This window comes from Salmo salar, chromosome 16 (genome assembly GCF_965601325.2).
Source record: "Salmo salar chromosome 16, fSalSal1, whole genome shotgun sequence".
Taxonomy (NCBI): domain Eukaryota; kingdom Metazoa; phylum Chordata; class Actinopteri; order Salmoniformes; family Salmonidae; genus Salmo; species Salmo salar.
The window spans coordinates 72,700,185-72,772,273 of NC_138306.1; the positions used below are offsets into that span (position 1 = coordinate 72,700,185).

Here is a 72,089-nt window from a genome sequence, read left to right on the forward strand (position 1 = left end):
ATTCTCATTTAATAGACCAATAAGAAAGAGTTTCTAACCTCTGCCAATAACAGCTCATTTTCCATTTTCCCCTCCCCTCTCAGACCACTCCCAGACAGTCCAAGCTAAATTCTTGCTTGAGAAATTGCCCTTTGCTAAGAAGCTATTTTTGTTTCTTTTCGACCATTTTAATTGAAAACAATCAGAGTTAAGGTACTTAATTGTTACCCAGAAATGATTTGATAATGTGATAAAAACAGCTGCATTGGACCTTTCAGTGCGTATTCCTGATGTGTTTCAGAGTCAAGCTCCTTGGTCAGGAGAGCTTCGTCAGACTCTGTGAGCACAGGGTAGTACTATAGATCTGCCCTACCCAGAACTGATCTTGTTCAGCAGAGCCCAAAGCCCAAAAGCCCTGGCTCAGAGCAGGCTGTGAGAACAAAATACCACTGATCTCTCCTCCCTGCTTCAGTCGGTCTGCACACAGCCAGGCCAGCACACATCACCAAGTCATTACAAAACCAAACGAGGGAAAGTATGAGAAAAAAAACATTCCATTTAGATGCAAATGCTTCTCATTTCCTCTCCACACTCTGACAATGTATCTCTGTGACTCTTCTGGAGAGCGAAGGAGAAGCGAGGATTAAACTGGTGATAGATGAGTAGTGACAGATGGGCCCGCAGCTAGTTTTCAGGGGATGAGGTCGCGTGCGTCGCCGCTGCACACATTCATTTACCCACAAGGCTGCGTGGTGCCCCACTGAGAGCCTGACAGCAAGCCAATTACTATGGGCACCATGACAACAACCAGCCAGCCCCAAAATAACCCAAAAAGCTGACATTTGGCTCATATAGCAGGATCAAACTGTTAATGGGCGATGACAGAGCAGAATGTTTAAAATTGGGGTTTGACAGTTAATAGGTCATAACAACACACTGTGGTACTTGTGGTTAGTCTGGCTGCACTGTATTCATTTATAAAGCAGTGGAACTCTAGTCTAGACAATTATACACATTGACAGCTCCTCATTGAGCCTTCACAGAAGAGGCAACAAGTAATGGTCATTTCACTTTCTATGCCTGGGTGACAGTCAATACAAGTGATTTCTTAGTACCAATGGCACTCAATGTGTTACCTATAACCACCACAGGACCACAGACATGTTTAGGATATAGTTGTATGGACCCAAAAAATATCCTTTCAAAGGAATGCTTGAAAAAGTATTTCTTAGAGCCAGTTAACAAATGTTCATACAAATGTTTATTTTACACAAATGCCTGTTGTATAGTGAAATTGACACATTGGTTACAATGCGACGTCAGGTCAATAACAAGCAGAGTTCTACAGTATGGGTGCAACCTGGCTAACCTTTAGCCTGGTCGCAGATCAGTTCTGGCAGTAACAGCACAAACAGATCTGTGACTAGGTCAGCAAACCATGACAGAGGTCAATACGTAGGTTAGCATTTATTGGGATGACTCATGTACTGGAGGCAGCTCTACAGAGTGGTCACGACCTGGCACAGCCACAAAGTCATGATCGTAACCACACCGCTAACACTAACCTTAAATTAAGAACAAAAAGCACATTTTTGTTTTCACTAATTTTTGCCATACAATTTTGACTTTTCCGCACTAGCGGTTCTTGGGAGGGGGGGCAGTGCCCCTGTGAGAACAATTTTGGACCCCTTTGTGGCCCCCCTAAATGTGGAGTTTGAAATAATTTTTACATAACAAATTTTTGCTATCGTTCTTTTTTTACATCCGTTATTAGACAGTGGCAACGATGATGATTATGAACATGCTCTTTTGCCTGCTAATGCCTGCAATGCAGTGAAGAAAACGATATGACAACAATAACGTCTAATGTAACTGGCCCCTCTAACAGTACAACTGGCCCCAGCTTGGCCCCCCCAGTTGAAATGGTCTAGAACCGCCACTGCTTTTCCGCTGGCACATCTAGCGGAAATCACGCAGTTCTGCCTCCAGGGCAAGACTAATCCCAAAAAACGTCACCCTGCAGTCAATACATTTTACAGGGAAGGCTGAGCATGTGATAAGGGAATGGCATATGCACACGCTTAGCTACATAAATACATACAGTGTAAAGACAAGAGGCACAGTCACAGGAGTTGGGGTTCATACAAAGTCCATCAATTATGGGTACAAAAGACTCCGTGCTATAAGTATAAAAATATGTTTGTTTCATGACGAGAAAACAAAGAGAGTTGCATTTCCAAGTGGCTTTTATGAGCCACATGCTAATCGTTAAAAATGGTTTGTGTATAACCAGACACAGCATCATGCGTTTGTTTGTGAATGTGTGAAAATGTGTCAGCACCCATCAACAGTAACCCCTTACCAGACCAAAGTCTGACGCCTGAAGGGTTTGTCTGCCAGGGGGCGCTGACGGACAGTTTGGTTTTTTATGAATGACATGCAGAGCTGTAATACCGAGGAGGACCTCTACAAGCCAGAAGTCCATTCTACATGGGGATTTATGAGATCTTACAGGATCCTGATCACTTCTGAAACAACTCATCCTGGATGGATCTCAATCTGCCACCCACATTCACTAGGGGAGAATATAGGATTCTGATGTCATGAGGGATTTTTATTTACATTTACATTTAAGTCATTTAGCAGACGCTCTTATCCAGAGCGACTTACAAAATGGTGCATTCACCTTATGATATCCAGTGGAACAACCACTTTACAATAGTGCATCTAAATCTTTTAAGGGGGGGGGGGGGGTTAGAAGGATTACTTTATCCTATCCTAGGTATTCCTTAAAGAGGTGGGGTTTCAGGTGTCTCCGGAAGGTGGTGATTGACTCCGCTGTCCTGGCGTCGTGAGGGAGCTTGTTCCACCATTGGGGTGCCAGAGCAGCGAACAGTTTTGACTGGGCTGAGCGGGAACTGTGCTTCCTCAGAGGTAGGGGGGCCAGCAGGCCAGTGGTGGATGAACGCAGTGCCCTTGTTTGGGTGTAGGGCCTGATCAGAGCCTGAAGGTATGGAGGTGCCGTTCCCTTCACAGCTCCGTAGGCAATCACCATGGTCTTGTAGCGGATGCGGGCTTCAACTGGAAGCCAGTGGAGAGAGCGGAGGAGCGGGGTGACGTGAGAGAACTTGGGAAGGTTGAACACCAGACGGGCTGCGGCGTTCTGGATGAGTTGTAGGGGTTTAATGGCACAGGCAGGGAGCCCAGCCAACAGCGAGTTGCAGTAATCCAGACGGGAGATGACAAGTGCCTGGATTAGGACCTGCGCCGCTTCCTGTGTGAGGCAGGGTCGTACTCTGCGAATGTTGTAGAGCATGAACCTACAGGATCGGGTCACCGCCTTGATGTTAGTGGAGAACGACAGGGTGTTGTCCAGGATCACACCAAGGTTCTTAGCACTCTGGGAGGAGGACACAAGGGAGTTGTCAACCGTGATGGCGAGATCATGGAACGGGCAGTCCTTCCCCGGGAGGAAGAGCAGCTCCGTCTTGCCGAGGTTCAGCTTGAGCTTTATGTTCATCCTTTTTTAATAAGGAACAGATTCACGTGATATCTCGCCTGATGACATTGCAGTAGAAGACTAACCAGACAGGTGAGTTACAAGGGAGGCTCCTCTTCACCATCTCATACCGTACTCACCATCTCAAGAGGCGATTAGCTTAATTAACCTCTTAGACCTTAAATGGTAATAGCTGCAGAATAGAGTCCTGCGTACCGTGTACAAGGTACACAGGCAGATTGAGGCTGTGGTCCAAGTCAGTGTCATACGTTAGTTGTATCTGTGCATCTTCTCTCCTGGAGTGCTCTATCATTGAAAGTAAGTGTGATAGAAGTGAAAGCCTGAACCCTGAGAAGAGATATATGCGGGGCATGAATGTGTTGCTTTATAAAAAGTTAACTGTTAAGTTTCAGCAAATACAAGGTCCTTAATGGACTCATTATCAACATTTGACTAAGCTGGGAAGTGTGGACATCCCATTTCAAATTGAAAAGTGGAACGAGACAGCAGCACATCTCCAAAATCCATTACAGAAGCTGTAAATATTGAGTTCCATCAGCAATCATGAGCCTATGGGATTCCTAATATGGGCGACTTTGGGTTTTAAACATTTGAAGAGCTCTGCTTTACAAACCAGCCGTGAGTGTATATTGGTATCTGTTAATTTGGGATATGGATGGACCATTCTGAGCCCCCATGTTGACAGCAGTACTTATAACAGAACATAGTCCTGTATAGTACAGAATAACCTTCTGTGACAGAGAGAGCTGGCTTGTGGACGAGATGTACAACATGCTGTTGTATTGCAACATTGCACCTGGGAAAGTGCTGCTGTACGCATAAGCCGTACTACAGTACACACTTTGAGGCCTAAAAATATATTTTTTTAACAGATCCCTTGGAGATTTAAGGCCTTCAGCCTTGGGGTTTAATGGTATAAATTGGCATTGAATATCTATTTAACAATCACATATAAGAGCTAAAACAAGGGTTTTGTTTAAAATCAGAATAACAACGAATGCTACTGATACTCATGTCTTACTCACTACATACACAGATCGGGATATAAGGAAATGGGAGGGAGATTGACTCAGTACGCATAGACTTAAACACCATTATATCACAATGTGTTTATACATAAACAATATACAGAAGTAGAGAACATGTGCATGTAACGCAAAAAAAAAGTTAATTAAGTAGCTATAGTTTCAGAACAGCAGACAGGCCTGAGACGGTTTGTGTTAAAAGTTACATTTTGTCCAGAAGTTAAATAGTGGCAGTTCACCATCTGTAGTGGTTTAGCTGAGAAGGGATGAAGGAATGTCCATGGCAACAGTAGTGTCATTTGACTCCTCGGTGAGATGTCCCAAAAAAAATAAAAAATAAAAGTCTCCACTTTCTGTCTTGAGTCATGGAATTAAAACGATTCCTCGTCTTGAGCTCTGCATCAGTCTTTCAGAGATGGAACAACGGTGTTCATAGACATTGACACATATGCAGTTGTGTGCACACATTGTTCATCTATAGCTCCATCTCCACAGAGTCCAGTTCAATCTTCTGTGTGTGTGTGTGTGTGTGTGTGTGTGTGTGCATGCAAGACAAGTCAATTCATCACCGGTGTATATTTTTTTTAATATTAACTCAAACCAGGTAAACCATAGATAAAAAGGACAATATTTTCCAACGTGTGTGTAACATATATTCATATATAATATATATTTAAAAAAATCCAAAAATCAAATAAAACCGCAAACCCAGAATAAAACCATTTTGAAAACAAAAAAAAGGTGTGTGGTGGTAAAACCAGTTGTCCAGTTCTACACAGAGGTCTCCGACTGTAGCCGCAGGACAAACTTGTGCGACTTGGGGTCGATGAACTCCTCTGAAAGCTGGATGTAGGGGATCCTTTTGACCGTCACCACCAGGCTGAAGTCTATGCACTTGAGGAGGAAGATGGCGCCCTCCTTGAGGCCGCTGGTGACCGACGCCTCGCTGACCAGAGTCCACTGTCGGGCCAGCCAGCGCTCGCGGCCGTACTGCAGGGTGGGCCCGGGGGTCAGGTAACTCTCCAGGAAGGCCTATGAGGAGAGGAGTTAGCACTTTCCCGATAACAGAATTATTTGTTACTACTATACAAGTAAGGTGCCACTCAAAGGAGTTGGTCAAAACCAGTGGGTGATGTCACCTTAAGTTGGTGGAAGGGCTCATTGTAATGGCTGGAATGGAACACCAAACTATTCCATTCCAGCCAACACAATCCGCTCATCCTCCGATCTCTCCTCCCACCAGCCTCCACTGATCAGAACACTTGGTCACCTTGGGCGTCATGTTGTTGGTGATGCAGAAGGCCAGGTGCTGCTGGATGCTCTCCATGCTGTGGCAGTGCTGCTGCCTGGTGGTGCGGAGGTACTTCTGCAGGGAGCGGGCCATGGAGGGGAAGATGGCCTGGGCGGCCTCGCGCGGGTCCATCACGTCCCCGGGGGCTTTCTTCTGCTCCTCTTCCTGCATGCGCTTGATGTGTGTGAAGGCCTCCTCTACTGCCACCACCAGTCTAGGAGGGCACAATGTGGTTGTTCGGCACAATGTGGTTGTTCAGCACAATGTGGTTGTTCAGCACATATGATGGAGTGTATACTTCTACTACAGCGGCTTTGGAAACATCTAAAAAGGCTTTACATGGCATAGGAGTAATAAATAAAAAAATAATATAGAAATAAAACAAATACCTGGACTTGTCTTTTCCTACCAGCACTGAATTAGCTGATAACTATAGTACCGGTCAAAAGTTTGGACACACCTACTCATTGAAGGGTTTTTCTTAATTTTTACTATTTTCCACATTGTAGAATAATAGTGAAGACATCAAAACTATGAAATGACACACATGGAATAATGTAGTAATCAAAAAAGTGTTAAACAAATCAAAATATATTTTAGATTCTTCAAAGTAGCAACCCTTTGCCTTGATGACAGCTTTGCACACTCTTGGCATTCTCTCAACCAGCTTCATGAGGTAGTCACCTGGAATGCATTTCAATTAACAGGTGTGCCTTGTTAAAAGTTCCATTGTGGAATTTCTTTCCTTCTTAATGTGTTTGATCCAATCAGTTGTGTTGTGACAAGGTAGGGGTGATGTACAGAAGATAGCCCTATTTGGAAAAAGACAAGTCCATATTATGGCAAGAACAGCTCAAATAAACAAAGAGAAATGACAGTCCATCATTACTTTAAAACATGAAGGTCAGTCAATCCGGAAAATGTCAAGAACTTTGGAAGTTTCTTCAAGTGCAGTCGCAAAAACCATCAAGCGCTACAATAAAACTGGCTATCATGAGGACTGCCACAGGAAAGGAAGACCCAGAGTTACCTCTGCTGCAGAGGATAAGTTCATTAGATTTACCAGCCTCAGAAATTGCAGCCCAAATAAATGCTTCAGAGTTCAAGTAACAGATGCTTCTCAACATCAACTGTTCAGAGGAGACTGCGTGGATTAGGCCTTCGTGGTCAAATTGCTGCAAAGAGACCACTACTAAAGGACACCGATAAGAAGAAGAGACTTGCTTGGGCCAAGAAACACGAGCAATGGACATTAGACCGGTGGAAATCTGTCCTTTGGTCTGATGAGTCCAAATTTGAGATTTTTGGTTCAAACCGCTGTGTCTTTGTGAAACGCAGTATAGGTGAACTCCGCATGTGTGGTTCCGACCGTAAAGCATGGAGGTGGTGTTGTGATGATACTTTGCTGGTGACGCTGTCTGTGATTTATTTAGAATTCAAGGCACACTTAACCAGCATGGCTACCACAGCATTTTGCAGTGATATGCAATCCCATCTGGTTAGCGCTTAGTGTGACTATAATTTGTTTTCAACAGGACAATGATCCAACACACCTCCAGGCTGTGTAAGGCCTATTTGACCAATAAGGAGAGTGATGGAGTGCTGCATCAGATGACCTGGACTCCACAATCACCTGACCTCAACCTAATTGCGATGGTTTGGGATGAGTTGGACTGCCGAGTGCAGGAAAATCAGCCAACAAGTGCTCAGCATATGTGGGAACTCCTTCAAGACTGTTCGAAAAGCATTCCAGGTGAAGCTAGTTGAGAGAATGCCAAGAGCGCGCAAAGCTGTCATCAAGGCATAGGTTTCTACTTCGAAGAATATAGCATAAATGTTGATTTGTTTAACACTTCTTTGGTTACTACATTATTCCATATGTGTTATTTCATAGTTTAGATGTCTTCACTATTATTCTACAATGTAGAAAATAGTACAAAAAAAAAAAAAAAATTGAATGAGTAGGTGTCCAAACTTTTTACTGACACTTTATTTAGGGAAAACGTTCTTACTACAACTGTCTCTCACCTAGCTATCTTAAGATTAATGCACTAATTACAAGTTGCTTTGGATAAGAGCGTCTGCTTAGTGATTCAAATGTAAATGTTATGTAATATCAAACCAAAGATATGAGAGATGAGACATACTTTAGTATCTGTTGGCTTGGTAAGTCCAAAAGGCTCCTTTACCACAAATACGTGCAAAAACAATCCCCATATGTCCTTTCATTCACTTATCAAACAGCCAAAAACCCCCCAAACCTGTCTCTCACCGGGCCTTGCGTTTGCGGACGCGCCTCTCGTGCTCCGCCTCCTCGTAGTACAGCTCGTTGTGATTGGTATCTCGGCGGCGGGCAGCAGCGGCAATCATAGCCCGAGACTGGGAGTGGGCCAATCCAGTCGCTGCGTTGTTCCCAGGGCCTAGGAAGGCAGACAACAGAGGGATGTTAGGTTAATATAGGTGTTCATTATATCCATTGATACAGAATCTTGCAACGTCAGAGTGTCAAGATATCTCCACACTAACAAACATGCTCGATACTCAGCGTAAGACAGACATATAGACACTTCTAAAAAATATATATATATATATATATATATATATATATATATATATATATATATATATATATATATAAAATTTTTAAAAAAAAAACACTTCTTCGCATCTTTGAATAGTAGTAAAATCTAAATCATAAAGGACGGAACACTGTAGTCCTCAACAAAAATCTGTATAGTTGAAAATGCATGTTCCAAGTTCAAACCACCACACCCACGCATCCACTGTTTAACATTCAGTTATTCCGGGTTCTCTGCTACTCTGTGTCTTTGGGCGGTGCCGAGTGTCCGTCTTAATAAACTTCCCAGGCCAACTTCAAAAGTTGAATGTCAGGCGCATGTCATTATGAGAGTGTTAATATGCAAGAGAGCGATGGCTCATGTTAATAGGGGCTAAGAGAGGGCTGGAGCTGCTGCAGTATTAATGTAGGGTAGGGTGGGGGTTCGGGACAGGAGAATTCCATTATATATCCATGCCCTATTTCTCCAGTCTGAGAAACGGCAGCCATGTTTGCACTGCCAGTCAGGTCATGAACCCGTCAACTTACCAACCCAAAAGATAGATTTTCTGTTGGGGGGTTAATACCACGAAGAAGAATTACCTGGTGAGCAAAACAACACAGCTTGCTTGATGGAAAGGCGAGAGCCCTGTGGGCCTGTACATGTGCATTTCAGTATAAAATATTGTACTGAAAAGCTAAACATTGGGAATTAAGGGTGGCTGTCTATGAGTATCATGATTCATTTCAGCAAAGCCATGTCTCCTGCCAACTCATCTGAAGTGTGTGTTCTAACAGCCTCTACCATGCTTAGTGGTTAGGTGACAGACCTTGGTCATGGATAATGGAGGGAGGATAGTCTCTCTCCCAGACTTCCCCATGTTACTGTCCCTGCTGCAGTTACTGTGATGACACTCCCCAGAGACCAGCTCCTCAATGAGGAGAACGAGGGGAGAGCGACAGAGTGGGCAGTATAGCTATTGATTTAACACTGCTGGCTGTCTCATCTCTGAGCGCTACTGGAGGGTGGAGGGAGGGATGGAGAGGAGGGAGGCAGAAGTAGAATAGAGGGAGGAAGAGAGCAAGAGCCACAGGGAGGAAGAGAGCAAGAGCCGAGAGAGAGAGAGAGAGAGAGGCAATGAGCGAGAGAAGCAGAGCGAGAACGAGGGGGGATGGAGGTGGAGGTGCGGTACACTTATGGGGAACACAGAGAAGAAGGAGATTGCTTGTGAGTACTCATGAAGTAGTCATGATCCATCTTCACTTCAAAACTTAAACATGTTCAAACAAATGCATTTATTTAATTTCCCTCTCTCCAGATATCCTATTAGATTTCGCTCTTGCCCAGAGCTGATTTTACAAATTCAACCAATTATTATTCCATATCAGAAACAGTCAAAGCAAATGTTCAGCTAAAAGTGAAAATGTGTAACACTAGTAAATAGAAGCAGCGATAAATAGTCACTAGGTCAACGTCGATAGTGACATCACATGCTTTGGGTGTGGCCTACACAAATGAGTTAAATCATTTCACAGCTGTGTCTCTAAACCAATGAGGCATGCCGATTACAGTGGAGTGCAAGGGGATTGGTTTGGTGTGCAGCTCCAGTGAGAGAGAGAGGCGGGTTAGTCAGTGAGTCCAGACAGTGCTCAGAGATGCAGGGTTTTAGTGAGAGAGTTATTCTATAGAACTACTGAACTTACTGTCCAAAAGGTAAGCTTTCATTTTAGCTTTAAAGACATCTGGGTGTTAGAGAGCAGCCGAGGAGAGGAGAGAGTCAAACATCAAGCCCAAAGGACAGACAAGAGAAACAGATATAGAGGAAACGTATAGATAAACTCTCCATGCACTCACCAGTTGTGGGGGTTGCCGGGAACTCACCATCCACATTATAGACCTTGAGGCCGGCCAGGTGCTTGGCGGCCCGGGACTTAGAGGCGGTGAGCAGGGCCGGGTTGTGGACAGAGAAGTCCCTGTAGTAGTTCTCTATGATGGCCAATGCTGCCCGCTGAATACTGTGCACATAAAACAGACGAAGAATAAGGAGAAACTGAGATTTACTTGGAACCTGGGACAGATATTTTTTAATTAAGCTAAAAATCAGCTAATAAAATAAACAACTATAAATTTTTTTTATCAATAACTTAAATTAATAATGCATGTCTCAGAGAAATAAACAGTGGAAAAAAATAGATATACACAATAGATAAAAACAGGAAAACCAGACACTGAAAGGTGTCAAAAAAAGAAACGTCCTCTCACTGTCAACTGCGTTTATTTTCAGCAAACTTAACATGTGTAAATATTTGTATGAACATAAGATTCAACAACTGAGACAAACTGAACAAGTTCCACACACGTGACTAACATAAATGGAATAATGTGTCCCTGAACAAAGGGGGGGGGGGTTCAAAATTTAAAGTAACAGTCAGTATCTGCTGTGGCCACCAGCTGCATTAAGTACTGCAGTGCATCTCCTCCTCATGGACTGCACCAGATTTGGCAGTTCTTTCTGTGAGATGTTACTCCACTCTTCCACCAAGGCACCTGCAAGTTCCCGGACATTTCTGGGTGGAATGGCCCTAGCCCTCACCCTCCGATACAACAAGTCCCAGACGTGCTCAATGGGATTGAGATCCGGTCTCTTCGCTGGCCATGGCAGAACACTTATATTCATGTCTTGCAGGAAATCACGCACAGAACGAGCAGTATGGCTGGTGGCATTGTCATGTTGGAGGGTCATGTCAGGATGAGCCTGCAGGAAGGGTACCACATGAGGGAGGAGGATGTCTTCCCTGTAACGCACAGCGTTGAGATTGCCTGCAATGACAACAAGCTCAGTCCAATGATGCTGTGACACACCGCCCCAGACCATGACAGACCCTCCACCTCCAAATCGATCCCGCTCCAGAGTACAGGCCTCGGTGTAACGCTCATTCCTTCGACGATAAACGCGAATCCGACCATCACCCCTGGTGAGACAAAACTGCAACTCGTCAGTGAAGAGCACTTTTTGCCAGTCCTGTCTGGTCCAGCGATGGTGGGTTTGTGCCCATAGGCGACGTTGTGGCTGGTGATGTCTGGTGAAGACTTGCCTTCCAACAGGCCTACAAGCCCTCAGTCCAGCCTCTCTCAGCCTATTGTGGACAGTCTGAGCACTGATGGAGGGATTGTGTGTTCCTGGTGTAACTCGGGCAGTTGTTGTTGCCATCCTGTACCTGTCCAGCAGGTGTGATGTTCGGCTGTACTGATCCTGTGCAGGTGTTGTTACACGTGGTCTGCGACTGCGAGGACGATCAGCTGTCCGTCCTGTCTCCCTGTAGCACCGTCTTAGTCGTCTCACAGTACGGACATTGCAATTTATTGCCTTGGCCACATCCGCAGTCCTCATGCCTCCTTGCAGCATGCCTAAGGCACGTTCACGCAGATGAGCAGGGACCCTGGGCATCTTTCTTTTGGTTAGCGCCCCGCTCTTCTTAACAAATGACACGAGCCCCGGGGAGGAGGAGAGGGGAAGGGAGAGGAGGGGAAGGGAGGGGAGAAAGATGTAAAGGGAGAGAGAGAGCCCTTTGAATTGAATAGCATTGAGACAGGATTCAGTGTCAAATAAGAGGGGGGGAATAGTTTTTTCTAGAGCGAGGGAACTGTAGACTAGTCAGTTGAGCCTTGAGGAATGACCCTGTACTGCTGTACGCCTGTGAAAAGCTGCTAGCATCTGCTGCTGCTCTCAGTGGGCCGAATGCAGTTACAAGGCATAGGAACTGGGGTATGACTGTCTCAGCAGCGTACTAACAGGGCTAGATTGGATCAGTAGGCTACAATAAGCTACAGCACAAAATCATCCCTGGCATTTCTAGATCAAAACCACAACGGTCAACCTGGACCTGTGTAAAGGCACGTAAACAAAATGGATACACATGCTTAATGAATTGGTATTGTGTAGCTGGCTAATCAGCACTGTTGCAGACAGAGTCAAGGAGGGAGGAAGTACCACGTGCTTCCTATTTCCCCCCGGGGCAGCCAGGAAGCACACTGAGGCTACTGTCCCCCTCTGTAGGCAGACACAGTCCTCTCTACAAACCTCTCCTACTCCTTATTCCCCTATTGATACTACACCATGAGAAAGGTTTACTGCTGTGTACCGTTCCACATGTAAGAGTAAGTAGGAGAGAGAGAGAGAGAGTGAGGAGACGGAGAGAGAAATAGTCATCACATGGGACGTCCTAACAGCAGTGACACGGAGGGGGAGGTGAGAGAGGTATGCAACTTTACACACCTAGTGCTGACGCAGGGGAAATGTCACGCTAAGTGACAGGACATTATGGATATATACTCTCCCTCATCGCAGTGCAGTATAATATATATATATATATATAATGGTGGCAAAACCCGTGGATGGGTATTCCAGCATGACAATGACCCAAAACACATGGCCAAGGCAACAAAGGAGTAGCTCAAGAAGAAGCACATTAAGGTCCTGGAGTGGCCTAGCCAGTCTGCAGACCTTAATCCCATAGAAAATCTGTGGAGGGAGCTAAAGGTTCGAGTTGCCAAACGTCAGCCTCGAAACCTTAATGACTTGGAGAAGATCTGCAAAGAGGAGTCGGACAAAATCCCTCCTGAGATGTGTGCAAACCTGGTGGCCAACTACAAGAAACGTCTGACCTCTGTGATTGACAAGGGTTTTGCCACCAAGTAGTAAGTCATGTTTTGCAGAGGGGTCAAATACTTATTTCCCTCAATAAAATGCTAATCATTTTATAACATTTTTGAAATGCGTTTTTCTGGTTTTTTGTTGTTGTTATTCTGTCTCTCACTCTCTCAATAAACCTACCATTAAAATTAGACTGATCATTTCTTTGTCAGTGGGCAAACGTACAAAATCAGCAGGGGATCAAAATACGCGTGCGCGCACACACACACACACACACACACACACACACACACACACACACACACACACACACACACACACACACACACACACACACACACACACACACACACACACAGACACAGACACAGACACAGTGCATTCAGAAAGTGTTCACATGCCTTGACATTTTCCACTTTTATTTTGGTTACAATTGTGATAGTCTTTTTTTTGTCTATACAAAATACTCATGTCAAAGTGGATTAAAAATGTACACTTTTTTTTAAAGATGAATGCAAAATCAAACATTAACTTGATTATGTAAGTATTCACCTCCCTGAGTCAATACCTTTGGCAGTGATTACAGCTGTGAGTGTCTAAGAGCTTTCCACACCTGGATTGTACAATATTTTATCATGTTTCTTATTTTTGAAACTCTTCAAGCTCTGTCAAGTTGGTTGATGATCATTGCTAGACAGCCATTTTCATGTCTTGCCATAGATTTTCAAGTAGATTTAAGTCAACTCAGGAACATTCAATGCAACTTCAGTGTATAGTAGGCCTTGAGTTTTAGGTTATTGTCCTGCTGAAAGGTGAATTTGTCTCTGAGTGTCTGTTAGAAAGCAGACTGAACCAGGTTTTCCTCTAGGACTTTGTCTGTGTTTAGCTCTATTCTGTTTCTTTTTATCCTGAAAAAGACTCCCTAGTCCTTGCTGATGACAAGCATATCCATAACATGATGCAGCCATCACCATGTTTGAAAATATGACGTGGTAATCAGTGAGTAATGTTTTCTGTTGGATTTGCCCCTAACATAACATTTTGTATTCAGGACAAAAAGTACATTTCTTTGCCACGTTTCTTGCAGTAGTACTTTAGTGCCTTATTGGAAACCGGATGCATGTTTTGGAATATTTTTTATTCTGTACAGACTTCCTTCTTTTCACTCTGTCATTTAGGTTAGTATTGTGGAGTAACTACAATGTTGTTGATCCATCCCCAGTTTTCTCGTATCACAGCCATTAAACTCAGTAACTGTTTTAAAAATCACCATTGGCCGCATGGTAAAATCCCTGAGCAGTTTCTTTCATCTACAGCAACTGATTTAGGAAGGACGCCTGTATCATTGCAGTGACAGGGTGTATTGATACACCACCCAAGCATAATTAATAACTTCACCATGCTCAAAGGGATATTTTTGTATTGTAGGGACCTTACAGATAATTGTATGTGTGGTACAGATATGGGGTAATCGTTAAAAAAATCTGTAATTTTGTAAACATTTACTAAAAACAAAATTCCAATTTGACATCGTGGGGTGTTGTGTGTAGATCAGTGGCACACAATGGAAATTGTATCCATTTTAAATTCAGGCTGTGACACAGCAAAATGTGGAAAAGTCAAGGGTTCTAAATACTTTGAGGCGAGCGTGTGTGTGTGTGTGTGTGTATATATATATACAGTTGAAGTCGGAAGTTTACATACACCTAGGTTGGAGTCATTAAAACTCGTTTTTCAACCACTCCACAAATCTCTTGTTAACAAACTATAGTTTTGGCAAGTCGGTTAGAACATCTACTGTGTGCATGACACAAGTCATTTTTCCAACAATTGTTTAGACATATTATTTCACTTATAATTCACTGTATCACAATTCCAGTGGGTCAGAAGTTTACATACACTAAGTTGACTGTGCCTTTAAACAGCTTGGAAAATTCCAGAAAATTATGTCATGGCTTAAGAAGCTTCTGATAAGCAAATTGACATAATTTGAGTCAATTGAGGGTGTACCCGTGGATGTATTTCTAGGCATACCTTTAAACTCAGTGCCTCTTTGCTTGACATCATGGGAAAATGCAAAGAAATCAGCCAAGACCTCCGAAAAAAAATTGTAGGCCTCCACAACTCTGGTTCATCCTTGGGAGCAATTTCCAAACGCCTGAAGGTACCACGTTCATCTGTACAAACGATAGTACGCAAGTATAAACACCATGGGATCACGCAGCCGTCATACCGCTCAGGAAGGAGAAGCATTCTGTCTCCTAGAGATGAACGTACTTTTGTGCAAAAAGTGCAAATCAATCCCAGAATAACAGCAAAGAACCTTGTGAAGATGCTGGAGGAAACGTATCTATATCCACCGCCATAAAAAAGCCAGACTACGGTTTGCAACTGCACATGGGGACAAAGATCGTACTTTTTGGAGAAATGTCCTCTGGTCTGATGAAACAAAAATAGAACTGTTTGGCCATAATGACCATCGTTATGTTTGGAGGAAAAAGGGGGAGGCTTGCAAGCCAAAGAACACCATCCCAACCGTGAAGCACGGGGGTGGCAGCATCATGTTGTGGGGGTGCTTTGCTGTAGGAGGGACTGGTGCACTTCACAAAATAGATGACATCATGAGGGAGGAAAATTATGTGGATTTATTGAAGCAACATCTCAAGACATCAGTCAGGAAGTTAAAGCTTGGTCACAAATGGGTCTTCCAAATGGACAATGACCCCAAGCATACTTCCAAAGTTGTGGCAAAATGGCTTAAGGACAACAAAGTCAAGGTATTGGAGTGGCCATCACAAAGCCCTGACCTCAATCCTATAGAAAATTTGTGGGCAAAACTGAAAAGCGTGTGCGAGCAAGGAGCCCTACAAACCTGGCTCAGTTACACCAGCTCTGTCAGGAGGAATGGGCCAAAATTCACCCAACTTATTGTGGGAAGCTTGTGGAAGGCTACCTGAAACATTTGACCCAAGTTAAACAATTTAAAGGCAATGCTACCAAATACCAATTGAGTGTATGTAAACTTCTGACCCACTGGGAATGTGATGAAAGAAATAAAAGCTGAAATAAATAATTCTCTACTATTATTCTGACATTTCACATTCTGAATGTGGTGATAGTGGTGATCCTAACTGACCCAAGACAGGGAATTTTCACTAGGATTAAATGTCAGGAATTGTGAAAAACTGAGTTAACTGTATTTGGCTAAGGTTTATGTAAACTGTATATGTTATAAACCAGCTTTACCACTGCAGGGTGTATTGTATAGGTTAGCAGCAGCTATGTGTCCCGTATAGAGGGATTAAAGCCTGGGATTCACCCCAGAGTGGTGCTGGATATCCCATATGACTGATACAGCGAAAACGACCATGGCAGGATGAAGAGTGTTAGTGGATGTGAACATATGACTGATACAGAGAAAACGACCATGGCAGGATGAAGAGTGTTAGTGGATGTGAACATATGACTGATACAGAGAAAACGACCATGGCAGGATGAAGAGTGTTAGTGGATGTGAACATATGGAGGAGGCAGGTGGGTTGACAAACCCACAACTACGATGTCAAATACATGGATGTATAAACATATTGCTGGTACGGTACACAGACACACCGCTGGTACGGTACACAGACACACCGCTGGTACGGTACACAGACACACCGCTGGTACGGTACACAGACACACCGCTGGTACGGTACACGGACACACCGCTGGTACGGTACACGGACAGACACATTCTGACATCTCCAAAGAAAGGCAATCTGTAAAACAACTTTGTCAAGTTTTAAATACACTTAAAAGCTATAATGCTCCTGGGTTGGCACACAGGAAAACCCAAACCACTTTGTACGCCACATTCATTTATACATACTGTATGAAGACGTTTCGTCAGACACACACAATTGTGCATTAGCACAAAACAAGTACAAACTACTAAACCAACTTCTAAAGTTTTAACAAAACTACATACACCCATTGTGATGAAGGCAGCACTTTGAGCAGTCAGAGTCTCCGGTGCTCGCTACTTTGATCAATTATTAAACTACAGCAGAGAGAGGAGACAAACAAATAAAGCCCAAACACTGGCCTAGATATGAGCCTGACTGTGCCTCGGTTGCCTGTGGCTCTTCTCTACCATAAGTAGCGACTTGTTATGTTAGGCCACACTGGAGATAGGGGACAGAATGAGGAGAATAGAAGGATTCTTGCCGAGGTGAATCTCTGGTAATGTTGGCGTTAGGATCTTGGGCACCTCCTCAGGCTTCTTCTGCCCTGAGATTGGCATCAAAGAATGGCCAGGTCAGAGCCAGACAGAAAAACAGGCCTCCAGACCAGACAGCCTGCCTGCCAGACACACAGAGGAATGTCCTCACCGGTTGCCTAGGAATGGAGGAGGACAGGCCTGGGAAAATGTCTGGAAACACACCCAGTCTTCCCTGGAACCTGAGAATCTGTGTGTGTGTGCACAAAAGTGTATGTGTGTATGGTATGAATCTTCTCTGACCAGATGCTCAGTGTGGCCTGTAGGGAGCACTAATTAGCTGTTTGTTTACAAGCACATACAGACAGAGAGAGTGCTGCTGCGTTGGCAAGCTGAGGAAAATAGCAAGGCGCTTTATGAGCGACAACAGCCCCAGGGCAGCCTCTAACAACTCTAGTGAAGCAGAGGCTAAAGCACTTTACATGTCCATCATCTGTCACTGTACTGAGGTAGACAAAGGTGAACCAGAGAGCCCCAGCATAATACGAACATATGCTTGAGGCCCTCACAAAAGGGGATATGAGAGAGCGAGAGAGAGGAGATAGAAGAGTGTGTGAAGGCCCCAGCATTATACCAAGATAGGTTTGAGGCCCTCACAGAAGGGGATTTGAGAGAGCGAGAGAGAGGAGATAGAAGAGTGTGTGAAGGCCCCAGTATTATACCAAGATAGGTTTGAGGCCCTCACAGAAGGGGATTTGAGAGAGCGAGAGAGAGGAGATAGAAGAGTGTGTGAAGGCCCCAGCATTATACCAAGATAGGTTTGAGGCCCTCACAGAAGGGGATATGAGAGAGCGAGAGAGAGCGCGCACACCATGGACTGTGAAATGACCATGTATACAATTAGGATGCCTTTTGACAGTCTTACTATATCTTTCAGCAACTCGTCATGAGGTAAAACGTCTTCCTGGTACAGTCAGACGGCACATCAAAAGGACAAAGTCACTACAGACCAGGTTCTTCTAGTCTGAGCTGTTCTCTCTGGCTTATTACTTTTATTACTCTCTCTCACACACACACACACACACACACACACACACACACACACACACACACACACGCGCAAGATTCTTACTCACACTCTTCTTACTTGCTGGCTTTTCTCTGCTCTCTCTCTATTTCTCCTCAGCCTGCTCTACCCACTGAATTGTCCCGTCTTACTTTCAAGGACTTTTCTCCTCTCGCATCCTCCCCCTCTCCGGTCTCCCTCATCAGTCTCCCTTCCCCTGCCCCCTCTCAATCTCCCTCCGCATCTCACCTGAGCTGGCCCAGGTTGTATTGGCGTGTCTCTCCGTCGGTGGAGCGTGTGACAGAGACAGAGAAGGCGGGCTGCAGCTGCCTGAGCTCCAGCAGAACGATGGCCAGGTAGTGGATGAAGAGCAGAGCGTCTACTAGAGATACAGCGTACTGCACGATGCCCTGGTAGTTCTCATCCTGGGAACAACAAACAACCCAGCATGTGCTAGTGTCAACACACTACATAGGTACACACCAGTGGAGGCCGCTGAGGGGAGGACGGCTCATAATAATGGCTGGAAGGGAGCGAATGGAATGGCATCAAACACATGGAAACCATGTGTTATATAACATTCCATTTATTCCGTTCCAGCCATTACCACGAGCCCGTCCTGCCCAATTAAGGTGCCACCAACCTCCTGTGGTACACACACATTCATGACAAGAGAGTCACACAGATGAAAGCAATGACGTACAAACGGAATACTTGAAGAGGCAGATGTGGTGAACAGTAATTAGATGCGTTAAACACTGATTGTGAGTCTCGCTCTCTCCCTGCTGTACCTGTGAGTCCAGTATCCTCACGCCGTAGAACAGCCAGTAGGACACGACAAAGAGCAGCACCAGCACGGCCAGCAGCGCTCTGAACACAAACACCCGGGGCAGGCCGGCACGCGGAGCCCGGAAGAACAGCGCCCATACGGCCAACAGCAGTATCAACAACTTAAACGCCACGGAAATAAAGAGGCCCTCGCAGGCCGTGCCGCACACCAGGAGCTTGTCAGGCCAGAGGAGGTGGGGGAGAACCAGGAAGGCCAGGGGAGTGAGGAAGACCAGCAGGCCCAGAACCACAGCCAGGGTCAGGGTAAAGTAGCGCCGGCAGTCCAGGCCCACGCTGTCCTCCAGGTCCTTGGTGATCCGGACAATGTCCTCTTGGGACAGGCTGTGTTCCGACGTCCCCGTGACGGCCGTGGTGGTCTCGCCCCAGTTGTCATCCTGGGAGGAGGGAGGGAGGGGGAAGGAGGACGGGAGAAAGAGAGAAGTCAGTGTTAAATACTGTAGCATATAATGATTTTACTACTAGAGTCAAATTTATTAGTGACAGGAAAAGTTATAAATCTGGCAAGTCAGGATGGAATTTTCTACTCTAGGCTCATTTCCATAGACAGCTTAAAAGCTGTGCTCATTTCCGTTCAAAAGTCAACCAGGGAGGGGAGGACGAGCAAACAAAGAGTTACAGAACGAGAGAGAGAAAGACAGGAAATGGAAAAAGAAAACAGCGAATGGAGTGACTGCCAACTGGGATACACGAGGCAAGGCACTGTCTGTGTTTTCTGGCAACCACAGATAATAAAGGTCATTTGTGGCTGGCGAGAGCTACTAAAAACAACACAGATAAGAGCCTTTATAACACTGTACCAACACATGCCCACAGTGTACCCTGATAACTGAGCAGCCAGGGAGGGCTGCCCAATAGAAACCAACGGGGAGACTGGACAGACAGACCAGAGACCATCTAGATGCTCTTTCCCTCATTCCCCAACGACAACAGATGGAGCCTGATTTGATTTCCTCAGCAGAGGACTCCAATTTAAAATCAGCAGGCAGCTAAAAATAGCACGGAGGGGAGAAAAAGTGAATTCATGTAGGATGCATTTACCATCCATCTGAGATGGGGGATGGCGGGGGGGTCTCTTTGTCCCATGGCCCTAGTATTTAAAAACAGCACAGGACAGGCAGGAGGAGGCAGAACAATAGAAGGCCAAGCTTTAGTGACACTCTATCCTAGTCGGAAAGATGCAGCAGCCAAAGTTAATATCCCACTGTAATCAGGCCAGCTCAGTGTCCAGAGACAAACTACATTTAGTTAAATGTTGCTGTTGTGGGTTCAATAAATTAGAATTGTGTTTGATGTCCCTATCCCAAGCCACTTACAGACAACCCACCATGGTTATTACACTGTGTTCAACTTCAAAGGAGGTCAGATTTGAATGAAGTCAGAGAGAACCAAGTGAGGCATATAAAATCAATTTGTATTTGTCACATGCGCTGAATACAACAGGTGTTGACCTTACAGTGAAATGCTTACTTATAAGCCCATAACCAACCATGCAGTTGAGAAAAATACCAACAAAAAAATTTAATAAAAAGTAACAAATAATTAAAGAGCAGCAATAAAATAACAATAGCGAGGCTATATACAGGGGGTACCGGTACAGAGTCAATGTGTGGGGGCACCGGTTAGTTGAGGTCATATGTACAGTTGAAGTCAGAGTTTACATACACCTTTGCCAAATACATTTAAACTCAGTTAGGATCACCACTTTATTTTAAGAATGTGAAATGTCAGAATAATAGCACAGAATGATTTATTTCAGCTTTTATTTCTTTCATCACATTCCCAGTGGGTCAGAAGTTTACTATTGCGGTTTTGGAGCAGTGGCTTCTTCCTTGCTGAGCGGCCTTTCAGGTTATGTCGATATAGGACTCGTTTTACTGTGGATATAGATACTTTTGTACCTGTTTCCTCCAGCATCTTCACGAGGTCCTTTGCTGTTGTTCTGGGATTGATTTGCACTTTTCGCACCACAGTATGTTCATCTCTAGGAGACAGAATGCTTCTCCTTCCTGAGCGGTATGACAGCTGCGTGGTCCCATGGTGTTTACACTTGCGTACTATTGTTCATACAGATGAACGTGATACCTTCAGCGTTTGGAAATTGCTCCCAAGGATGAACCAGACCTGTGGAGGTCTACAATCTTTTTTCTGAGGTCTTGGCTGATTTCTTGTGATTTCCCCATGATGTCAAGCAAAGAGGCACTGAGTTTGAAGGTAGGCCTTGAAATACATCCACAGGTACACCTCCAATTGACTCAAATGATGTCAATTAGCCTATCAGAAGCTTCTAAAGCCATGACATCATTTTCTGGAATTTTCCAAGCTGTTTATAGGCACAGTCAACTTAGTGTATGTAAACTTCTGACCCACTGGAATTGTGATACAGTGAATTATAAGTGAAATTATCTGTCTGTAAACAATTGTTGGAAAAATGACTTGTGTCATGCACAAGTAGATGTCCTAACCGACTTGCCAAAACTATAGTTTGTTGACATGAAATTTGTGGAGTGGTTGAAAAACGCTTTTTAATGACTCCAACCTAAGTGTATGTAATCTTCGAACTTCAACTGTACATGTAGGTAGAGTTATTAAAGTGACTATGCATAGATAATTACAGAGTAGCAGCAGCGTAAAGGGGGGGGGGGGGCAATGCGAATAGTCTGGGTAGCCATTTGATTAGCTGTTCAGGAGTTTTATGGCTTGGGGGTAGAAGATGTTTAGAAGCCTCTTGGACCTAGACTTGGCGCTCCAGTACTGCTTGCCGTGTGATAGCAGAGAGAACAGTCTATGACTAGGGTGGCTGGAGTCTTTGACAATTTTTTGTGGCTTCCTCTGACACCGCCTGGTATAGAGGTCCTGAAAGGCAGGAAGCTTAGCCCTAGTGATGTACTGGACCGTACGCACTACCCTCTGTAGTGCCTTGCGGTCGGAGGCCAAGCAGTTGCCATACCAGGCAGTGATGCAACCCGTCAGGATGCTCTCGAAGGTGCAGCTGTAAAAACTTTTGAGTATCTGAAGACCCACGCCAAATCTTTTCAGTCTCCTGGGGGGGACAAGGTTATGTCGTGCCCTCTTCACGACTGTCTTGGTGTGCTTGGACCATGTTAATTTGTTGGTGATGTGTACGCAATAGAGACTACACCTCTGTCGTCCTCCGTTCCTACAGGCTGAATTCCAAGCTGTGCATCCATCCTTTTAGTAATGAATCCTCTCATATCATTACTTTCTGCCAACTCAAGCAGTCCAAGGGAGGGGTTGACGACACACAGTCAAATGTCCAAGTTCTTATCTGAAACAGTAAAACTGACCCACCTGACAGATAACATTCCTGATACAATCCTGACCGATAACACAACCTAACGGTCGTAAATAGCCATTAGTCTAGTCAGTCTAGCCTCCAGAGACTAATCCTTATAATGGACCAATGGGAGGGCTGTAAATCACAGTGTGGAGCTGCTGTATGACCTTTGGGGTGAAGAGGTCACAGGGTCAAGACATTGGCGGTTGTTATGCAACTGCACATTTAGGTGGAAAACAAACATCCCCATCCGATTGAATGTTCAGGTCACATGGCTGGCTTGAATTGCACCATTCAACACTGGAACATATTTCAGTGCCATTTCAACAGTTCCATGCTGTGCTTTTGATATAGGAGTCAGCTGACCCCATTGTGTAGTTTCCAGGTGGTGTTGAGCATCAGCACCTTGACTATCACCACAGACCATAGCCAGAGCACTGAGATCCTCTACTCTCCACCTCCCCACTGAACCAGGAAGAGCAGTGTGTCCACAGAGAACACACCAGGGTCATTACCTGACCTACAAACCCAAACCTGCCACAGTAATGAGTGGGGAGAGGGGTGGAGGAGGAGAGGCAAGGGAATTGATGCAGCTCTCAACTATGTGTGTGTGTGTGTGTGTGAATGTGAGTGAGTGAGAGTAGGGGAGAGGGAGAGGAAAGAGGGGGGAGAGAGTGTGTGTGTGTGTGTGTAAGAGAGCCCTCATTAACACTAAAGGGTGTTGAAGAAGTCCTTTGCCACTCCATGCTGAGAGTATGAAACAATGGATTCTTCAAAACATAGAGAGTGAGAGAGAAAGGACTTGCATGAATAGAATGATTTCAAATAGAGAATGAGAAACCCATTTTAAATCAATCTCATTTTGATGAAGTGATCTAGAGAAACACTCCCTTAAGGGTTTTCCATTGGTTGGCCCGTACCAACCAGGACTGGTTTAAGATAGAGAGTTTGGCGATTTTGGATGGGGAAGTTTGGGCCCTTGCCTGCCTGGGGTTTCCCTGTGCCTGCCTGAGTATAACACTGACCTAAATCTCCTGATAGGACTAGAGAATCATCAGGACGCTGATCTAATAGCAGAGAGAGGTGCATGCACGTGGCTGGCACCACTACCATTCAACATCACAGACACACAGCTGAAGGAGAGGAGGAAAGGGGGCAGACAAAATAGCGAGAGAGGAGAGCCGAAGGGAGACAGGAGAGGAGGGAGGGATTGTGGAGAATTACACCTCTTCCCCCCCCCCCCCCCCCCTCACACACACACCTGTGGTGATTCACCAACACCTCTATGGTGGTGGGGGAGGGGTTATACAGTGAAAAGTCAGCTGAATAGCCATTGAAACATCCAATTTGACATGTTCTCTCCCACACGCTGCTACACATTCAGAAAGAGAGGGGAGAGGAGATGGGGGAGGGGTGTAGCCATTGAAAGGAGAGGACACAGGATAGAGGGGCGTGATCAAAACTGACATCCCAACGGAAATGAGAACTCCTGTGAAATCTGAACAGACCGAGGGATTCGGAGGGAGGGACCGACAGAGAAACAGACAGACAGACAGAGAAACAAAGAGAGAGAGAGAGGTGCATAAAAACTGTAATATTCTGAGTGCTGAGAAACTGGCCAAATCTATTCAGCAATAAGACATCTACACAATCTAACACACGCTAGGCAGCCTATCAGTTAAGAGCGTTGGGCCAATAACTAAAAGGTCGCTGGTTCGAATCCCCGAGCCGGTAAGGTGATATAAATCTGCCGTTCTACCCATGAGCAAGGCAGTTAACAACACCTGCTCCCCGGGCGCCGATGACATGGACGTCGATTAAGGAAGCCTCTCTGATTCAGAGGGGTTGGATTAAATGTGGAAGACATTTTGGTTGAATGCATTCAGTTATGCAACTGAGTAGGTATCCCCACTTCCCTTTCAAACATTGCCACTCAGGACACCTTTCACTCTATTATAAAAAATGAAGAGACAATCAGGAAGGAAATGATTGTCAAACCAAAGTGTAGAAATATTAATGTCGCCAACCATTCTGTGTGTGTGTGTGTGTGTGTGTGTGTGTGTGTGTGGTGTGTGTGTGACTAACATGTCATCGGTGGGAATCTTTCTCCACGTACAAATTAAGTGAAATACAAGACCTTTTGCTCAGAGACGGAGCACAAGCACACAAACTCCTGGGAGACGAGCGGTGTGTCTTTGTGTAACTATAGCAACATACAGGGGTCATTCCTAGAAGCTGTTAACATCCAGCCCCAACCACAGCCATGACAAGCAACGCAAAGCAAACAAAGCTGCCAATTACATGTCAAGACAGAGAGACAGGGAAGGTGGGCAGTAGCAATGTTCTACACTAACGTGGAGGAAATAGGTGGAACAGCCAGGAACAAAGTTGGAGTTCAGACTGCCAGAAAGAGAGTCAGTAGGGATAAATAGGACTTCTCCAGGGGAAATGACTTCTATTTAAACTAAACACTTGTCCTCTAACCCTCCTATCACATCGTGAGATGGAGCTCATTTTGAACTTCATGTAAAATGACCATAAGATTCCAGCTTTGTCATCACAGAGCAGATTTCTCCCTCCAAAAAGAAACGGCCATTTTGAAATCACTTCTAAAACAGTGGTCTCACAGACCACAACAGCTACACCAAAACCACTGTCTCTCAGTGTATTTAACAAATGCACGCACACTACTTGAACACGAATGGCTTGCCAGTTGCATGCATGTCAACTCCTTGTATCCAGACCTCTAACATCCACTTAGATAGAAGGAAATGTTACAGCCCTTGGCCATCCAACACAGTCCGTGGTTACTGTGTCTTACCTGACCTGACTCTGTGCATGGCCCTGGGCTGAGAGCAGGAGTGTCCCCAGGTGGAGAGCTGGAGTCGTCCTCTTCCTTGGAGGTCTCCACCACCATCTCCTCCATCCCCATCATCACCTCCATAGTCTCCATCAAAGCAGAGAGCGGAGAGCTCATGTCGAAACAGCAAACTTTTACATGTAACAGCGTCGCCCAGCCAGGACAGGGAGAAGCTTGGCCATAAAGATCCAGCTAGTGCATCTCTCCACGCTGAGACAACCTCTCTGCCTCCACCACTACCGGGCTGCAGCCTCACCACTAGATCACCCCATCACGCCCCGAGAGAGATTGTACTGTATGGGCGGGTGTGTCTCTGGGTTTAATGTACAGGCTTTGAAAAGCAACACACACACACACACACACACACACACACACACACACACAGAGAGAGAGAAAGACAGAGAGAGACATCCGATGGGATGTCCTAATAGCAGCAAGATGAGGGGGGAGGGGGGTGAAAGGGCCAGTGGTGGATGAAGGGGGGGGTAAATTAAACAAGCAGCTGTGCCCCTCAGAGAGACGGCAAACAAAATAATAAACCAATTAGGCTCAGAGGGCTCCTGCCTGCCACCCCTATTATACCCCCCCCCCCCCCACATCCCCCTCCTCCCCCCCACCCCATCTTTAAACGCTATTTTTTCTATTCCTTCACTTCCCTGGGGCAACTTCTCTCATTCTCTCCCGCTCCGTCTCTCTCCGCTCATCCTTGCCTGCTCCAGTGAAAACCACTCTCCGTCCATTCCTTCTAAGCCAGTGAGCATTACGGTGACGACGTCACGACTTGCAGCCAATAGCGAAGGGCCTGACGAGGGACCTGGGCGGTCCGGGCCAACCAATGAACACACAGGGACGACGACAGTCTTTGTACGGATTAACTGTTCATAGACATTGGATTGCAGGCTTATAACAGCCTCCATGGAGGATGGCAAAACAACCCCAGACGCCTTGCTACTAAAAGAAGGAATCATAGATACTCTTCAGATTCAGGTAAAATGCAGATCTCCAAAAAGGACTGGAGACAGTAACTCACTTCCTGTGTGAAGAAGCGCCTTCATCAACCACTTGTTTCCTGCATAGACGGCCTGGAACTCGCCTCAACCCGAGGAAAACCGTGGCAGAGCAAGGAACTTGCAAGAACAGCAAAAACACAGAATAATTTTGTTAGAGACCTCAACTAGTAGAGAAGCAGAGGCTTAACGGGAGAACAAGCCCTGCGCCACATCCAAGGTCCCGAAATCGCTACTACTGTACCACATACTTCCCCAACACAGAACTACCTGCACTCCGCTTAGAAATACAGTGTAGTCGTGTTGGTACCTCTTTACCTAACCATCTGAGAGGACATGCGGTGCTTTAATTGGACAGAATTAAGCTGGAGGGAGAGAGAGGGGGGGTAGACAGAGGTGGCGAGGTACAGTAGCGAGGTGCTTGTTATGGGGCTGGGGGATCAGAGTCTGGCAGAGTTTGGTTTGATGTCCCGTTGGCACTGCCTCCATTCTCAGGGACCCTGGCAGGAACTACATCTGCGCCCCCTTCGGCTTTCGCCTGCAGTAAATGACACGACGACGACCAATTGGCAGCCGAAAACAACAAAATGGCCCACTTCTTTAAGCCGATTCTCCTTCACTTCAATGCCGAGGTTAGGTAGTACACGATCATCACACAGACGTGAACATGTGCAGCAACCTGTGTAATATGCCTTTACAAACCAGAATTAGCCTACATGACACAAACAAGCTTTGAGGTGGAGGCCTGGAATGAGTCACACACACACACACACACACACACACACACACAGAATGTCTAATTGTTGGGTTCTAAGGCTTCTGATTTCATTGACATCCCGTGAACTATAAATAAAGTTAGATCCACTTTCTCTTTTCAAACAGCCGTCTGTCTGTGTCAGCAGGAGTGGTGGGAGGTGGAGGGCTGTTCATTCTCAAAGAATGCTTCCTGGCTTATATATATACACATCTCATGTTTCTCCTGGGTGCCACTTCACATAATGGTAGAGCAGTGACGACCTAGAGTGCATTCCTCAGCTGCACAACTCTGTTATGCCAGAGACGAGTACTTCAGAAGTCCCCATTCCACATCTATGGTCTACCGTTACAACACTGATATAATGTATCGTAAGTACACACGAGTAGTCGAGACGAATAGGGACCGCTACTGTTTTCTTGCCTGGAGAGTGTTGAGCATTAGCGCACTAGCGTAGCCTGGAGGCTGGAGCTTTGGAGTGGTTCCCTCAATGGCAGCAGTTCAATATTGTAGCAAACAGCTCTGTTCAAACATCACTGCAGAATCACCAACAACTGCACGCTCATAAAACTGTCAAGACAAAATGATGTGAAAAATTGAGCATATTGAGACCAACGACCTAATTCGCCAATTCAAATTCTGTACCCAAACGCACAATGACAAACATAAAGTATAGCTTACCGTATGAAGTATTTACTCAGTGTCACACAATAAGTTTTCCCTGACAAGCTCAACAGCAAACAACCCGAAACACACACACACACAGACACACACACACACACACACACACACCCAGACAAAAACAATTCATTCTGGAGGGCTGGTTATAGCAGAGTAAGAGAGGGCCACAGCTGCACTGAGATGTCACAGCTTGTTGAGGGCTGGCACCCTCCTGACAAACACAACCCCTCCTGACAAACACAACCCCTGCATCTGGGCTCACACACCGTGTCAAAGACACCACACAGTACACACACAGTGTCAAAACACAGAAAATACTCACACATACACAGCGCTACAGCCAACCCCCAGACACACACACATACACACACACACTAACCAATTACACAAGGTGAAAAGCATGCGAGTATGTCTGGATACATATTTCCAGGAAATAAGCCTCCAAATTCAAAATGACGGTCCGAATCATTGTTTAAAAGTTGTGCAGCCGGCCACATGGGAATGTCTGTACTAGGGATGTGCACGGTTACTTGAATATTCGAAAATATCCGAACGGACGTTTGTAATCAAATACTTGTATGGGTATTCATTTTAGCGAGCAAAAAAATGATTATAGGCCTATTTAAACACTGAAAAAGCTCTCTAAATGAAATTAAAATATCCATGTGATGTGACATTGTTACATACAAGGATATACCATGACCTTTCAAATGACTAATTTAATAAAACAAACTTGTCAATGTAGTTTATGGCGCGACCCATAAAGAGACCGGTAGCCATCCGGTAGCCTTGACGTATGTAGCTTGTCGTTTATGCCTTTCACTAATGCAATGCCAGATGGAATAAAATTACAGAAGTAAAAGCGAGCTAAATGAGAAGTAGTAGGCTACAACGAACTATCAACACGTAGCCTGTTGTTTTATCTGAATGGGGTTGGGGAGAAAGCTCATGATGTGGCCTCAATTAGCTTAGCTAGCTTCTCTAGGCTACTCCAGTCAAGATAGATATGGGATGGCCGCTACAGGTTAGCTAGTATTGGCTGTAGCATAGTTGCACTGGCTACTGCTTCTCCCCCCTGTACTGTGGGACCGGCAGGGCATGTACGCCTGTTGAGGCGCTTAATATATTACACACGTGCGTAGATACATGAAAAGTACTAAAAACACACCCTGTGTAGTGCGCACAAGTCTTGTTCATCCGAGTAAGAGAGTTTGCCAAGTGGGTCAGTAAAGGTTAGTGTAATGGTAAGAGAAGGGCTGGTAGTGGTAGTGTTGCTCTGGGCTATACTCTACTGTAGTGAACATAGAATCTGCACGTGGATGGCAAAATCTCTTGTCCTCCAGTCTGTGTGTAAGCCATAACATCTGAATCTGTCCAACGGTCTGTCTTGCTGTTAACATCTAATTTTATATCCCTCTCTTTTTTCAAGGGCCAGGCAGACCTAGCACTCAAAGCCCACTTTCAGCAAGACTTTATCAGCCAAAGCATGAAACCCTTAAAGCCAGAATGCCCAGTGTTTCGCACCAGAGACTATGTGCACATTGATCAGCTAGCTGTACAACACAAAAGGGACATAAACACACTGTGTGTGATCTGAAAGCCTCAATCAGGCCGGTGAAGTCCTCAGCTCAACCAGAAAGGCACAGGGCTTATCAGGACCGGCTGGTGGATAGATTGACTTGCTCCCATGATTGGATTTATACACGTGCATTTGATGCATACATTTGTATTACAAAGAAGTTGTTTACCATAAATCCAACTACAAGCACTGATAAACAGTCATGTGAGCTGAGCTGTCCACCGACGCATACTGTATGTGCCCTTGCCTTTATGATTATCATCATAATGAGGCGTTGCACAATAAATACAAATCAGGGTAAAAAAACAACATAGGAATATAGAAATGGAAAAGTTGAGTTGTCATGTGAGAAAAAAAGGTCAAGTTCATATTTGGAGGGTTTCCAGAAATGTGGTTTCTTCCCTGTAGAGTAGTTGTGGAAATATGGTGGGGTAGTTGTGGAGAGATTGGCCTACCTGGACCTCCTCCCCCAGTACAGATGAGTCTCCCAGCAGCGGTTCTGCTGGCGGTGCGTTGATGGTGACAGACTTCTCCGAGCGGCTGCCATCCTTGCTGCGTGACTTGTGGTGGTCGCGGCTGCGCTCCCTGAGAAACAACGACAGGTACACCGGGTGAGTCGACGGGTACGGGGTTACCATGACAACCAGCAGACCAGAGGAGAGGATAGGAAGAGAGCATGTCGGCGTGGCGATAGCAACCGACTGCCACAGACGGGATTTCCAGTACGAGCCTCATGTTATTTCTCTCTCTTTGATTCTCATTCTCTCCCTCTTTCCTCCATAGCGTCAGCAACAACAGGGTTATAGGAGCCTTCATAATCCTGCTGGCTTTTACTTAGAATTTCTTTAGTCTTTTCTCACAGTGTCCGTATGCAGGGGCTTAGCTGAAAACTCAGACACACACGAAAATGCTAGAACAGGCAGACGCTGTTTGAGTCAGAAAAGAGGACCAGGGGACCAGGGGAATAGAGGACAAGGGGAATGGAGGATCATTCATTTAATTTAACCCTTATTTTACCAGGTAAATTGACTGAGAACACATTCTCATTTACAGCAACGACCTGGGGAATAGTTACATGGGAGGGGGGGGTGAAGGAGCAAATAGGAAGCTGGGGATGATTAGGTGGCCATGATGGTATGAGGGCCAGATTGGGAATTTAGCCAGGACACCGGGGTTAACACCCCTACTCTTACAATAAGAGCTATGGGACCTTTAGTAACCGCAGAGAGTCAGGACACCCGTTTAACGTCCCATCCGAAAGACAGCACCCTACACAGGGCAATGTCCACAATCCCTGCCATGGGTTATTGGGATTATACATTTTTTGACCAGAAAAAAAGAGTGCCTCTTACTGGCCCTCCAACACCACTTCCAGCAGCATCTGGTCTCCCATACAGGGATCGACCAGGACCAACCTTGCTTAGCTTCAGAGGCAAGCCAGCAGTGGGAGACTAGGGGACCAAGGGGAGTAGAGGACTAGGGGACCAGGCTTTTACCTGCTGATGCGTCTAAAGGTGGCAAAGCATTCTTTATTCCATTCCTTGCCTCCCACATGACCCAACTACCAACCAAACCGCTGTGAACTCGCCTCTACTTCACCTCACTTCCTCCCACGTAAAATCTCCCCGCGAGGGCTATTAGCGGATCCGACCCCAGCGCTGACCCTCTTCACCTCCCCGCTCCCCAGACCCTGTGTGGGAGTGAGTGACAGACAGGGCTTCTCCATCCAGCCATATACAGTACAACACATGGCACTGTGCCCACTGCAGCTCCATCATGGCTCTACTACCCCGGACACTGAGGAGGCTCATCGCCCTCACAGCCTCCACTAATCTGATCTCATGTCAATCCCATTCTATTTCCAATCGCCCTCAGCCATGGTACTGGACAGTAGCAAGATACTCATGGTCTGGTCTGTTAGAGGGATAGCCACGGTACTGTATTGTACAGTAGCTAGATACAGTACTTTCGGGTCTGTTACAGAGGGGCAGCGTGAGAATAGAAGAGAGATGAGGAGTGAGAGAGAGAAATAGGCTAGTGTGGAGATAACATGACAGGCTCAGTCTGATCTAATTTATCGCAGAGGGATTACGGGGGAAACAAACAAGTTACAGAATGAAAATGTGTTGTACAACTTTATTAAAAATTCCAGAAATTGCAAATGCTAGACAACAAGGGCTGAATTATAACCGGAGTGCCATCCAGGGACATCAACAAACAACTGGGAAAATCATGATTTAAAACACGCGCAAACCTCTAGCTATGATGAAGACCAAGCACAGTTCAAGATATTGCTGCCATTTTTCTTTTCGACCCTAAATGTTAATTTCTTGTCCTCTGAGCACATCTCCGCGTAAGGAGTCTTTTGTGAAGACCATAAAATAGTTGTATCAAGTGTAACGAATTACATTTCCTCTAAATGGGGTGGCTTTTCTTGTATCTTTCTTTCTCTGCAGGCAGTACCGTGGCCACCTCAGTCTCAGTTCTGGCAGAGGACCCTGGTGTGTTACAGTATGCCTTGTTTAGGGATGTTCAAATCCCTTAGAATACCTCACGTTGTCATATCAGATTCACTTTTTGGTGCGTAGCACTGTAGATATGTATTCCTTATGGATTAGGATAAATGCCACAAACAAAATGGTTCAATAGGTGTTACTGGCACATTTTACCCATCAGTTATGGAACATAGGCATGAATTTGGTTGTGAGAGCTCAACGCCAGAACATGAAAGTGCACTATGAAAGCTTAAGAAAAGTGTAATGTGGATATTCAATGACATAGACACTATTGATCTCATAGATCCATGATTGATTGACCTAAAGCGATCAAACAGCAATCAGTTTCAACTAAATAGATGAGTCACACTTCAGAGTGCCGCTGAAGCATTCAGCATAGGTAAAAGTGGTTGGAGGATCAACGCTGATAGGACAGCCCATCAGGATATCCTGACGTTAGGCTCATCAGGGAAGTGGTGTGATTGGCTGCTATGGAAGTAATAGACCTCTATAGAAGCCAATGTGTTGCGATAGAGAGGTGAACACATCGGTTTCCTGCCTCTGTTCTGGTTTTTCCCTTTTTGAACAGGACACAGTTTCCTGTTGAAAATGGCCGCAGCCAACCTCCCAACCACAAACTCAGATAAATACACAAAAAATTCATTGTTTAACAATTGCTAAAAAGAAAAAAAAAAATTCAACACGCAAAGATAAATTGGAACAAAGTGGTGGAGGATTTTTAATAAACATATTTCCTCGCTGGGGCTGGGAAATCTGAAGAGTCAGTCATAGTGGATCGGTATTCTCCACCATTCATTTTCACTGGGGAGTCCCAGAGAGAACATTGACATTACATTATTTCCACACTGCATGGTACTCCACAGAAATAACAGGAGAGGCACCAAGAGCCATTCAGAACTAATACATTGAATCTAGAAGGAAGTGGAGATGGAAGTAATCCTTAAATAAATGATGGCTATCATTACTAGTGCTACAATTAGTCCAGCGAGGAGCATGATCATCATTCCCACTGACAGTGATGATGATTAGTAACTGGAGGAGCCCTATTGGGAGATGGGTGGTGAGGAGAGAGGGTGAGGGACTTATTACAGTACTCATACTTACAGTACTCATTAATATGGTACTGTACTGCTGCACAGGCCAGGGTAGAGGGTTATACTACAAAGCAGGATCAAGGAGTTAGCCTGCTAACTTGCTTAAATATTATGGAAATACATTTTTGGAAAGATAAGTAGACCATGCCCATTTCAAGCGTAACTCAACAACCAAGAACTCATATCTAAGTCTAGCTTTATGAACAAGAGAATAAGTAGTTATTTCTGGTTGTTTATCAAAGTTAGCTGGCTTCCTCATTGATGCTCCTTTGTAGTTTACCCCTCCAGCCAATAGGGGTTGTAAGTTACATCGGGGTAGGTTCAGTTAAGGCGTTTATATGGGAGTCCATGTAAAGATTGGATGACTCATACGCGGGTAGTCTGGAGGCAGCTGCTTATGACTGGTGTGATTGTTTAAAATCAATGTAGGATGGAAGATGAAGGAGAGAGTCTCAAGCACCCTTTTTATATCCCAGCCTGCCTTTCAGAAACAGACTTCAGGAAAGCAGAAAGTAGCTTGTGGGCAAATCAATGTGCATCTCTTCCTCCTCTCATCCTCCTGCATCATTAACACACAACGCCAGCCAGCCTCATTGCTATTCTACAGCCCCGCTCTGGTATCATTTGATTAAAAAGGAATTTGACTTCCAGCGTGGCTTCCTACAGCAGATACGGCTTTTAGATGGAGGATGGAAGCCTGGCAAGCTAGGGCAGAGCCAAACCTGGGAGTGATTTCCACCGCAACACCCGCAGCTAAGTCTGACACTGTCTGTGCACCCCCTCTCACTGTGGGAAACGGGGCCGATTTGCACCTCCTCCGCCAAGAGTCTGTCTGTGGATGAATTTGCTCGCTTTCCACATGGCTGGCCAACCAAACCACACACACACCTGTGTAAAACAGGCCCTGTGTCAAGGCAGAGCTCAGAGCCCGACAAGCTAGGTACTTACTGCCAGTGTCAGCTAACGGGAGGATGACGAGGAGCCAAATACATAACCACACTCAGAATAATCATATTACAGAGAGAGAAAGAGGCCGTTTTCACTTCACCTTGAGAGTGGCTGTGCTCAATGACACTGGCAGCTCTGCTCACTCTGTGTAAGTGTAACAAGGAAGGGGGGGGGGGGTGACAAACAGGCAGAGGTGTGGCGGATAGAAAGACAACATTAAACTAACAAAGGCCATTTACTCAACCCTAAATCAATACAGCCAAGGTCTCTATAGCTTCAAGCCTGGACATAGCACGTTCATTTGCCCATCCCTCATATTGACTGGGAGAATCCATGGCGGCAGCATTGCTCAATGACATTTCTCCACACAGTGTTGAGCCAGAGAGAGAGGCCCAGGGAGCAGTGTGTGATAGGAGCCGTGGTGAGGCCAGACTGTTGGCTAGGATTAGCTCCATTATCAGGTGACAGGGTACACACTGTATGACATGTACCAGTGTTTCCACTATAGCATTAATCAGGCAAGGTGGGTCCCTCTCCTTGACCTGCTCTGTAGCCCCCTGACTAAAATAAATTAAGTTTCAGTTGGAAATTTAAAAAGCAGTATGTGGGTAAGGGGGTATTTTCACTCCACTTGGCTTTTTCCATTAGCATTAACTCTAATCAGAAAGTTCCAGAAATAGGGTGTCTCCCCAAAATGTGGCCTGCCTCAGAAAGGGGAACAGTTTGGGGAATCATAATACCCAAGCACCAAAGGGATTAAAAGTTTGGCATGAGATACTGTATTGAATAAATTACGTGTTAATCGAGTGTGCCGCCATATAATTGGAGTCCTACCAATCAAAAAGAGCCAATTTTCCACATGACTGACTACCAATGTGAGACTCACTAGTCAGTGATCATTGGCACGCTCCACAGCCACAGAAGAAGAGCCCCTCTGGAGAAGAGAAAGAAGCCTCAGAAGTTACTGCATCCACCATTACGGCAGATGCAGAAAGGCAGGTGTGATCTTGGTCTGGGAGAATCGTCAGTAGGTAGCAAACTGCTCTGATGTCCTTAAAAAGACCAAGCATCACTGTCTACAGAGGCACACTGGCTTACAATGGGGACTGACTGGGTTCGCGCTAGAGACAACACCGCAAAAACGGCAACATGAGGCAGCGATCCGGAGTCAGTGGGAGAGACGTTTGACACAGTATAGGATCACGGAGCTTGAGCCATGGTAATATCTTGGAAATCCGTCTCCTGCTGTGGACCATCCAAGTTCATTCTCTGGCATCTTTTTAGCTTTAGTTGTGTACCAAGGCCAGACACGGGATCTCAGAGAGGCACACAGCTTTTTACATGTCTGCTTGTGTGTGTGTGTTCCCGTCAACGTCTGGCACAGATGTAATTACACAATGGCAATCCAAAGCCTCTTCATGCATGGCACCCGTCGGAGTAAAAGATTATACTTCAGATGAGACAGGGGTTTTCAAAGCCAAGCGTTTCTCTTTTGTCTATTGAATTAGAGGCCAGCCAGTGGCCTTAGCATAGTGGGGGAGGAGAGAGAGGAGCGAGTGGAAAGGACTTTGGCAAGGAGGCCATGTACCGCCACTCACTTCCTGCATCCCAAACGGCACACTATTCCTTACATAGTGCTCTACTTTTGACCAGAGCCCTGCGGGCCCTGGCCAGAAACAGTGCACTATATAGGGAATAGGGTGATCTTTAGGACACAGTCACTCTTTCCAGAGGAAGAGAGGTGATTGGGTGGGAAAGTGAGTTCCCCTCCCCCACCTCCAACCCCACTTTCATTTACAAAAGTGTCCCCAGTTTTCGTTGCCTAGCTTCAGACTTCACGGTCAAATTTCCCCCCGGGAGAATGTGAGAGGAGAGCTGGGGCAGGGGAGCGGAGAGGCCTCTCCATCCAGTGATACGCCTGCCCACATCTATCCCATGAGAGTGGTGGTGACATCACTGGAGAGAGGGAGCGAGGGAGGAGGTCAAGTGGAGATTAACGAGGGAGGGCAGCTGCTGACTTTTCAACACGTCTGGGGCTTGCGAGCGAGGGATCGGTGACTGACTGGAGCCGAGTGGGGTCTGACGCGTGAGAGACGAGAGAGCATAGAGAGAAAGGAAAAGAGAGAGATAGAAAGCACACCAGAGGTTTCAGGGGGTCCCACCAGATTCAGCTGTAGAGGGATCCTTTCACCCTGGGTAACTGGTCCCAGAGAGAGAGAGAGAGAGAGAGAGAGAGAGAGAGAGGGATGTGCTGGCTGGATAAAGGAGGGGCTGTGTGGAACAGGAGCCCCTTGCTTGTGGCCCTCCGTATCCGCTGAACCATCAGTCAGGCCTCTTCAGCACCTGTCCCCCTCTCCCTTCCTGAGCCTGTCAGACACTGCTATTCCACTAATGACAGACAAATAACCCCACACTGCCCTGTGGTGGACAGATGGAGGGAGGGGAAAGAGGGGATAGAGACAGAGTGGAATGAGGGAGAGAAAGAGAGGAAACAGAGAGAACAGGGTAGAAAGGGAGGCGAGGAAGAGAGAGCAATTTATTCGAGGTGTCGTGACCGTCTATCCTTCAAAACTAGAGAGGGTATGAACGTGAATAACTTCCTCTTACCCATGTCTGTGGGATCCCCGGGAGCGACCAGAGTAGTACGAGTACCCTGAGTAGGTGGACTCCGTGTCCATGGCGACGAGGTCCTTCCTCCCAGGCGATTGGCCAAGGGCCTCGCGGAGGTTGCTGGGCTTTACCGCAGGCAGACGCAGCGGGAGCTTGTGGGCAGTCTTGTCCGGTGGGAGGCGGAGCTTGCTCAGGAGATTGACAGAGGCCGCAAGCTGTCGGGGGTCAATCTTGAAAGCAACCCTGGGGATTCCCGACTAGGAAACATCAACCTGGGGAGGAGACAGAGAGAGACAGCCAGGTCTGGTCAGAGGACAGACAGATGGACAGAGTTCTGGGTTGAAGTGGTGATCTACTATAGCCCAGTTGATACTGAAAGGCATGGATGTGTGTTGCAGATTGCTCTGGATAGCTGGGATCTCTGCACATAGCTTCCACTTTGCCTTTTTCTCTGGAATTAACATTCCAGGAGATAAATACGAGAAAAACACAACAGCTTCACTGAAGCAGCATTTTCGACATTCCCATTAGGCAGGCTGGGGAAATCATTATTTTAATGAAGATTGTGTGGGAGGAATCGCACACACACACACACCAATTTAAGCTTGACACAGGAGAGACTTGAAACCATTGGACTATTTTCTGTTGATTCTAATATAAAAAGGTAAATTGTGAAAGGCTCTTCTAACCTCGACAACTCAAACCTACAGTAGTTCACAGAGAGTGTAAGCACTAAGCACAGCCACAAACAACAGAACAGCAGCAGACCTAGCTATGAATCCCTCCCTCAACGAATAAACCTTTCCACAGACAGACTGGCCTATGAGAAGAGAGATTGAATTGGAATGTTGTGCAGAGCATGTAGGTCTACATCTAGAGCTTCAACGAAACAATGGTCGGATGCAGAGCAAAAAACCCACTTCCCTCGCTTACCCCGGTCTCACCCCCCCCCCCCCCCCCACTCAGCCCCAGCCTTATCAATGAGAGCCATCTCCAGAGGAAAACCTGGCAGTGACCAGCTCCAGCAGGGAGGCTGCCTCTCCTCTCTTCCAGAATTCCACTAGCGTGACATCATCACACAGACAAAGTGCTCCAGGTAAAACAGTGTTTGGTTATCACATTATTAAACCAAGAAGCTCTCAGAGGGGGAATTGAGACAACTAGCCAACAACACACAAACAGATACCGTAAAATATCTAATTTAGCTTTAGGCCTATATTCTGTGTTTTAGTCTCTAATCTTGGAAACATTCTTTCCCAAGAGGATCAATCTCCCAGAAAAAAATACTAAAGGCTGTGTGGATGCAGAGGAGGACCGAAACTTAAACATCAAGCGGATTTCAATATCAAAAGGCAGAATTTTTTTTGAAACTCCCCACTAATTCCATACCATTAGTTCTTCTCCTAGACCTGGCTAAAGACTTTACAGCATCCACTAGGAGACGCAGGTCGGATAACAGCGTTTATTGGGTGCCCTTGATTTGACTACATATACAGGAGGATATGATTTAACAGTTGTTCTTGAATGACCAAAGATAAAAGAAAGAACAGAGTGAAGAGAAAAGAGCAGAAACAGACGTAGTGAAATAACGTGATTACGATTAGGCACATGGCTGAGCAACAATGCATGGGGAAACAGAGAGAGCCATGTGAGCTGTGGCGTACGCGCCTTCAGGGCAGGGAGAGCTGGGGAAAGGCGCGCGCGCTTGCGCACACACACACACACACACACACACACACACACACACACACACACACACACACACACACACACACACACACACACACACACACACACACACACACACACACACACACACACACACACACACACACACACACACACACACACACACACAAACCATCAAGGCTGAGGCATATAAGGAGGTGAGGGGGTCGGTTCTCTGTGGCATCAGAAATGGGGCCTCATCCAGACAGCGAGCCTCTAACAGCTGGAGGTAACAGGACCGGAAGGTGAATGGAGCATGTTACATAAACTCACACTCATCAATGCAATAATAAGGCAGAAGAACTGATAAACCAAGCTTGCAATGTACATTTCTCAACAACGCCAACGTCATTCATCGTATAACACTAAGGATTCGATTTTGACCTAGAACCATCCAATCACATTTAAAGAAGAATTCAATGAAAATGTAGCATTTCAGAAAGGAGCGTTGACAAAGTGATAACATATATTGTATTGTAACACAGGTGATAAATAATGTATACAGCACAGGAGGCTGGTGGCTCCTTAATTGGGGCGGACAGGCTGGTGGTAACGATTGGAGCGGAATCAGTGCAATCGTATCAAAAACATGGTTTCCAGGTGTTTGATGCCATTCTATTTGCTCCATTCCGGACATTATAATGAGCCGTCCTCCTCTCAGCAGCCTCCTGTGGTATACAGCTGCCTGTATTGGGCCAAAATCCCTAGTGAAATCTTCAATGTAAACAAGGAGCTGAAGGAGAGAGGTTAAAGTGAACATTGTTTAATTTACAAACATATCCCAGAAACGAGCACACTCACTAGGCTGTACACTTAAAGCATGCCAGCTCCCATGACCCCTTGCAGCAGAGGAAATCCACTCTAACTGACCCAGATCTGTTGTGAAATTAACCAGAGGGCTACAGTCACCACTCTCAGTCTCCTCCACAGTCACATCCTGCTGTCCTGATGTGTTTGGACAGCAGTTTCAAACACTTTTGGAATATCACAAGTGTAACAGTTTTGCTTACGTCCCTCTCCTCGCCCCTACCTGGGCTCGAACCAGGGAACCTCTGCACACATCAACAACTGCCTCCCAAGAAGCATCGTTACCTATGGCTCCACAAAAGCCACGGCCCTTGAAGAGCAAGGGAAACAACTACTTCAAGGTCTCAGAGCTAGTGACGTCACCGATTGAAACGCTATTAGCGCGCACGCCGCTAACTAGCTAGCCGGTTACACAAGCAAAGCGCACTTCTGCACACATTAAACATGTTGATTAACTACCGCAACAGTCATAACGGAAGCCATGGGAAGTAGAGCGGGGCTCGAACTCTCCCTTGGGGCACTCCCTCTGTTTTCATCCTGCTGCTTTCATAACCACATTTGTTCCAGTCGTTTCACTGAAAATAATTGCTCATCCAAGATACTGCCCCGTGCCATCTTATCTGCCACTTAGAAGGGAAAACTAGAGAAATACTAGAAACTAGTTGGGGTGAATGTAAACAGTGACCCATATAGTGTGTGTGCGTGTGTGTGTGTGTGTGTGTGTGTCTGAATGTTTGCACATGGGGATTGAGAAAGCTAGTTCTATCAAACAAAGTCTGGATATTTTGACAGCACTCTTGCTGACACGCTTTTAAACGTCTGAATCATCAGAGGGAATACTGAACAACATGATGACAAACCTCTCTAAAGCCGTTTTTATTCTACTGAAGAGCCAGCTGCCAGCTCAGTCAATGTGCCAGTTAGGCAAGCAAAATAGCTCTGGTGTAAGACAGACAGAAAGGCTGCTTTTAGACAGGTAGCACAATTCTGATCTTTTTTTCACTAATTGACCAATCAGATCAGCACTGAAATATTTGATGTGATTGGTCAAAAGACCAGGCAGGACAATCCAGACTCTGGCCAGGATAATGCAAGGCTACAGACACTCTGGCCAGAGTAAGGAAGGGCTACAGACACTCTGGCCAGAGTAAGGTAGGGCTACAGACACTCTGGCCAGCGTAAGGTAGGGCTACAGACACTCTGGCCAGCGTAAGGTAGGGCTACAGACACTCTGGCCAGCGTAAGGTAGGGCTACAGACACTCTGGCCAGAGTAAGGCAGGGCTACAGACACTCTGGCCAGAGTAAGGCAGGGCTACAGACACTCTGGCCAGAGTAAGGCAGGGCTACAGACACTCTGGCCAGAGTAAGGCAGGGCTACAGACAGACAACAGACACTCTGGCCAGAGTATGGCAGGGCTACAGACAGACAAGAGACACTCTGGCCAGGATATTGCAAGGCTACAGACACTCTGGCCAGGGTAAGGCTAGGCTACAGACACTCTGGCCAGGGTAAGGCTAGGCTACAGACACTCTGGCCAGGGTAAGGCTAGGCTACAGACTCTCTGGCCAGGGTAAGGCTAGGCTACAGACTCTCTGGCCAGGGTAAGGCTAGGCTACAGACTCTCTGGCCAGGGTAAGGCTAGGCTACAGACTCTGTGGCTAGGATAAGGCTAGGCTACAGACTCTGTGGCTAGGATAAGGCAGGAGGGGCGCTCTGGCCGGTTGAGGCAGGCTACAGACAGGACTAGGTAGACAGGCTCCAGCCAGGGCTGGAAAGGCAGGGTACTGCTACAGGAGCACAGACAGAGCCCAGACAGAGCCCAGACAGAGCCCAGACAGAGCCCAGCACAGGAGCCCAGACAGAGCCCAGACAGAGCCCAGACAGAGCCCAGACAGAGCCCAGACAGAGGCCAGACAGAGGCCAGACAGAGGCCAGACAGAGGCCAGACAGAGGCCAGACAGAGGCCAGAGTAAATAAGGCTGGTTCTGCAGAGAGCATCACAGAGGCATTTCTATCTCCCGTACTAATCCTTTTAAGAATGAGGGATGAAAGGGATTAACAGGGTTAAATAGATGGGGTTGAGGTCCCTGTCAGGATGGGGGTCAGAGAGAGAATACCACAAACACCTTGCCAGTCACCACCTGCCCAACAACCCAGCTAAGCTGCTTGATGTCAACGAATTTGGCCGAAATGGGTTTCAATTGAAGATGCTGGTGACTGAAGGCAGCTTTGAGGGCTGTCTTCAACAGATCTATGAGGGAAACACCAATCTGGTCCCTGGTCTTTACTTAGAGTGGTGCCAGTGGCCGTGCAGCACTAAAGCTGAAGCCGCTGTGCCCCCCCCCCCCCCCCCCCATACTACTTAGGGAAGCCGTCAGGTTATCCACAGCAGCCGAAGCCAGCAGCGTTTGCCTGCCTCTGATTTGGTCTATGGCGGGACAAGCTGGCGTTTGCCTGCCAATGAGAGCCTCCTTGTTAATCTTCCTCCATTCAGCCGCTCTCTTCCCCTTTACACTGAATAAACATCCTCTCACTATGAAGGACCACACCTTCAGAGAGCCGGAGAGAGAGGCATGGGGACTGATCTGCAGAGTAGAAACAAACACACACACACACACACGTGTGACTCTGGGATTCATGCTTGAGGAACTGCGGGAGTGTAAATACCCTCGAGTGAAACGCATAAGATGACAAATATGCGGCAGCACACCATCAAAGCAAAGAAACAAGAAAACCATCGAACAAGCAAGATCATTAACAAAGCCGCATCAAGAGCCTGCTAACCAAATCCAAACCCAGACAGACCCTCAAGACCCCCCACCCACCCCACAGCACATCCTTCCTCCTCCAGAGCAGGCTGTAGTAATGGTCTGGTGATAACAGAGCAAACAAAACGACAACAGACCAACGCAGGAACGATGAGGTCCTGTAGCTCATTCTTTGTGGAAAAAAAACTAACATTTTTATTGCCTTTTTCATCCTTACGGTAAAAGGTAGTTTGTTCATTCATGGTTTCCACAGCGACAGTGAGTCCACTGATTGGTCTTGTAATTCCAACCAAGCTTCCGGCTCCAAAGACGGTAATCTAATCCCACTGTATATGATAGCCTAATTTACAGATCCTTCACTGCTCACAGCCTTTAATAGGAGATAGGACTCTCTCCCAGACTGGGGAAGAGAAACTAGGCTACTGTACTTTCCCAAAAAGATAGCTTAATTCTCTCTAGTGACCGTGTCTAAGCACAAGGCTCTGCCAACCGGGGCAGGTATTCAGGAACAAAGGGGAGCCCTGACTGAAGCCGTCTCCTGTGCTAGCCTGTGACCAGGAAGTACAGCTGTGCTGTGTGCCCGACAGAGCCCCTCCCATACCTCACCACAACATAAACAAAGGGCCTATTAAAAGCTCATCATCATTACCAGCCAATGATATGTCTGACCTTCATTAGCCAAAGATAGTCTCTAAACCATCTCCTCTGACAGAGTGAATTGAACAGTCGTTGCACTGGCCTGGTATTCCAGCTAGGCCATATGTATCAGAGGCAAACAGCTCTGTTGTGGTGGTGCGGATGTGAGGAACTAAGACCTTCAGCTGAGACAAAGAGAGGAGCGTTCAAATCACTGGAGGACAAAAGGGCAACACTGACATTTGTCCAAGCAGCTCCGAACGAGGGCAAGTCCCTTCCTGTCCTGTTTTTTTCACATGAAACAATATTGAGTATGCATGTACATATGCATACCCGTACATACACACATCCCCCATCATACTTCTCACTGTAAAAATCTACTTGGACTCTATTAACTACAAGCTAATACAAACGTAATGAAAGACAAGCTGAACAAGGAAGAGATGACAACTTATTCAGTTAAAAGGTAACATGATTCTTCTGAGACGCCGGAGGAGGGGAGTCGACCGAGGGAAGAAACACGAGTCTGCGACTAAATCACATGGTGATTGAGATGCTGTCCATGGAGCAAATGAACCCATTAATTATATCAACATTCCAGAATGTCACCCTCTCCCCCGGCCATTCATTAGTGTCAGAGATGCAGAGAAACAGAGGCCCAAATGGAACCCTACTCCCTTTATAGTGCACTACCTTTGACCAGGACACATACGGCTCTGGTCAAACGTAGTGGGCTGTATAGGGAATATAGCATCCTATGTGCTCTGGTCAAAAGTATTGCACTATAAAGGGAAGAGGGTGCCATTTGGGACTCACAAGCGAGGCAGTCACCACAGGTTATTAAGGCGGAGTTTAGACATGCTGCTCTATTCTGATCTTTTTTTTCACTAATTAGTCTTTCGACCAATCAGACCAGCTCTGAAAAAGATCTGATGTGAAACGAACTGATGCGATTGGTCAAAATACCAATTAGTCTCGAAAAAAATATCCTAATTGGGCTGCCTGTCTAAACACAGCCTTAGAGCCAAGAGAGACAGCTCTCATAGTGCATGAGGAGCATAATAATTAAGCTGTGATTTCCATATTTAAAATGATAAACTCGAAAACAGGGAGGAAGAACTGTAATAAAATACCTAGCTTCCAAGGTGTAGCCTGTTACTGTAATGTTGCAGCACTTTGGCTTCCAAACATATTGGATTAATGGATTAAAATAAGACAAGATGATGAACCCCCTTCTTTCTGTTTTATGTACTTTGTATGTTGCACATTATCTAAGATTATGGCAAAAGATGTCCACAATACTGCACCTAAAGCTCTCACAGGGGCAGTATCCCTCCCCATTCATGTTGGCCATCACTCACACGAGGAGCTTATGACAGTTATCATGTCCTCAGCTTTCAAATATTCCCTTTGCCGACGTGAAGAGATGCCCAAACAGAAACCATTTAGCCAACCAGAACGGAGAGAGCTGCAGGAGGATGACACGTTCAAATCCCACAAGGAAACGACCTATAGATCACACTTCTCTGACGGTAGGCTCGGTGTACAGATGAAAGATACGATAATGGATAAGTGAATTATTCATGGTCAGACAGGAAGACATATCCATCTTCACAAGTGAGTGTATCCTCGTCTGAGACAAGTCAGTCACGTTTTACAACACAAAGGGAGTTTCATTGTTCAGCGTTTCCTAAGCACTACCACCAACCAACCATCCTGGTTCTTACTGCAACTAAGGGGTGGGGGAGTCGAGACTGCTGGTCTGTACAACGCTCATAGCCGTGCAGTTTCAATAGAGCTGTATATTGGAGTCAATTCCATCTGAACAGCTAGAGAATTTAGGTAGGTTAGCTACATCTTATTCACACAGTCTGCAAATTATTAAACACTAAGTAAATGTGTTGGTTTGGGTTTGTTTATTCAACACAGAGGTATACCATCTACTGTGGTCTGTCACGGTCTGTCCAGCTGAATTACCATACCGGTCTATTGTATGTTTGGGGATTTTCAGGTCTGGGTGACACTCAATGACACCACTACGCAACATATTCCAAGTTCCGCATAGTTTAGAACGCCCAAATGAAATGTTGGATTAGTATGAATCTATTCATTTGAACAACATTGTCTTGAACAACGTTTCAACAAAATCCTACCTCACTGGTGAGAAGTTCTTAAAATGGCCAGACTACATTCAGAATACAAAACACTGACAGTCCATAAGGTTCAGGTAGAACTTTACATTACATTGTTAAACCTATACTACAGCCTGGTTAACACCAAGCATGTGGTGAAGGCAAATCATGTGAATTCTACCAATTTATTCCGTACTCTAACAAATGCAAAGTGCTAGTTTTCGGATTGGACTGTCATTTTCATACAACAGCATAATCAGACTGTAGTAGAGCTATCCAGCTGTTTCTCTGCCCGATCCTACCTGTAACCCGAATGGCAGACTTCCATAGGAAACTCCCTGGTCTCTGCAAGGCCTCCTGAGCCCTGCCCAGACAGTTGGTTCAATAACCAAAATATTCACAAACACTTTAAAAGAGCAAGCTAATGTTTAAGGAGAACTGTTTATGAAATGAAACTGTCGGCACGAGCGTGAACGATATCAATGAACCATTGTGCCACATTGTTTCTGGAGGCGCACCGCTGTCGCTGATGGTAACAAGATAACCAGACGGAACTACAAACGAATTCGGTCAACCGTGTGCAGAAAGTGGTTCAAAGTTAAGTCTGAACATTTGTTTGAGACTTTTGAGTTATGTTATTATTGAAAAACACGCGATTGTTGTCATTCTGTGTGTAACGCTTTATAAAACATTAACTCCTGCTTTACATGACTTCCCAGGGTTAACTTTACACCTTACGTTGGCTGACTGCAGTCTTTTAGATTGAGGGAATTCTAAGTCACATTTTCTCTCCACATGTAGCCTACAGCTCGTGTAGCGTATTAGAAAACACACAAACGGTTACTCGTAGGTTGTACTGTTGTAATACAATGTAGGCCTGCCTACCTGTAAAAAACAAAAAAAATATATATATATATATATATACACAAATTTCCACCGAAGAAAAATAATTAGTAGTGTAGCTTACATCAAGCAGGAACAAGCCAACCAAACTCCCAATTTACATCGGGATCAATCGCACTCATAAAATACAGCGAACGTGGGATGCAGACATTGGAATTCGGACTGTTTCGCGCACGGCTACTCACCTTCACTGGAGGTAAACCATTCCAAGAAGAGATCTCATCCAGAAATGGAAATGGCATATTTCTCCCTTCAATCACACCGTACAGTCAGGAACCAGCCCGGGTTCAAGCCGTTGTACAGGGGGCAGCACTTACATGATGAGAGAAAGGAAAATGTGTAGTGCGACAATGGTGCGCTAGGGGGGAATGGTGATGGCTGTGAACTGTCAAGTGATTATAGAAAGCTGTACAATGCAAATATAGTCAAATAGGATAAAACCGCAGCACCAAATGACTTAGCAAAATCTTCTTTACTTGTCTGACAAGTGGGCTACAGGTGTTTGCAATTCATTTCTGAGTCAGAGTCCAGTTCACATCCACATTTCAAACCTTCAGTGAGTGTCAGGAACACCCACAGCTCGGCTCTGTTAGGTGGACATGTCACAAATGGCTGAAGTGGGACAAGCGACAGGAGAGTGCAAATAGCTTAGGGTTTGGTGCCATGAAAACCAGGCAAAGTAAAACAACATTCTGCCTCCGGTGGATGTTTTGCACATTAAATGCAACGTATTCTTATAAGCAGTGGCGGATGTAGGCATTGGCGGCATCTTTCCGGGCATGGGGCGGCAGCACAAAAATAATAAATAAATATTCCGAATGGTGACATTTTCGCGATCGGTTTTCTATCGCTCATTTGCACGTCCCGTCAATGATTTCATGTCACGGCTTGGGACTGTGGGTCAATTAACCTTGTCGGAGTGGGCGTCCTGATTGTAGTTTGTGAGCTAGACAGGCTACTGCCTGGGAAGCTCTCCCACTCAGGAGTATGAGATGGGGTGGGGGCATGTTGACCTCAGGTCTCCCCACTGGAGCCTGAGGTAGGGGGAGCGGGGGAATCTAGCAAATAGCGCACCTCTAACTTTGTACAGTACTAATGCAATTAGTAATACAATTAGTTGTGCAATTTAGTTTGTGTTTCTTGTTTAAAGTGCAATAGTGTAATAATCAGGTTCTCTTCTTTATAAGTGTGTTATTCTATTTGTGTATTTGTGTGATATACGATTTGTGCAATTTAGTTTTATTTGTGTTTTTTTGTTAGCAATAGGGTAATAGTGTAATAATTAAATTCTCTTTTTTATTTGTATTTATATACTGCAATATGCTTCTATTTGTCTTTGTTACTTTTTGATATTTATGAGTCTTATTTTTGTATATATATATATTTATATTTATATAGTTTTAAATGGTATGATTATTTATTTGTGTTGTTCCAAATGTCTGAATAAAAATTACAGTTAGTGCAGAATGGTTCTTTTTTTGTGGGGGGCGCTGAAGGGGGGGGGGGGGGGGGGGGGGGGGGTTAGCCCAGGGAGTCATACAAGCTAGAACCGCCACTGCATATAAGTCACATATGCACTTAGTCTAACTGTAATTTATTCATCTGAATATGAACATTCAAATCAAGTCAAATTTTATTGGTCACATACACATGGTTAGCAGATATTAATTGCGAGTGTAGCGAAATGCTTGTGCTTCTAGTTCCGACAGTGCAGCAATATCTAACAAGTAATACCTAACAATTCCACAACAGATACGCACAAATCTAAGTAAAGGAATGGAATAAGAATATATAAATATATGGATGAGCAATGACAGAGCGGCTTAGTTGTGCAATTTAGTTTGTAGATAGTATAGAATACAGTATATACATATGAGATGAGTAATGCAAGATATGTAAACATTAAAGTGTCATTATTAAAGTGGCTAGTGTTCCATTTATTAAAGTGGCCAATGATTTCAAGTCTAAGTAGTCAGCAGCCACTCTGTGCTAGTGATGGCTGTTTCACAGTCTGATGGCCTTGAGATTAGAAGCTATTTTTCAGTCTCTCAGTCCCCGCTTTGATGCACCTCTACTGACCTTGCCTTCTGGATGATAGCGGGGTGAACAGGCAGTGGCTCGGGTGGATGTTGTCCTTAATGATCTTTTTGGCCTTCCTGGGACATAGGGTGCTGTAGGTGTCCTGTAGGGCAGGTAGTTTGCCCCCGGTGTTGTGTTGTCCAGACCGCACCACCCTCTGGAAAGCCTTGTGGTTGTGGGCAGTGCATTTCTTCGCGGTGGAGGCTCTGGAGCGGGACGCTCAACCCACTTAAATGGCTCCCCTAGAGCGTGATCTCCTGCCGCCGACCACGGACTGGGGACCCTCGCAGCGGGCCCCGGACTGGAGGGCGACTCTGGCTGCGCCCGGCTGGCGGGCGACTCTGGCTGCGCCGGACTGGCGGGCGGCTCTGGCGGCTCCGGACTAGCGGGCGGCTCTGGTGGCTCCGGACTGGCTCTGGGCGCAGGCACAGGATTCACCAGGCTGGGGAGACATGCAGGAGGCCTGGCTCTGGGCGCAGGCACAGGACTCACCAGGCTGGGGAGACATGCAGGAGGCCTGGCTCTGGGAGCAGGCACAGGCTTCACCAGGCTGGGGAGACATGCAGGAAGCCTGGCTCTGGGCGCAGGCACAGGACTCACTAGGCTGGGGAGACATGCAGGAAGCCTGGCTCTGGGCACAGGCACAGGACTCACCAGGCTGGGGAGACATGCAGGAGGCCTGGTTCTGGGCGCAGGCACAGGATAGACCGGGTCCTGGAGACGCACTGGAGGTCTGGAGCGCACGGCCTGCACAACCCATCCTGGCTCGATCCCCACTCTCGCCCGGCAGATGTTAAGAGTTGGGATGTAGCGCACCGGGCGCTCAACGCGTACTGGGGACACCGTGCGCTCTGCCGCATAACTCGGTGCCTGACCAGTACCACGCTGCCTCCTGTAAGCACGGGAAGTTGGCTCAGAATTCCTTCCTGACTCAGGCCAACTTCTCGTGTGCCCCCTCCCCAAAATATTTTGGGGCTACCTCTCGTGCCTGCTGCGCCCCCTTGCCTCATACCACCGCCTCTCAGCTTTCGCTGCCTCCAGTTCCTCTTTCGGGCAGCGATATTCCCCAGCTTGTCTCCATGGTCCCTTTCCGTCCAGAATTTCCTCCCAAGTCCACGAATCCTGAACCCTCTGCTCCTTGTTCCCACGCTGTTTGGTCCTCATATGGTGGGTAGATCTGTAACGGTCGTCGTGAACACAGGACCAAAACGCAGCAGGAATATGAATGCTCATCTTTTTAATATTTAAGAAAAGTGAACACTTACAAAATAAACAAAACAACGACTACACAGTTCCATAAGGCAAAGTAGCTATACAGAAAACATCTACCCACAAAACCCAAAGGAAAAACAGGCTGCCTAAGTATGACTCCCAATCAGCAACAACGATATACAGCTGTTCCTGATTGAGAGCCATACCCGCCCGAAACAAAGAAATCCCAAACATAGAAACACGGACATAGAATGCCCACCCAAATCACACCCTGACCAAACCTAAATAGAGACATAAAAAGGCTCTGTCAGGTCAGGGCGTGACAAGATGAGTGATTAGCAGTGCAGTCCATTGGACCTTAGAGAGATATAGCAGGGTGTAATGAATACTCAGGGAGAAAAAGTTGTAGATTCACGCGCAGAGCGCAACGTGTTTATTTTGCCTTCACAGAAGGCAGGAATCATGGTCACAGGCAGGCAATGGTCATACACAGGTTCTCACAAACAAGCTAGGAAAAGGCTAGAGTCAAAATGAACAATACCTCACAAAGGCACAAACAGAATGAACTGAATTAAATAAGGAGCTGATGAGACCAGGTGAGTAACTAACACAGGTGAAATCAATGAACAAAAATGAAAGACAGGGCTACGTTCAAGAACACAAAGAAACAGAACACAAGGTTGACTAAGAAAATAAATACAGAACCTTACACAGGGTGCTTGGTTCCAGTCAGTGAAAGACAACAATGAGCTCAGTGAAGCCTTAGCTCTGGCTCTTAAAGGTGTAATGTAAACAATGTGGGGGGGGTTTTCCCCTCAGACCTCCAGAGCTTCTATGCCAGTCGAGGTCAGATGATGTAAATGATGTGTCAGTCTGCTAAATACCCTCAGAGCACCTCATTGGCAAGGAGTCTGCTCTGAAGACCAATCGATTCTGAATTATTTCACCTCTCCCCCAACCAGATGCGTGGAACAGGAAATACTAGGAACTGTTCCAAACGGGTTTAGTGTATTATTCATTTATAATACAAATATAAATAAAATCTAACGCAACAAAGCTGCTGAGCAGGGAGATAACATCATGTGATGACAGCATGTGTATTTTGGCCTCTTCAGCTCCCCACCTCCTTAGCAGAGAATAAATGTCATGACCAGGACATGACCCCCTGACCCTTCCTTTCTGTCCCTCCTCACTGAGGGCCATGCAAACACAGAGGCTGGGGAAAGGAGGTTAAACTGACCAAATAAATATCAGTTACTAGCAAGTACATAATGTTATTCTAAGGTTCAATGAATGGCGAGGTTGATAAAAGTGGATCATCGAGGTTATTTATCTGTATATTGATAGAAACACGAGGTGAAAACAAAAAGGCATAAGACGACCAATATGCTCCTACAACTCACTCATCACACAGTTACATCATTTAGCAGACAGTCTTATGCAGAGCAATTTACAGGAGAAATTAGGGTTAAGTGCCTTGCTCAAGAGTACAGACAGATTTTTCACCTAGTTGGTTCTGGGATTTAAACCAGCGACCTTTCAGTTATTGGACCAAAGCTCTTAACCCCAAGGCTACCTGCCGCACATTAGTCAAGGTCGATCCCTGATACTATATGACATGTTTGGTCAATAGCCTGGACACCTCATTATAACAGAACATTAAGTTGTGCATTTGGTTTTCTCAGATTTTAAGGTTAGTGCGCCCCGCTCTGGCCATGTAAGAGTAGTACAGTTTCATTACGGTATTATGTGCAGCACTGCACAAGCGGTTGTGCTTTTGTGAATTGCCATTGGGATACTGAGACCACCTTATGTTCTTGTTTTTAAAATATATTGGGGTTTGAGATAATGTTTTTGTTTTATGTTGGCAAGGATAGATAAATAACACAACCTTTACAATTGAATAGTTTATGTTTTTACTTCAGTTTTATACTTTGATAATCAACACGTGAACCATTTTGTGTCATATCTTGCAATTAAAAAAAAAAAATCCTACAGACCATCTTCAACTAATTCGAAACACTGGCTAACAGCAACAATAACACGCTATATTGGCTATTTATTATCATTGCAAGTTTGCAAACAACGTTTTCTTGATGTTCTCAAGTAACCATTACTTCATTAAATAGGACAGCATAAGTTGACAAAGAGACCCGTCCCCTCACCAATCAATCATTTTGAGTGAAAGCAGTGAATCTGATTAGACAGTTCTATGGATGTGCGAGACAAGCTCTCGCATTTAACTAGGCACGCGTGTGGTGAGTCACAGCATCCACTATCAGGTTTTGCTTTTATTCATGAAGGTAAGCGTCGCGTGCAGATGGTCTCTATTGAGCATGCAAGGTGGGCCCATGAGATCATTAAATTTAGTGTCCGGAAGATGGATGGATCCCTCCCCGAAGACACACAGTTTATGAGTTTAGGGATTTTGGTAAAAAGAAAAAAAGAGAAATTAAAGCATGTAAAATGAAGACGAAGTGAAAAGAGATGCAGCTTATGAGACCACACACACACACACACACACACGAACACACATCAACAAGAATGTTATTTGGGCTGACTTGGATTCTCCAAATCGTCTTTTACCTAAATGAGATATTCTCACTGCAATTTCATTCAGTGTGTGTGACAAATTATTTGTATTTGTTTATTTTGAATTTAGTTTGCCTGCTGAACCATCGAAATGTGAAAAATGGTTGTGCTCCTTTTTTATTGGTCTGGGCATGTGTGCGGGCAAGAAAAATTATAATGAGATACGTCTATGCTTTTCGCGCAGAGTTTTTTTTCTCTCCAGTTTTTCTGTCCTCCATGTTATTTTAGATTGAACGTTTCACATTTCTATTTCGATGGCCTCAAATGCACCACCAGGACTAAAAAAGCATTATTTGTGGTCAGAAATAATCAAAGTATTGTTAATCCTTTTAAACCTGGAAACATCAAAGACACAACAATTGGAAAACAAATCGTAAACAAATTCAAAGCTCATGAACGTGGCATATTAACGTGCCAGATTGGGACGTGTAGTATTGGATAATGTATGCATTGCACACACACCTTATGACATGTCCACTGTACAGATGGTAGGAGCGTGAGTCTGAATGAGAGCGGGACCATCCAGGGCTGCTGACGCATTGTGAGGGCCGCGACGCCTTCAATACCCAGAGTTAATGAGAACAGACTGACTCGCTTTTTTTCACCCTCCCCGTTTCCATTCATCTCTTCCCGTGTCTCTCCTCCTCCTCTCCTCTTCGCCTCTCTGCCCGTTTCCATCTGTTTGGAGACAAAGGGCCACGAGCCAGCTCGAGCCCTGGGACCCTGCTGGTGAAGTGCGCAGGGATAATGCGTCCCATCCCGTGGGTCGCATTTCAACACATGGACCTGCCTTTGTCCTGCTGTGTGCTGCTCGCTGCTTAAAGGACCCACACACACACTTCACAACACACACCTCCGATGGGGAGGAGGAGAAGAGTAGAGGAGGAAGCAGGAGTGGAGGTGGAGGATGGGGGGGGGGGGGGGGGGGGGTGCCTTGAACATTGATAATTATAATAATATCAAGAGTGGAGAGAAAAAAGGTAAAGGATAAAAAAACAGAGCGGTACAAACCCTCAAATGCTGTTCCTCTATCCCTCACACAGGGAACATATGGCTGTTTGTTGTCATATTTTTTGGTCCCTAGCAAATTCACACAAAGCTATCAAGCCCCTTAGAATGAAAGAATGTGTGTGTCGTCCCACTCCAGGCTTTAAGGGAGTCTACCTGAATGATGAACGGGAGAGGAAGGCCGAATGTTGATAATGGTCATAGTCATCCCAGGCCGTCTGCACACTTCCTGACATATGGTCACTTGTAGGCCTCCGCCATTACATAATCCACGGTGAAAAGGTGGAAGCAATATGGCTCTTTCTCACACACAAACACATATGCACCGGTCACACTCGCAGTCTGTTCACTGCCTACAGCAGTTTGGGCCGAGGCTGTCTGTTTGCCTGTCTGTCGGTTTCTCCCCTCTCATGAGTTTGTAAAGAATAAATTGAAGGGGGCCGATGGCGGTGCAACAGAACCTTTTGGGATGGGGAAGGGAACACAAATGGTCTTACAGTTAATGCCCGTACAGATGGACTGTCTACTTAGTAAGCTTGAACAGAAGTCTGAGGCTAAGGTTGGCCAGAGTGATGCTGGTTGGTTTACTATCTGGGGAGAAGAGAATATATTCACCATGTGAAATATCTCTGTTGGGAGACTATGGCAGGCAAAAACATGTATAGTATGAAATACTCTCCATTGTACAGGGCCATGCCAAATTGAACACAGTATGTTTAATTAAATCCCATTTAGAGAATGTTAATGTTGCTAAAGAAACAACAAGAGGGATTCATTCAAGTAACTGTTTAATAGTCTACCAGCAATTGAATTAGTAATTCCAAGGATGGCTGGTTTATATGAGGTCAAATGTAGGAGAAGGCAATTAGAGAAATGATAAAGGGCCAATGTATAAGAAGCTTTGACTGACTGACTGACAGACAGACATACTGTATTCGAAGGACATCTTTCTGCATGTATAGAGCCTTTCTGATGACAAGACTAGGAGAGACCTTGGACATGACAAAAACCCATTTCCCTCACTTCTCCCCAGATAAAGAGATACAAAGCAAGGCCCCACCACCCCTTATTACAGCAGCCACCTGAGGATAGTGACAAGGACGTGGATGAGGAGGAGGAGGAAGAGGAGGAGACGTTGGAGGAGGAAGTGAGGCATGATGGGAAGGGACCAAGCTGTTTTATTTCTGTGTCTCAAAGGTCCACGATCCCAGTATACAGCGTGGTGCTTTACATCACGTTGCCCGTGTAAAGGGCCTTTGGGAAGATTTCAATCGCATACTCCTGGCATCCTTTCTCTTTCCTCGTCTCCTTCTCAAAACCCATTGGAGGAGAAGGTCTTCCAGAAGGAGATGAGAGAGGACGTTAGGAGGTATGGAATTGAGATCTTCCCTTTGACTTTTCCCTTGGTTCCATAGATGCCCTGAGAGAGAGAGATCATAGGGTTTATGGGTCATCAGTACGCGTGACACACCTGCTCTAAACCAATTTGGAGATGCCTCCAACCATTCATGAATGAGCCTATGCAGGTTATAAATGAGTCTGCCATGGTGGTGTAGGAGCCATTTTGGCCTTCCTATGTGCTCATTTCATGTGTTGTGTATATGTTGTCTGTACAGGGATGTTTTTTTTTTACTTGTTTTGTACACTAGGGGCATGCTCACATTGGGGTTATGGGGTCACTGGTCACATGGTACAAATGTAACCAGGAAGTGTTACCCCAAGTGAGAGGAGAAAGGATAATGTTCTTACCATCTCACAAGAAAATGCTTATGGAATACACTTCATCTGTATTGGAACTCTGTAAAATATGCAATAAATGTGAACAATAAATCAGAACATGACCCAATCAAAGGGGGTATACCCATGAGTTCTCAATTGAATGTATGGACCACAGCTGGATCAGTGAACTCCAATCCCAACGCTCTGTTTTAACGTTGAGAAACAGTAATAATCCTCGCTTGCAATACATCACTTTCACATCGGGGAGAAAGAATATTTCAAACACCCAGTTTAGAAAGTTGCACAGCCCCCAGCCAAGGTAGGAAACTTCCGCCCCATTTATGCTCCATTGCAGACATTTGAAGCAGAAATCGGAGGGGTGGAAGTGTGGTCTAGGTTGGAGGCAGTGTTCTTGAAAATACAGCCGGGTGCAACTTTCCTAAACTGCATGCAGTAAGTGTATATTTTGTATTTGAAAATTATTTATCGCTCAATATAAAAGTTTTGTTCCAAATGTTTCCGAAACTTGTACAGCGTGCCAGTGGTATTCGCGTTTAGACAGAGCATTTGGGAAGCGTCTGGACATGTTCCTCACAAGGCTGAAGAGAACGTCCAGTGGTTGGTTTAATGTAATGTAATAGAACTGGGGTAATGAATAAGGGCTAGGCCTACATGTCATTTCTCTGCTTTAGTTTATTGTGAATGAATAATCTTCTGAAGGCAGAAAACATCTATAATCTTAAAGGTGTTCATAATGCAAGTAAATCATATAGCATCAAAATGATGTAGGGTGCCCACTGTCTTGCACAAAATTCTCCATTCGTTTTCCCCTCGTCACTGTTAATAATATTGACCGAAGAGATCCCCCCGCTCATCTCAACGAATTATTCTCGAACAAATCGCCTAGGGTTTGTTGACATACATATTTAATGTTCATATCACAGATATTTATTTACTTTTGTATATTCATTTATTCGTTTGTTTATTAAATATTATTCGATTTAAGCGCAAAAACACCATGTGCAAATGTTGCGCCTGATCTAACCTAAATCATGTAATTGCACTAGCTTAAGCTAATGCATTGGCCTACGTTATTAGACCACAAGCCTTAGCAGAATTGATGTCAGTACATCAGAAATAAATACAAAGATTTGGATATTTGCTCATATTTGGCAGTATTACATGGATGTGCTTGCTCGCTCATAAATTTCCATCTCTCCTCCATCCCCTCTCCCTCTCTCTTTCCCACGGGAGGTGCCAGACGGCCAGTAATTTGGTTGTCTTGGCTCGTCTGGAGTAACACCTGCCCCCTCTCTGGGGAGAGCGCCTTTCAGCCAGGAGCTAGCGAGGAGCAGCACAGAATACATGCACAGCGAGAAAAAAACACATATAGGCTATATGCTCTCTTTGCTTGCTTGACCAGTGCCTAAATCGTGTGTGTGTAAACAGTTTCAAAGCAGCGGGATATAGGCTCACACTGACGTCATTTAATAATACTGTATATGCCTATCATTCGAATTTGGGGGGGATGAAAGATATAGAGGCCTGTCAATCAAGATCATTTCGGAAGTGTAATAGGCCAGGCTACCATCGTGCTTTTCCTCCAGGACGACAGCTGCTGTTTAAATATTGAAATATTTTGTTATCAAGGCCATTGCACTGTCCATTTCATTCATATTACTCCAATCATTATGCAAGGGATTTTCTCCCCTGAGCAACTGGCCGACTAATTTCAACGTTGTGTGACTATTTTTGGAAAGGAGATTCCCAAGTAATTATTCTCAGTTTTAGTCTCAATAAAATTACAATTAAAACAGAAAAGCCTCAATACCATGTATTTCTTTCCCTTTTTTAATCAAAAAACACCACCGGAAAATATAAAAAATGCGTTCATTAAAAATCAGCTGTCACAATAACTCTACTACAAAATATCTGCATAAAGCAACAAGTACACAACCCTGAAGAGACAAAAAATCTTTGGATAGAAGATATGTTTTTCTTCGCTATAAAATTACTTATTATGTTTTTTGAGATACAAAGCAGAGACAGATATATAAATAAACACCTCTAGCTTTTAAGGAAATAAAAACAGTTAATAGAAATCAGACTATTTTGAAATGATTTTTTGGTCACAGCAAAAGAGGTTTGCCTCTGAATTGTAAGGTGATATCAACACAAACGATGTCATTCAATTATATTTTTGCTTTTTATATCCGGTTAGTCGAATTAAAATTGTGTGGATGTTTTTCTTTAGTAGGCTAATTCGTTTTCAGTGTATTGTTAAGTTTTGATTCACTTCCTTCCCCTTTACACTTAAGGGAACTAAACGAAGTTTGACGTTTTATGAGTTTACTTAACCCAACATGATTAAGTGCTTATCGTTGCCTGATAGACAATAGACATGACATGAATAAAAGTATATTACACTTAACGTACTAATTCAATAAAAAAAAAACGTATAATACAAAAACAGAAAGTGCCATTTGAAGAGCAACAACATCATTTTCGAAGTTCAACATCACAGCCTAAAATATACATGTATACAATGATACAAACAATGGACGTTTATATAAAATACGTTAGTCTATTATAAACATAAATAAATAAGAGAACCTTCAATATTAACACATTTAAATAATTCCACCAACTTAAATAACAATGATGAAGGTCACAATTGTACGCGTCATAAGTGGCACTAATGCATTAATGCATTTGAACTTGTTCTCCTTTATGGAAACATCAACTATGCTATGTCTATAAAGCAGCTATATCATTCCGTTTACATCCATTCTTTCGTTCATCTGGGTTACCCAGCCTCACCAAAACGCAATACCAAACAGGCATTTCTTCAAAATCATGGATAAGTAGGCTGTAGGCTGCAGACTCCTTCTCCCCCCCCCCCCTCCCTTTTTTTGTACTTTCTGGCAACTTTCATGTATCCCCGATTTCACAAGTGACATATCACCCATATTTCTTTCTGGTCCCTCCATTCTCCTTGTCCAATTCTCCCATTTGAAAATGTATCTCACTAATTTCAACTAGACGTCCAGAACGTGATTGAGATAGGAGATATAGCATATTGCAAGTCTGAGGATCTCGATCTTGGAGAGTTTCTTGTCAGGGGGAAGGGTTGGCAGCAACTTTCTCAGTTCAGCGAAGGCCACATTGAACGCTTCCACGCGGATCCTCTCGCGCGTGGCGTGGGCCGAGCGGTACTTGGCCGTCGCACGTCTCCTCCGTCTCTTCTCCTCCCTGCTGAGGGTCGGTTGGGCCAGCGACCTCGTCTTCCCCTCCCCCTCCATCGGTTCGTCGGACAGGCACCCGACCTTGAGGTCGTTGAGCACCGACTCTGCGTCGGATTGTCCCCATCCGAGGTCGGAATCAGCTTGGTCTGGACTCAGCATCATTTTCAGTCTTTTCATATGTTTTTCAGTTCGTATCCAAAAAGAGCTGGAGAGAGAGAGATATTATTGATTCATTTAGTATTATGTTGTGAACACAATAATACTTTTTCCTTCAATATAATGATTGGGAGTAGTTTTTGCATCGCTGTCTTGATATGACCTGTCACAGAGGGTAGATGATAGGCAGACCATAATCATAAAATAGATCATTTAAGATCAAGTGCCAAAGACTTAGAAATGTGATAGTCTTAATGGAAATTGCAAAAGCAACAGACAGTGATCGGAATACTGTAAATTGTAATAGGTTTTTGCACTTCTATTTTTTCCAATGCATAATTTATTATACAATGATTTTTGTTATAGAGCATTAAATATTAAATATAGGCCATTTTCTTTTCACTTATGTGTCAGTTCTTATGATTTGTTTTGCCGCAAACATTGCGTTTTTCAGAATATTAAAGCAAATTATGGTAAATATTGAGAGAAATCATGCAATTCAAATTAACATATTCCATATTCAAAGTCGTCCATCTGTCACAGTGAGATGAACACATCTGCTTGGCTCGAGCGGTATGACTTGACAGCATGGAACAACATTGAAAGAAGGCTAAAATTGTTGACATCTGCCGGACATTGAATTCGGCCACACAAAATGTTGTTGTATCAACAATGCAGTGGAAAAATACGAGCTGTGTACTTTGTTGTAAATATGTAATACAGACCTAATAAAGAAACGGTCAATACCTCGTATACATTTTTTCTTATTTCTTAGGCCTACTCGTTAATTGGACACTTACCTTGACAAACAGTTGAGAGACACAACTGTCTGATGATTCTTGATAGCTGTTGGAGTAAACTCCAACTCCAAATTAACTCTGTGCTTCCCTTCGTTTTTTTTCACAAACCATCTTATTTAGTCCAATTCATTACAGGAATTATAGGCTACTGTTGACAGCCTTATAACATTAATCGCTGTTTACTTTTGGAGATTTTGAACAGTCGAATCAAACATACAATGTTGTTTATCTCAGAACCATCTAATTTCAAGTTGTGGTATATCACTTCGTTGGGAAGATGATAGTATAGTTGATAGTATAGTTAACGACTATGTGATAAATATTTCTGAAGATAAAAATCTTGTGCCTTGTGAACACCCAGCTGGGAAACAATAGATTGTTGTGTCGATAAGATCTCGCTGAAAGTGCAGATATTTGTCCGTTCTTCTTGATGGAGATGACGGTGATAAGAAAGGCCCTTGTGCACCGTGTGCCAATAGTCAGTGCATTGAAAAGCCGAAAGATAATCCCTTCCTTTCCACTTCTGTGTTTTCCGAACGTTCTCGGGTCCAGCGCGCGGCTTCTATGAGAGATAAGATCCAAACGATCCCAACTAATAAAGGCTTACTTGAGAAACGTAGGGATGGAATATATTTGAGGAATGGTATTGTCTAACACCGCCCCCTCCCTCTCACCTCCCTCTCTCTACTCACGCCTCTCAGCCCTCCAGTAGTCCCTCTGGGGTTAGTGGGCAAAGAGGAACCAGAGATGAGTACGATAATGGATAATAAGGACTTTAAACATTTAGATTTTTTTCTCCAGATTAATTCAAATTCTGACCTATACAATAAAAAAATAAAAATCTGCATATTTTTAATTAAATGAATATATAAGCAAATCAACGAAAAAAATTACTATTTTATTGAAACAACAAGTAAGGTTGGTTTACATTATAAAAGGTGATTTAATTGGCAAGTTATTTCACTTCGAGACTGAAACTACGTATTAGGCTATTAGGCCTTAAATAATTATATTACATTGAGGTTGAAACAGGTTAAGGAAACGTGACGTTCAGAGCAAGAGGTTCTACATTACAAGTCTAACATGAATTCATCAAATCAAATACATTCACTGTATTTTGCTGATTTGTTGCTATTTGGTCCATATCTCCTACTCGGTTTTTATTTCGACAACTCTAGTCCGATTTCTGACCATTAGATTGTTCTATTATAAAAGACAGGGCCACCACTATTCCAACCATAGACATAGAATCCAGATTCTAACGTCGCCCCTCTGTTGTCAGCAGATGGAACGGTCTACAGTTTCTCTTCAACATCAGACGGCAGCATGTAGACATACCAGATCTACAGCGTACCTTCTCTTTTTCTTTTCTTTTTGGGTTTTGGTTAAATGTATTTCCACATGATTATTATAGAAAAGAAAACTATCAATAGTTAAACACAGTTGTCAAACAATCAATGTTATAAGGATGACTGCCTGCCAGAAAACCCCCCACCGATGACCACCTACAAAATCAAAAAGACGTGATCAATACACTGTCACCGTGAAGATGACCTCACATCATCTCTTGTGTCAATAGGATCCGAAGGAAGGAAGAGCTGATACAACAGATAACAGTTATCAGTGAGTGGACATCATACAGGACGGAGGGGCTGATACAACAGATAACAGTTATCAGTGGGTGGACATCATACAGGATGGAGGGGCTGATACAACAGATAACAGTTATCAGTGGGTGGACATCATACAGGATGGAGGGGCTGATACAACAGATAACAGTTATCAGTGAGTGGACATCATACAGGACGGAGGGGCTGATACAACAGATAACAGTTATCAGTGAGTGGACATCATACAGGACGGAGGGGCTGATACAACAGATAACAGTTATCAGTGAGTGGACATCATACAGGACGGAGGGGCTGATACAACAGATAACAGTTATCAGTGAGTGGACATCATACAGGACGGAGGGGCTGATACAACAGATAACAGTTTTCAGTGAGTGGACATCATACAGGATGGAGGGGCTGATACAACAGATAACAGTTATCAGTGGGTGGACATCATACAGAACAGAGGGGCTGATACAACAGATAACAGTTATCAGTGGGTGGACATCATACAGGACGGAGGGGCTGATACAACAGATAACAGTTATCAGTGAGTGGACATCATACAGGACGGAGGGGCTGATACAACAGATAACAGTTATCAGTGAGTGGACATCATACAGGATGGAGGGGCTGATACAACAGATAACAGTTATCAGTGGGTGGACATCATACAGAACAGAGGGGCTGATACAACAGATAACAGTTATCAGTGGGTGGACATCATACAGGACGGAGGGGCTGATACAACAGATAACAGTTATCAGTGAGTGGACATCATACAGGACGGAGGGGCTGATACAACAGATAACAGTTATCAGTGAGTGGACATCATACAGGACGGAGGGGCTGATACAACAGATAACAGTTATCAGTGGGTGGACATCATACAGGATGGAGGGGCTGATACAACAGATAACAGTTATCAGTGAGTGGACATCATACAGGACGGAGGGGCTGATACAACAGATAACAGTTATCAGTGGGTGGACATCATACAGGACGGAGGGGCTGATACAACAGATAACAGTTATCAGTGGGTGGACATCATACAGGACGGAGGGGCTGATACAACAGATAACAGTTATCACTGAGTGGACATCATACAGGACGGAGGGACTGATACAACAGATAACAGTTATCAGTGAGTGGACATCATACAGGACGGAGGGGCTGATACAACAGATAACAGTTATCAGTGAGTGGACATCATACAGGACGGAGGGGCTGATACAACAAATAACAGTTATCAGTGAGTGGACATCATACAGGATGGAGGGGCTGATAGAACAGATAACAGTTATCAGTGAGTGGACATCATACAGGACGGAGGGGCTGATACAACAGATAACAGTTATCAGTGAGTGGACATCATACAGGACGGAGGGGCTGATACAACAGATAACAGTTATCAGTGAGTGGACATCATACAGGACGGAGGGGCTGATACAACAGATAACAGTTATCAGTGAGTGGAAATCATACAGGACGGAGGGACTGATACAACAGATAACAGTTATCAGTGAGTGGACATCATACAGAACAGAGGGGCTGATACAACAGATAACAGTTATCAGTGAGTGGACATCATACAGAACAGAGGGGCTGATACAACAGATAACAGTTATCAGTGGGTGGACATCATACAGGACGGAGGGGCTGATACAACAGATAACAGTTATCAGTGAGTGGACATCATACAGGACGGAGGGGCTGATACAACAGATAACAGTTATCAGTGAGTGGACATCATACAGGACGGAGGGGCTGATACAACAGATAACAGTTATCAGTGAGTGGACATCATACAGAACAGAGGGGCTGATACAACAGATAACAGTTATCAGTGGGTGGACATCATACAGGACGGAGGGGCTGATACAACAGATAACAGTTATCAGTGAGTGGACATCATACAGGACGGAGGGGCTGATACAACAGATAACAGTTATCAGTGAGTGGACATCATACAGGACGGAGGGGCTGATACAACAGATAACAGTTATCAGTGAGTGGACATCATACAGGACGGAGGGGCTGATACAACAGATAACAGTTATCAGTGAGTGGACATCATACAGGATGGAGGGGCTGATACAACAGATAACAGTTATCAGTGGGTGGACATCATACAGGACGGAGGGGCTGATACAACAGATAACAGTTATCAGTGAGTGGACATCATACAGGACGGAGGGGCTGATACAACAGATAACAGTTATCAGTGAGTGGACATCATACAGGACGGAGGGGCTGATACAACAGATAACAGTTATCAGTGAGTGGACATCATACAGGACGGAGGGGCTGATACAACAGATAACAGTTATCAGTGAGTGGACATCATACAGGATGGAGGGGCTGATACAACAGATAACAGTTATCAGTGGGTGGACATCATACAGAACAGAGGGGCTGATACAACAGATAACAGTTATCAGTGGGTGGACATCATACAGGACGGAGGGGCTGATACAACAGATAACAGTTATCAGTGAGTGGACATCATACAGGACGGAGGGGCTGATACAACAGATAACAGTTATCAGTGAGTGGACATCATACAGGACGGAGGGACTGATACAACAGATAACAGTTATCAGTGGGTGGACATCATACAGGACGGAGGGGCTGATACAACAGATAACAGTTATCAGTGAGTGGACATCATACAGGACGGAGGGGCTGATACAACAGATAACAGTTATCAGTGAGTGGACATCATACAGGACGGAGGGGCTGATACAACAGATAACAGTTATCAGTGAGTGGACATCATACAGAACAGAGGGGCTGATACAACAGATAACAGTTATCAGTGGGTGGACATCATACAGGACGGAGGGGCTGATACAACAGATAACAGTTATCAGTGAGTGGACATCATACAGGACGGAGGGGCTGATACAACAGATAACAGTTATCAGTGAGTGGACATCATACAGGACGGAGGGGCTGATACAACAGATAACAGTTATCAGTGAGTGGACATCATACAGGACGGAGGGGCTGATACAACAGATAACAGTTATCAGTGAGTGGACATCATACAGAACAATCATGCATAGAGCTGCAGGGCCAGGCAAGGCCCCAGTTATTGGTTTAAGGGGGCCTGTGGGCATTGTGGGCCTGCCAGTCTGACCAGACTCTCTCTGTGTTGCTGGTTGAAGATGACAGATCCTGTCTCACACTCCTCCTCATCTTCTCTTTTCTTCTCTTCTCCTCCTCCCCTCTCCTACTCTCCTCCCCTCTTCTCCTCTCCTCCAGTGGTACCACCAGGACTGGGTCAGAAGGCCAGGGGTCCTGAAGAGAGCCGGTGACCAGAGAGTGTTGTGACTGACTGCGCCTAACGAGGTGATTAAAAGGATGAGGGGACCATGGCTGACTTGCTGTGGCCCGGAGCCACTACACACACACACACACACACACACACACACACACACACACACACACACACACACACACACACACACACACACACACACACACACACACACACACACACACACACACACACACACACACACACACACACACACACACACACACACACACACACACACACACACAGGGGCATTGGCTACAGTGCCAGGAGGAACAGATCTATGTAAAAAGGGCCGGTATAGTGTGTGTGTGTGACTGTGTATGTGTGTGTGTGTGTGGAGGAGATGATAGACAGGAGATGTGACACAGAGAGAGAGGCAGCGGGGGGTATGTATGGAGAGGGGTTATGGGGGTATAGGAGACATGTCAGGGGCAGGGGACAGAGGCAGTCTGACAGCGGCAGTGCAGCGAGCCGCTGTAATTGCTCCAAAGACCAGCGTGGCGGTCTGTGGTCCCCGGACCCCTTGGACCCCCCAGGCCCCTGTCCAAGCCACAGATACAGGCTGCCCCAAGGATGTGGCAATTAATGCACAGATGATGTACTGACTTGGGAAGATGACTGGTTCATCCCCCAAATAATCTTCAGTGATGTATTCTTCAGCTTTTAGAACATTACAGAAAGAAAGGTAATATACTGTAATGTAGAAAGGTAATATACTGTAATATAGAAAGGTAATATACTGTAATGTAGAAAGGTAATATACTGTAATGTAGAAAGGTAATATACTGTAATGTAGAAAGGTAATATACTGTAATGTAGAAAGGTAATATACTGTAATGTAGAAAGGTAATATACTGTAATGTAGAAAAGTAATATACTGTAATGTAGAAAGCTGATGTCTGTTGTACACAATACTGTACATTTCCATCAGAACGTTCTGTGACGATAGAAATATAAACCCTGTTCTCAGCCCTCTCTCAATCTCTTCTGACACCCATTCTCCTGTCCAAACCTGTCGGAACAAACACACACGCACACACACACACACACACACACACACACACAAACACACACACACACACACACACACACACACACACACACACACACACACACACACACACACACACACACACACACACACACACACACACACACACACACACACACACACACACACACACAGACCCTTCCCGGCGATGTTCCTGGGCCCAGTGAGACGGAGCGAGCGGGGAAATGGGAGGGATTAGTCACTTTGTCAGGAGGTTTATGGTGTTGTGTTGTCTCAGGAGATGTGGTGCCACAGGGGGCTGTTTGGGAGGACTCTCTCTGCAGATAGAGACAGAGGACATTGTGACCAACCCTCAGCTCAGTCCAGTCTGTCTGGGCCAGTTGGCCATCAGTCAGTGTGTCACTCAACTTCAAGACCTGTCTAGACAGAAGCTGTTTTGTGTTTAGATTGATGTCAACTTTCTGTTATTTTGTTGATTGTTACATGTTAAAGGTCAAATCTTTTGATGTTTTTTTCATTAGTCCACTGTTGATACAGTCCCTAAATGTTTTGCATGTCAGCAGTCAAGTTATCAAGATATTGGACTTTCAAGAAGCAAAGTGTCGCAGGCCACATCACCACGATGATGCAAAATGCAAAACAATACCAAAATATCATTTTTGAGTGGATTTTCCCTTTAATGCAAGTCGGCAAAACTATCCTCTAATCACAAAAATATTTGTGTTGCTCCCAACGAGGACCTCCAAGGTGGATTGAAAAGAAAAAGTGTAATCTCCATCATTTCCAGGGAATAACTTAACGCCACTATATTTGCATCTACCCACACAAACACCAAAGCACACATGTCAGATGGGAACGGAGGGAACCGTTGGCACAGTGAGCCCATTAAGGAGCTGTCCTTGTGTTGCTGTGTGTCATGCTCTTGGTGCTGTGTAGCGTAGCTGTGTAGCGTCGGCGGGGTGGACTCTGGCTGTGGGGAGGTCTGTTGGGGGGGGATGGGGGCGAACTGTGTTGAACAGGAGGTGTGGGAGCCGGAGCCAGGGCTCCCATGTGAGAATGTGGCCATCGCCACGGCAGACCTCTGCACCATCTGGTGTTCCCAGCAGGACGCCGGCGCGCCGTACACAGGCATGGAGACACATATGGACACAAAGGTCTTCTCATGGATACACACACACATATACACACATACAGTGTCTTCAGAAAGTTTTCACACCCCTTTACATTTTCCCACTTTTTGTTGTGTTACAGCCTGAATTTAAAATAGGGTGAGATTTTGTTCCACTGATCTACACACAATACCCCATAATATCAAAGTGCTATTTTTTTGTGAAACGTTTTTGAAATGAATAAAACATTTAAAGCTGAAATGTTTTGAGTCAATAAGCATTCAACTCCTTTGTTATGGCAAGCTTAGTTAAGTTCAGGAGTTAAAAATGTGCTTTACAAATCGCATAATAAGTTGCATGGACTTATTCCGTGTTCAATGATAGTGTTTAACATGATTTTTGAATGACTACCTCATCTCTGTACCCCACACATACAATTATCTGATAGGTCCTTCAATCGAGTAGTGAACTTCAAGCACATATTCAACCTCAAAGACCAGGGAGGTTTTTCAATGCCTTGCAAAGAAGGGCACTGAGTGGTAGATGTGTAAAAAAAAAGCAGACACAGAATAGCTCTTTGAGCATGGTGACGTTAATAATTAGGCTATGGATGGTCTATCAATACACCCAGTCACCACAAAGATACAGGCGTCCTTACTAACTCAGTTGCCGGAGAGGAAGGAAACAGCTCAGGGATTTCACTATCAGGCCAATGGGGATTTTAAAACAGTTACAGAGTTTAATGGATGTGATGGGAGAAAACTGAGGATGGATCAAGAACATTGTAGTTACTCCACAATACTAATCTAAATGACAGAGTGAAAAGAAGGAAACCTGTACAGAATAAAAATATTCCAAGGCATGCATCCTTTACAACTAAAGTAATACTGCAAAAAATAATTGGCAAAGCAATTTACTTTTTGCAAAAACTCTTCATATTTTCAAGCATGGTGGTGGCTGCATCATGTTACGGGTATGCTTGTCATTGGCAGGGACTAGGTCGTAATTAAAAAAAAAAAAAAAAACGTAATAAAAATTTAAATAAACGGAATGTAAGCACAGGCTAAATCCTAGAGGAAAACCTTTTTCAGAGTCACAACTTCCACCGAAGGTGGCTGCTTGTTGCACCACGGGGTTTGTTCTTTGCTCACGGTATGTTACCGTTTTGATTTATTTCATTCGAGAAGTAGAAGTTTGTCCTCCGTGTGTTGCGTTTCTTCCCTATGTGTGGCGACTTCGTTTTTTGCGTGTTTCCCACATGTTGTGTTTTGTTTGGGACAGCTTTAAAATAAACGATTGTGCCACTGGGACTTCCTTGCTCTTCTGCTCCTGATTCCATGCACTTCCCTCCTACTAGGAGGCGCCTAACATTCAGTCTGCTTTCCAACAGACACTGGGAGATTAATTGACCTTTCAGCAGGACAATAACCTAAAACACATGGCCAAATATACACTGGAGTTGCTTATCAGGACGACATTGAATGCTTCTGAGTGGCCAAGTTACAGTTTAGACTTAAATCATCTTGAAAATCTATGGCGAGACCTGAAAATGGCTGTCTAGCAATGACCAACAATCAAATTGTCATAGTTAGATTTTTTATCATGAGCTAATACTGTACATCCAGGTGTACAAAGCTCTTAGATACTTACACAGAAAGACACCTAGCTATAATAGCCGCCAAAGGTGCTTCTACAAGGTATTGACTCCGGGGTGTGGATACTTGTGTAAATGAGATATTTCTGTATTTCATTATCAATACAAGATTTCTAAAAACATGTTTTCACATTGTCATTATGGGGTATTGTGTGTAGATGGGTGAGAAAAATATAGATTTAATCCATTTTGAATTCAGGCTGTAACAACAAAATGTAAAATAATTCAAGGGGTATGAATACTTTCTGAAGGCACTGTATGCACAGATACGTTCACAGGGGAAATATGGATATTTAAGTTTTATTAGAGAATTAAGACTGACAAGGAAAAGAAAGAGTGTTTTTACGTTGAATATGTGTATATAACCTGTTGGATAAACTGAAGAGAAGAGATGGGTTGTTTTCAGCTTTCGTAACTAGGCATGATGCCATAAGAGTAGAGACTTGAGAAAGCACCATTAATCACCAATGGCCCAGCATGCTTCCCCACTTACAATTTTCAATACTTCTTGTCAGATTTCTCAGAAAGCCAGAGCCCGTGTTTACATCTTCTTCTCCTCTCTTCTTCTTATCTAGTCTCCTCATTCTCCATTTGACCCTCTCTCTCTCTCTCTCTCTCTCTCTCTCTCTTTCTCTCTCTCTCTCTCTCTCTCTCTCTCTCTCTCTCTCTCTCTCTCTCTCTCTCTCTCTCTCTCTCTCTCTCTCTCTCTCGCTCTCTCTCTCTCTCGCTCTCTCACTCTTTAACTCTTTCTCTGGTTCTCTTTGTATAATTCCTCTCTCCTTTTTCCACCTCGCTCCTCTACATCTGCAGTAGACACATATGTACTCCCTCCATCTCCGTCCATCCTTTCCTCCCATCTTCCCAACTTTCACTTCTCCAATGTGCCTTCTTCTTTTCCATTCCATCCTTCCATCTCCATCCCTCGTTCTTGGCCTGTCATCTCTTGTGGTTGTGGCACACAGCACCCAGGCCTGCCCATGTGCTCCTCTCTAAACCTTCCCCTTCCAAGTCCCTCCTGTGCTCCTCTCTAAACCTTCCCCTTCCAAGTCCCTCCTGTGCTCCTCTCTAAACCGTCCCCTTCTAAGTCCCTCCTGTGCTCCTCTCTAAACCTTCCCCTTCTAAGTCCCTCCTGTGCACCTCTCTAAACCTTCCACTTCTAAGTCCCTCCTGTGCTCCTCTCTAAACCTTCCCCTTCCAAGTCCCTCCTGTGCTCCTCTCTAAACCTTCCCCTTCCAAGTCCCTCCTGTGCTCCTCTCTAAACCGTCCCCTTCTAAGTCCCTCCTGTGCTCCTCTCTAAACCTTCCCCTTCCAAGTCCCTCCTGTGCTCCTCTCTAAACCTTCCCCTTCCAAGTCCCTCCTGTGCTCCTCTCTAAACCTTCCCCTTCTAAGTCCCTCCTGTGCTCCTCTCTAAACCTTCCACTTCCAAGTCCCTCCTGTGCTCCTCTCTAAACCTTCCACTTCTAAGTCCCTCCTGTGCTCCTCTCTAAACCGTCCCCTTCCAAGTCCCTCCTGTGCTCCTCTCTAAACCTTCCCCTTCCAAGTCCCTCCTGTGCTCCTCTCTAAACCTTCCCCTTCCAAGTCCCTCCTGTGCTCCTCTCTAAACCTTCCCCTTCCAAGTCCCTCCTGTGCTCCTCTCTAAACCTTCCCCTTCCAAGTCCCTCCTGTGCTCCTCTCTAAACCTTCCCCTTCCAAGTCCCTCCTGTGCTCCTCTCTAAACCGTCCCCTTCTAAGTAACTCCTGTGCTCCTCTCTAAACCTTCCACTTCTAAGTCCCTCCTGTGCTCCTCTCTAAACCTTCCACTTCTAAGTCCCTCCTGTGCTCCTCTCTAAACCTTCCCCTTCCAAGTCCCTCCTGTGCTCCTCTCTAAACCTTCCCCTTCCAAGTCCCTCCTGTGCTCCTCTCTAAACCTTCCCCTTCTAAGTCCCTCCTGTGCTCCTCTCTAAACCTTCCACTTCCAAGTCCCTCCTGTGCTCCTCTCTAAACATTCCACTTCTAAGTCCCTCCTGTGCTCCTCTCTAAACCTTCCACTTCTAAGTAACTCCTGTGCTCCTCTCTAAACCTTCCCCTTCCAAGTCCCTCTTGTGCTACTCTCTAAACCGTCCCCTTCCAAATCCCTCCTGTGCTCCTCTCTAAACCTTCCCCTTCTAAGTCCCTCCTGTGCTCCTCTCTAAACCTTCCCCTTCCAAGTCCCTCTTGTGCTACTCTCTAAACCGTCCCCTTCCAAGTCCCTCCTCTGCTCCTCTCTAAACCTTCCCCCTCCAAGCCCATCCAAGCCCCTCCAGCTGGCTGATGAGTTCATTAGGCTCTGAGTCCTGCCAAAGTGCACAATGCTTTTGGCACAACCAGGAAGATTGCAGGGCCCCAAGTGACCCCTGGGCATCCATGATGGTCATTGGAGACCAGACAGAATGTACCACATGGTGATATTCGGGGTGTGTAGATGAAGTTCATTTTTGGAAGAAGACCATGATTCTCTACATTAGCAATCAGTTTTCTCTGTTTTTGCTGAAACTTCTTGAGTGTCACAGTCAAAGATGTGTCCACATCTGAGCGTTCCTTGAACTGGTCCACATAAATGATCTGGGAAACAGATTTCTAATAATCCCCGCAGGTCACAGTGACATCTGGACCAACACTTGAACGCCAGCGCAATTAATTCAAAAATACAAAACAAAAAGTGCCTTGGGCAAAGATCTGGGGGCATACAGGCCGCTGTGTGTGTGTGTGTGTGTGTGTGTGTGTGTGTGTGTGTGTGTGTGTGTGTGTGTGTGTGTGTGTGTGTGTGTGTGTGTTGAATGGCGAGCCCAATAATAAGCGACACTGAGCTAATCAACCGCCAAGCGGGAATGACCATAAATATAACAACGTAATGTGAAAACCATTAACCATTACAGTGTCATGATTACAATGGCCTCACTCCCTCTATCCTGCTCTCTCTCTCCCTCTTTCCCCCTCTCCCTCTCCTCTTTCTCTTTCCTTTCTCTCTTCTTTCTCTTGCACTCTGTCTCTCCTTCCCTCTCCTCTCTCTCTTTCTCCTCTCTCTCCTTTTCCAGTTCTCACCTTTCTTCGTTCCTCCTCTCAAAGCCAGGTCAGTCAGGGTCGGAGCCCTTCGTGGCTGAGCTCAGGTGCAGACCCAGCTGGAAGATGGGGGGGACGGGGGGGACGGGGGGGACGGCTGGAGTGTAGAGGCAGAGAGAGGAGGAGGACAGAACATAGCAGAGGAGAGGGCTGTGGTGGTCGTTGCAGTGGTGTGTATGCCAGAGCATGGAGCCAGGGACAAATGCCTGGGTGCACTGTCCCATACACTAACCCAGAGAACAGAGAGAAGCACAGAGAGAGAAAAATAAATAGATGTGTGCATTAAAGAGAGAGAGAGCAGCTTTGTCCCTCACCCCTCTTCACATAACCCCCCCACCCACCTCTCCTCCCCATATCCTCCCTTCTCTCCTGGGTGTACCCCTGGGAGAGGCCTGGCCGGGCTCGGCCTGGACGCCATCTGCTGCATAATGTAACGGGATTGAACTCCAAATCCTTCATTTCCACTCGCTGCCTGTCATCTGTGTGTGAGTGTGTGTGTGTGTGTGTGTGTGTGCGTGTGTGTGTGTGTGTGTGTGTGTGTGTGTGTGTGTGTGTGTGTGTGTGTGTGTGTGTGTGTGTGTGTGTGTGTGTGTGTGTGTGTGTGTGTGTGTGTGTGTGTGTGTGTGTGTTTCTGCGCGTGTGTGCGCGTTCATATGGCTGCACATGCACACATTATCTGTGTGTGAAAGTGTGATGTGTCTGAGTGTATCTTGAAAGCTAATTTTATAGCTCTTACCCCATTAGCACATCCAGCCATGATGTCATGATGTCAAAAGCAGCATTTTTACAAATGGGTGAGGTTTTGTTAAGAGACACTGAACTACAGTATTTAATTATATTATACGTCGAATAACATCAAATGACAAACCTCTGTGAGTATATGACAACCATAGTAGTTATTACAAACCTCTGTGAGTATATGACAACCATAGTAGTTATTACAAACCTCTTACAGTATTGCTTTGAAGCAGTAGTTTTACACACACACACACACACACACACACACACACACACACACACACACACACACACACACACACACACACACACACACACACACACACACACACACACACACACACACACACACACACACACACACACACACACACATTTTAAGTACCCCACCCAGCTCGTAAGCCTGAGGTGTGGAGAGTTGTTCCTCTGTGTCCCTAAGGACCACTGTGATTGGGAGCCATCTGTTTTCCTCTAATAATCTTTCTCTCCATTCATCCTTTCTTTCTCTCCTTCCTCTTTCTGTCCACTCCTTTTCCACTTTACGTGTTCTGTGGTGTGTGTTTGTGTGTCATCAAGTCCCGCACAAACAAATACACAAACCGTGTTATTGTAACTCATTGCAAATAACAAGAGAACCAAACATTCTTAGTTGAAATACAGAAACATGGTAAAATGTCGCAGCCTGAATCTTGAACACAGACTAGGGAGAGATATACAAGTTCTTGTCTGCTTGACTAAAGTAGAAGTGACATATCCCCTTTCTCAGGCCCAATCCCCACAGGCCCTGTGACTGAGAATCTGTGTGTGTGTGTGTGTGTGTGTGTGTGTGTGTGTGTGTGTGTGTGTGTGTGTGTGTGTGTGTGTGTGTGTGTGTGTCTGTGTGTGTGTGTGTGTGTGTGTGTGTGTGTGTGTGTGTGTGTGTGTGTGTGTGTGTGTGTGTGTGTGTCTGTGTGTGTGTCTGTGTGTGTGTCTGTGTCTGTGTGTGTGTGTGTGTGTGTGTGTGTGTGTGTGTGTGTGTCTGTGTGTGTGTCTGTGTGTGTGTCTGTGTCTGTGTGTGTGTGTGTGTGTGTGTGTGTGTGTGTGTGTGTCTGTGTGTGTGTGTGTGTGTGTGTGTGTGTGTGTGTGTGTGTGTGAGGGTGTGCATGTGTGTGTCTCTGAAGGAGCCAGAGTGAGTCTCTCTCCAGTAACATGTTTCACAGGCATGCTGTTGGTTATTTTCTCCAGTTCATGTTATCCATGTTTGTCTCCTGGTTATTTTCTCCAGTTCATGTTATCCATGTTTGTCT

At 45.2% G+C, this 72,089-nt stretch overlaps 2 protein-coding genes across 5 annotated transcripts; both read right to left on the reverse strand.

Annotated features, from left to right (window-relative positions):
- Positions 1–4,588: 4,588 nt before the first annotated feature.
- Positions 4,589–46,107, reverse strand: LOC106574540 (vang-like protein 1). 4 transcript variants are annotated; one of them, XM_014150494.3, is made up of 9 exons: positions 45,649–46,107; positions 36,485–36,759; positions 29,775–29,904; positions 19,086–19,517; positions 18,544–18,719; positions 10,255–10,388; positions 8,088–8,235; positions 5,795–6,029; positions 4,589–5,556 (listed from the first exon to the last, which is right to left on the reverse strand). In XM_014150494.3, the coding sequence occupies exons 2-9, from the start codon at positions 36,553–36,555 to the stop codon at positions 5,296–5,298; spliced, it is 1,587 nt and encodes a 528-aa protein (XP_014005969.3). In that variant the 5' UTR covers positions 36,556–36,759; positions 45,649–46,107; the 3' UTR covers positions 4,589–5,295. The 4 variants fall into 4 exon arrangements, with proteins under 4 accessions (XP_014005969.3, XP_014005967.3, XP_014005968.3 ...); XM_014150492.3 differs by having other exon boundaries at positions 10,228–10,388; positions 45,649–46,082; XM_014150493.3 differs by lacking the exon at positions 45,649–46,107 and adding an exon at positions 44,863–45,092 and having other exon boundaries at positions 10,228–10,388.
- Positions 46,108–55,908: 9,801 nt separating this feature from the next.
- Positions 55,909–58,904, reverse strand: LOC106574539 (helix-loop-helix protein 2-like). The gene is made up of 2 exons (XM_014150491.3): positions 58,275–58,904; positions 55,909–57,523 (listed from the first exon to the last, which is right to left on the reverse strand). Exon 2 carries the CDS (start codon positions 57,493–57,495, stop codon positions 57,112–57,114), a length of 384 nt encoding a protein of 127 aa, XP_014005966.1. The 5' UTR covers positions 57,496–57,523; positions 58,275–58,904; the 3' UTR covers positions 55,909–57,111.
- Between the last annotated feature and the right edge of the window lie 13,185 nt (positions 58,905–72,089).

What these genes read in the sequence shown, in the direction of transcription:
- LOC106574539 (XM_014150491.3), bottom strand. Translation starts at nt 57,495, where the DNA reads ATGAAAAGACTGAAAATGATGCTGAGTCCAGACCAAGCTGATTCCGAC.
- LOC106574540 (XM_014150492.3), bottom strand. Translation starts at nt 36,555, where the DNA reads ATGGACACGGAGTCCACCTACTCAGGGTACTCGTACTACTCTGGTCGC. An exon ending in GTCCGCAAACGCAAGGCCCG is followed by an intron (nt 6,030 to 8,087) that starts GTGAGAGACAGG and finishes GTGCCCTCCTAG; the next exon opens with ACTGGTGGTGGCAGTAGAGG. An exon ending in CCAACAACATGACGCCCAAG is followed by an intron (nt 5,557 to 5,794) that starts GTGACCAAGTGT and finishes CTCTCCTCATAG; the next exon opens with GCCTTCCTGGAGAGTTACCT.